The sequence below is a fragment of the Barbus barbus genome (genome assembly GCF_936440315.1).
Source record: "Barbus barbus genome assembly, chromosome: 48".
Lineage (NCBI taxonomy): Eukaryota > Metazoa > Chordata > Actinopteri > Cypriniformes > Cyprinidae > Barbus > Barbus barbus.
In genome coordinates this window covers 4,703,752-4,769,700 of record NC_136726.1, presented here as the reverse complement: position 1 = coordinate 4,769,700, position 65,949 = coordinate 4,703,752, and the positions used below count along the sequence as shown (strand labels likewise).

At 37.3% G+C, this 65,949-nt stretch overlaps 2 protein-coding genes and 1 pseudogene across 5 annotated transcripts; 2 read left to right on the top strand and 1 right to left on the bottom strand.

Annotated features, from left to right (window-relative positions):
- Nucleotides 1-7,492: 7,492 nt before the first annotated feature.
- Nucleotides 7,493-22,782, top strand: LOC306866546 (E3 ubiquitin-protein ligase rfwd3.S-like). 2 transcript variants are annotated; one of them, XM_079411806.1, is made up of 13 exons: nucleotides 7,493-7,668; nucleotides 8,743-8,934; nucleotides 9,088-9,296; nucleotides 10,149-10,207; nucleotides 13,715-13,927; nucleotides 14,985-15,076; nucleotides 15,168-15,282; nucleotides 17,305-17,524; nucleotides 17,605-17,755; nucleotides 19,530-19,706; nucleotides 20,321-20,535; nucleotides 21,839-22,056; nucleotides 22,237-22,782. In XM_079411806.1, exons 2-13 carry the CDS (start codon nucleotides 8,756-8,758, stop codon nucleotides 22,378-22,380), a joined length of 1,992 nt encoding a protein of 663 aa, XP_079267932.1. In that variant the 5' UTR covers nucleotides 7,493-7,668; nucleotides 8,743-8,755; the 3' UTR covers nucleotides 22,381-22,782. The 2 variants fall into 2 exon arrangements, with proteins under 2 accessions (XP_079267932.1, XP_079267933.1); XM_079411807.1 differs by having other exon boundaries at nucleotides 7,496-8,074; nucleotides 22,237-22,715.
- Nucleotides 22,783-23,679: 897 nt separating this feature from the next.
- On the top strand, nucleotides 23,680-52,598 carry LOC306866656 (Golgi apparatus protein 1-like). Of its 2 annotated transcripts, XM_079411933.1 has the most exons (27): nucleotides 23,703-24,009; nucleotides 29,719-29,748; nucleotides 30,183-30,269; nucleotides 30,356-30,571; nucleotides 31,942-32,145; nucleotides 32,222-32,293; nucleotides 35,561-35,747; nucleotides 35,833-36,044; nucleotides 36,924-37,045; nucleotides 37,335-37,436; nucleotides 39,050-39,203; nucleotides 39,331-39,375; nucleotides 40,178-40,315; nucleotides 42,544-42,630; nucleotides 42,770-42,832; nucleotides 42,935-43,048; nucleotides 43,132-43,220; nucleotides 44,428-44,545; nucleotides 44,660-44,752; nucleotides 44,832-44,969; nucleotides 45,086-45,209; nucleotides 45,797-45,939; nucleotides 46,018-46,119; nucleotides 46,197-46,304; nucleotides 46,377-46,497; nucleotides 46,573-46,679; nucleotides 49,256-52,598. In XM_079411933.1, exons 1-27 carry the CDS (start codon nucleotides 23,731-23,733, stop codon nucleotides 49,421-49,423), a joined length of 3,423 nt encoding a protein of 1,140 aa, XP_079268059.1. In that variant the 5' UTR covers nucleotides 23,703-23,730; the 3' UTR covers nucleotides 49,424-52,598. The 2 variants fall into 2 exon arrangements, with proteins under 2 accessions (XP_079268060.1, XP_079268059.1); XM_079411934.1 differs by lacking the exon at nucleotides 39,331-39,375 and having other exon boundaries at nucleotides 23,680-24,009.
- Nucleotides 52,599-53,930: 1,332 nt separating this feature from the next.
- LOC306866582 (fibulin-7-like) lies at nucleotides 53,931-60,877 on the bottom strand (annotated as a pseudogene). The gene is made up of 8 exons: nucleotides 60,865-60,877; nucleotides 60,679-60,695; nucleotides 60,449-60,589; nucleotides 59,315-59,480; nucleotides 58,622-58,810; nucleotides 57,622-57,792; nucleotides 55,841-55,976; nucleotides 53,931-54,287 (listed from the first exon to the last, which is right to left on the bottom strand). The product of its transcript is annotated as a fibulin-7-like (transcript).
- Between the last annotated feature and the right edge of the window lie 5,072 nt (nucleotides 60,878-65,949).

Below are 65,949 nucleotides of genomic sequence, written 5' to 3'. Positions count from 1 at the left end.
AAAATAAGAATAAAGAACTATGCAAATAGTATTTCAGACATCTCCAGAATACTAAGAAATAAAAAAACTACCTTGCAATCCATCTGTTTTCAAATCCACATTATTTAAATATCACAGCATCGATGTCTGTCAAAATATAACATGCACAATACACGGCAGTATTTACTAGAAGCAGAGGTCCAGGGAGTATACGTACTCCTGAAAACCCCACTTTACCAGAGGTTTGACTACGTCATTGCTTTCTGAGAGAAGGAGAAAATGGCAACATGAGCAGCTTCCACATGCTCTCTGTCAGAGACTGTAACATTCTGTACCTAATATATAATGCATGTGAGTATACATTTGTTCTTGTTCTTCATTACAGTTAATCATTAATCAAATATAATTCAAATTTAGTCCTTGATGTATATTGCTTTTCTGAAAATCATAATGATCTGTTACAGTTCTGTTCTTTTTTATTTCTGCTCTCAGGTCCACCTGAAGGTGTCTTCCATTTGAGGACTTCCTCTTGGCTACTGTTGCCATGGGCTCAGTCTTTCAGGGTTGGAGCTTTTCTTTATGGGTGCTTCAAACCAGCAACCATTGAAAGTGGTTCTCTGACTAAAATAGGATTGAACTGAACACTCGAGAGGTTGCAGAACTTTCCTTATTTGAGTCAGAAATAAAAGGCTCGCAGTGTTTTAGCACTAAGCATCAGATACTGACTTGCACTCCATAGGAACACATGGCTGCCTTGTCATTTTGATTGCAGATCAATAATAATCACAACGCAGACTGTGGACTTTTCTAAAGCCAGGAATGTGGTATAAGTGCATACGGTACAGCACATCATGTACTATTGCAACACATTCTTGTAACTATTTTACGTTTTGGCAAAATCATTTAAATGTGTACAATCTCATTTGTTTATTTTGTATTTTTTATTATTATTATTCTTTCTAACACCATGAATTTAAATGATGTGTCAGATGCATCCATTTCCTCTACAGTCTCTTTTCTCATTTGACATTCATCAGGGTAAGTGTGCTGACTCTGGCTCATACTGAAGATCAATATGGGACAAATGTCCTGCTTGACTTGCCTGGACTCACATTAGCACTTCACCTTTATTTTAATAAGCTGGAAAGGGTTGTACAATATGTACAAGCAGCACAAACTGAATGTCTGTAACATCCATTTACAAGCGGTTCCGGTCAAAACAACACTGAAGGAGGGGGTCAAGTCATATATATATACCCAACATTATCATTGTAGACTTGGAGGTGGGCTCTTTTGTCTTAGCCCAGTAAGAAATTAATCAAAAACCACTTAGAATTACTGTGGCCCAGTAGTGCACAACACAACCAAATCACCACAACACAACGCATAGCACTAATTTTACTGTGTTGTGGCTTGTTTCTGTTGTGTTCATTTCATTGTGTTGTGAATTTATGAATTCCTCAGTGTGTTTCAAATCAAACAGAAACAGCATAATATAAGAGGGTGTAAATGGGCACTAAGGAAATGGTGCTTTTAACCACCTTCAGCAAATGCTTGTCACTCTTCAGGCACCTGGCAACCGCAGAGCTCCAGCAGAACTGATTCATCTGAAGAGAATCCAGGTGTTAATTAACGGCGGCCGGCCAGAAGGAGCCGGATAGCAAGCAACAGGATGATGATGAGGCGGACAGCTGACATTTGCCATGTCTCTTAGCAACACCATATGACTTCTGTGATAGGTCTGCTGCGCATGTTACTCACACAGTGACAAGTGTTCATTCCATCATAAATAGTCTGGGTTTTGCTTTTTCCTTTTTTCGGTCAAAATGAGTAATGGTTGGCCAATATTTTTTCTACAATGAAAATTGACCCTATTTGCTTTCTCAGTTCATTTTTCTGGTCTTACAGTGCACAATTTATTAGTGCATGTTATTCCAAAAAAATAATAAAAATAAATGTTTGTTTACATAATCCTTTTTCAAAATGTAATAACTTGGTCAAATTACTTTCCTTTTTGGTTGATATCAGCGTGCGTATTATCAAACCCTTCCTATCCACCACCTGCTCCCAAGGAGGTCAAACAGGAGTTTCCACAATAAAGAAAATAAAACATAAAAAACAAGTTTAAAGTTCTTAGAAATGTAATCTTTGTACTAATGTTGGTTTCATAAAAGAAAAGATTCAATTAAATGACTAAAAATGTCATGTGGTGTAATCCTCAAGAAGTAAAACCATATTTTCCTCATACCTTGAATAGATGTCAGTTTGCATGTTAAATATTTTATTTTTGTTAGGTTTTAAGATAAAAAAAATATTATCAATTATTAATGCATTAAAGGAATAGTTCATACAAAAATGGCAATTTGCGAAAAATTTACTCACCCTCAACTCATCCAAGATGTAGATATGATTTGGAGAAATGTAGCATTCCATCACTTGTACAGCAGTGGATGCTCTGCAGTGAATGGGTGCCGTCAGAATGAGAGTCCAAACAGCTGATAAAAACATCACAATAATCCACAAGAAATCCACACCACTCCAGTCCATCAGTTAATGTCATGTGAAGTGAAAAGCTGCATGTTTGTAATAAATTCATCAAGACATTTTTTTCTTTCTTAAAACCATCGCTTCCAGATAAAATATGTGTCCTCTATCCATTAAATTGCTTCCTTCGGTGAAACATTTGCCTTGTCTGAATCAGAAGAGAAATATGCACAGCTCAAACAGCATTTAGAAGTGATTTTATCAAGTGTTTGAATTCTGACGGCACCCATTCACTGCAGAGGATCTTTAGTATTTTTGAGGAGAATTTCCAACCTGAACTATAAGCTTGCCAAGCCATAAAAATGTCATGAGGGGCACATGATGGGTATGCAAGACAAGATATATATCAGGACATGTTTAATATCCCTAACTCTAAGTATAATGAGCAACCACCTTAGCAAGCACCACTAATGATAACATCTTGCAGCATTGTTCTGCTTGCACAGCTGTTTTGGATAATGTTGACTAGTTGCCTAGAGATTTAGTTGTTTACAATCACCGTACATTGTCGACAATATCAGCGCTTGTTATCTGTACGAAGATGGGTTTGATACCTCATCCTGCTCTTTCCTGCAGAGCGTTTCATGTAACGTCGGCCTTTGCCTATTACTCATGACTGCAGGTCACATCTAATGGATGCAAATGAAGACAACATTGTGCAAAGTATTCATTAAAGAAATAGGACATGGTGTACTCATGTACTATAGGCCTTTTCACAAAATACACAGAAAAGAGCACATACTGCCCACAGCGTAACCATGTCAGTTATTAGTACTCCATTCTTAGACATGGGCTCCGTTTCAAAACCTCTTTTATGATGATGTCCATTGCCTACATATAAGTATCCAAATCAAAAAACAAAAAGTAGAATGATCAAAAATGAGCTAGGCTAAGCTAAGCAAAAATTAGCTAATTATTTTTTAGGTGCATTGTGGGATTGAATTAGTGCACTCGATAATGTCCTCTACCATTGTCTGTCCACTTAAAATAGTGCACTAGGGGTATTTCGGACACAGCCATGCTGTTTAGAAAAATTAGCTAATTACACCACAAGTTACATGACAAATGTAGCTTGCTACATTTAAACTAGTTATTTTTCATCCATCCCGGCCAGCTCATAAGTGAATGATTTCCAGTGTTAAGCTATTCAAGAAATGGAGCTGAATTGTTCCAAAATAGCTGTGCCAAGCTATGCTAACATCTACTATTTAGAAAAAGAAGCTAATTACATGTGCTACATTTAAGCTCAAATTTGATCAAATCAGAAATCGCAACGTTTCGCAACAGCTAGGGCAAAATTGAACAATAACGAATTTATCAAAGAAAATTATCTACAAGCTAGCAACACTAAAGCTCATTGCACACTGAGTCCGATATTTTTGCACATTACAAAATAAATACGACCTCACGTTGTGTCAATCACATTAACACATTGCCTCCGAAACTTAAAAAAATTCAGATCAGGTTCAATTTTCTGCGTTTTCGCATCCATAGCATGCATTTTGATAGGACAGGATGAGGAATACGAGAAAACGGAAAAACAGAAATAGTTTTGCTAATTGGTAATACACAAAACTACTCATTTTCAAACAATGGCGTTCCTAACATTAGCATTCCTAACATGCTTTGCATTTGAGGCTCGACTCAACTCACCGAACAGAGTTTGGTTTTAGCATGTTGCTAACAATGAAAATCTCTAATAAGCATAAGGATACTTACTTTATGGTATTATTGCATTGATCTCACTTTCTCCACCATCTTATTAATTTTTTGAGCTTGTTGCAATGCATTCTGGGAGATTCTGTGCCTATTCTGCTTCATCTAACTGACTGCATCCTAAATTGCATACTGTCTGTGTAGACAGTCTTTTGAATAAGTAATTACTTCAAAACCATGTTCTATACCGTGTGAATGGGTTCACATGGTATGAATTGAATCTGGACGTGCTATATTTCTCATGTTGTCTTGTGACCTACAGTGTCGTGTCGCTTCACTGCCATTCACAAATCCTCTCCTGTGGCCTCATGGGATAGAAAAGTGTCCACACTCATCATCTTGCCAAAAGTAGAAGGTTATCTGGGGACATTTTGCCTATGAACACAATGAATTCGGACTACTCTTTTCACATGCTGTTTTTTGCCTACAAAGATTTCAGATGCAACCATTGTGTGCATCACAGCTACTTTGTTCCATTTGCTATTGCCTGAGCACTTTTTATTGTAAGAAAGCAGGAAAAACAATACCGTCTATGCAATTACAATACAGCTCGGCTTACGATCTGTTTATGACTCACAATGTAACACAACACGCTCTGGATGTGGTGCGGAGGACAAGTTTATATCCGAGAGCTAAATCAACATGAGGATCCTTCCTAATGACATTTTAATAGGTTCAAATGCACTTTTGATGTCTCAGCAGGTCCTAGCCCAAACACCGATGCCTGGCGTAGAGGCCGTGTCTATCTCTGCTGAAACAGTCCCTCATGAATTTCACTAAGGAAACGCTGAAGACCAGCAAAGCTGTAAGAAAAGTGCTACAGGCACGGACACGTGGACCTGTGCGCACATGGAGGAGGTCACAACCTTTGTGAATCAAATTATAGATGGCTGACATGAGCTACTGTAGTCATAGATGTGCTCTATGGCTCATTTATAATACACTTATCTAAAAAACCTTGTGGTGTATTATGAGAATACAAGCGCTGTTGAAGCCATCTGCAAAGGTAAATTGAATCTGCAGACAAAAACGAGCTATAGATCATCTTCAGAGCAGAGCTACAGAAGGCCTTCTTCACAAAGCCCATGCAAATTCCTTAGACAGCCTCTAGGTCTGTAATGTTTTTGTTTGGATGCATTTTTTTTTTTTTTCAAAAACACACACAAAAAATGCATTCATACATGCAATGACTCGAAAACACCTCTTTTTAAATTATTATTCTGAATTAAAAATAGATTTTCCAATTTGGGGGGGTGGCATGCAATAAAAAGGATTTCAGGATTATATTTCCTTTTTGAAAAGAACCTTTTATTAAATATGCTGGTGTAGGATTTTAATTATGAGGGGGAAAATACATGCAGGGGAGAAAACATAATAATTAGGTAAATTGAAAAAAAAAATGGCATGTGGTGCAACTTTCCAAAAATGCAATAAAGGACATGAAATAATAATTAATTTGTATCATGTTCATGAAGATCAAACATTTACTTTCATATATATGATGTATGCATAATGCATAATTATGCATAATTTATTGTTATTATAATAGTAAACACATGTAACATGTAACAAGGACACCTTAAAATAAAGTGTTACCAAAAAATGAATTGGAGTCAGCCCTGGTGAAAGTCTTTGTGCAGTTTGTGTCGACTGATGAAGAATTGCCAGGTTTTCAGGAACCGCTTTTCCTTCTCTGGTTGATGCTGTAACGCCACCATTATTGGGGGAAGCTTCTTCTTTACGGACATTTCAAAGTAGCTGTGTGTTTTTAGAGTTCTTAAAAGCGTGAAGTGGATTTGTGATTTGTTGTTGTGGTGCCATCAGCAGGGGCTTTAGAGTGGGTCAATAATTAATGAGTTAAAGGGACCTTTCCATCCTTTCTGCATATAATAAAAAAAATAAAAACATCTTTTATAGCAGAAATAGAATCGCTACGCCATCTGTTGGCTAAAGCTGTGTTTGTGTCTGAGAATAAATCATGAAGCTCTTTATAGAAATTATATTGTCAAATTTCTGTACGAAAACTTTAATAGTGAACTCAGCAGCTGATTTCACCAGAGGAGGAACCAAGACATTCATTTCAAGTCACAAGCAAGTCTTCAAGTCAAATCCCAAGTCCTCAAAGAGTTCAAGTTAATGATCAGCTGCTGAGTTCATTCAAGTCTTCTTGTTCCTACAACAACTTATACTTGTAACGTATCTATAATTTAACTAAAGTATACACATTTTGTTTGCTTTCATTTAAAAATCTTACTTGTTGGCGACTCTTCTGTCACCTGTGGTGGTGTCTTCTTTCTGAAGATAATAGCTTGCTTGCAGAAGTCTTGCAGAGATGTTATTTCACACTTTCCTCAAGTCGCTTCATCTCTCGTTGTTGCAACCATAGACGCCCTATTCGACCGCTCCAGGGGCCGGTTGCACCAGCTGTACACTCAAAATAATTATTTTACGATACTGTTCACTTTATTTAAACAATTAGTTTTAATTGAACACCATTGTATTAGATTTCTTGTTCAAACACAGTTGCATTGTGGTAAACTGACTTGAAACAGTTATATGCTTTGGTTCAATTAAATGTTTTAAGTTTGAAAGAACGTGTCAATTAAGTAGGTCAAAATAGCATGTGGTGCTATTCAGTGATTACTGTGGTCAAGTTTACCGCTACAATATGGCGGACGGCTTAAGTATAGCTGCCCATAGATAGTCACTAATGAGGCATCTACGTATCTATGGTTGCGACCCCTGTGATGAATTCATGAAAACATGAGAAATTTGCTATAATCTTTTGACATAATAGCAGGTATGCAGGTACCTCCTGCAAAGCATTCATGCTAGCAAAACGGCTTGTTTTATATTTGACATCTGTGACTTCAGTAACACATACTGTACTTTACACTTTCTCAACATTTGTTGTTTTTTAAAACACCACACACAACATTTTTAGGCGTACAGCAAAATGGTAATTTGTTTCCTAGGGCTGGGTATTGATACAGATTTCTCGATTTGATTCGAGTCTGATTCGTTTTCAACATTAATATCCCTGTTTCATTTTTCATAAAGAAATTATCTGTCGTATAATTATACAATACATCTTCTAACGTCGTGCATTACGGAAATATTAATTTTAAATATTAACAGGGTTGCTAGATTAGTAAAGAGTCTAAACAATGAAATGAACGATTCAAAAGAACCGATTCCCGGAAACGAGTCGGAGACGTTCACGCGCTGAAAGCTGTTGTCCAATCAAAGAGACGAAACGAGCAAAGTGGGCGGGGCTTCACGTTGGCGGTTGTTTTTAGCAGCAGTCGATTCTGCTCAAATTTTCTCTCAAATTTAACGCGTTTTTTGTAATCACTTGAAATCGCACCAAAATCTAGTTTTTGAGGACATGAGGAGGAAATTCAGCAAGCAAACCGGTCGCTCTGCTTGGTAAATATCGTCAGTGTTATATATGTTGTAGGTGTTAGCAACATTAGCAACATGTTTATGGTCATTGTGCCTTAGTGAAATCTATAAAACTAGTTTATTAAATAACTAGTTAATGTTTACTTTAAGATCACCCTGGTCTGTATTGATGTAGTGTAATATAATGTTTAAGACTTTAACAACAAGCAATCTAGCAGGACGTTTCGCAAACTAGTGTAGTTCGCATACTATCCGTACTAAGATGATCAGTGCGCCCTAAACCTGAGGAATAGTATGGATGAGAGACCCGGATGTAATCTATTGTGTTTTATGAAAATAGAATTAAAATGTGGTTTAAATGTTACACACACAACAAATGGGCCATAAACCATCTTTTTTGCTACAAAGTGACAATATGAAGAGGTGAAAGGTAATTAATGCATCGTATTACAGTATGAATATATTTGTTATATGAAGGTGCCCACTTTAAAACTTTTTGGCTTTGTGAATTTACTATAAATTGCACTCTGGCACATTTCTGAATTTAGGTTGATGTGTGAACTCTTTTCAAAGCAAGGACAAAGGGTGAATTTTCAAAGTAGCCTATATTTTACAAAAGCAGGGCCCTGTGTGGGAAATTGCCCAAATCATTTCTATGGTGCATAATATACTCGACATGCTTGCCACAAAGAGAGGAAATATAAGTAATGTATTGCATTATTGTATTAATATACATTTTCTTTCGTTTCTGTTTACGTTTATTTTACTTCAAGTAACAAATTAGTTTATGGTTTTGTTTTAATAATGAAAATTCTGTCGTGATTTGTTCCAGACTTTGACTTGACTTTCTCCAATTTCTTAATTTCTTCTTTTAAAATTTTGAAGAATGTTGGAAACCAAACAGTTAATGGTAGCCACTGACTTCCATGGTATCTTTTTTCTATACTAAGTCAATGGCTGCCGTCAACTTTTGTAACAACTTGAGGGTGAGTAAATCATGACAGAATTTTTATTTTTGTGTGAACTATCCCTTTAGTTTTAGTTAATGATAACAATCCTGTTTCAGCCCTTAATTCTTTCTTGTTGTGTCTCCTGCAGAATATATTTGAAGATGGAGGATATGGAGATGGAAGTAGCTCCAGTATCCAGTGAGGCCAGTGTGATTGTAGTCTCTGAATCTGGAAGCAGCACAGAGGAAGAGGATGTTCCCATGCAGGTTCAAGGCCCATCTGAGCGACCCAGACTTTCAGCCCGTCGGGTGGTCAGGAGGAGACATATCAGCCTACTTGGGTAAGAGAACAGGTTAATGCTCATAACATTTGACCTGTGCATAATTTGTCCAAGTTAAAAGTGAGTACAAAGGGTGCACTTACTTTTTCCTGCAACAACAGTATGGAATCGCTGTATGACTCGATCTTTCTGATTTCCTTCCTGTCTTCCAAGGTCACATTCGCAGTTCTCCACACATGAAGGGAGGATGCGCAGACTCCGGGAGCTCATCGTAGAGAATCTGGCAGAGCGGCTGAGCGGCTCCCAGGATGCACAGCGTTCAGTTCCTCGTCTAAATCCACCACCCCTGGATCCTGAACCCAGCTCCAGCCGCACCGCTGCTGCTGCAAATGTGCTGACGTCTGATGAATCCAGCGCTACAGGTCTTCTGCCATTTTATGTCGTTTCATAACAATTTTAGGCCAGATGTATATTTTCCCAGCTATCTTTTTAAAATAATTTAATTATTAAGCTCTTTATAACAATGTACTACTAGAATTGCTTTAAATGGACATACTCTTAAATTTAGAGACTAAATATATAACATTTGGCGCGTAATATATCATTAACATATCAGTTGTAGCAGTATTATTTTCATTTACCATAATAATCGATATTGGATATGATTTGGCTGAAATTGAATATATATCTAACTCTCAATATTATCTGCTGCTTTAAGTGTAATCTTTAGCACATTTCAAGCTGAATATACTTTTCATGCATTCTAATATTATGATGTCTAAAATTGGGTTTGTTGATGTCTAAAATTAAAAGTTTTTAATTTGTCTAAATATTTAAATATGTAATATCGTCTAATATATAAATAAATCACAATGTCTAATATCATCTAACATAAAAAATATATTTTATATCAGCTAAAGAATTCAAATTATTTTTATTAGTGCTGGCTAGAAACTTTTGGAAACTTTTCCGTTTTTTTAAATTCCTTTATGGACAAATGAAAACTGTGGATGCACCAATAATTTACAGTTACAAAATGAACAATAAAATGGGAGATCAAACTACTAATCGATTATGAAATTCTTTTTTTGGTTTTATTAAAAAAAAAAAATTCCAGCCATATTTTCCACTTCTTTTTTTTTTTTTTTAATGCTTAGAATTAAACCCTTTTTTTACTACTGTATCTTTAAGACTCCTGTGTTTAAATGCCCTTTGTTATGATTGGCTAACTTCTTTGCATATGAAATGAAGCCAGATGTTTTTGTGTAATTCAGGGTCCAGTGTTTCTACAGAGGCTGAAGGGACGAGAGCAGCTGCTCAACAAGAGACTGAGGTGACTGATCGTTTCATATCGTTTCAATAAATTATGTGAAATCATCAAAACTATGATTCTCTATCATTCTGCGTCACATCACTATAGTGAAGTGGATTGTGAATGCCAGTTCTCGTTGACTTCACTGTCATTTGTCACAGGTTCAGCAAGATGGCGCCGCTGTGTTCGGACGCCGTTAGGGTCGCTCCACTGAGATTTTGCTTAAACTTACTTTTTTACCTATTTTTACTTTCTCTTTTTACACATTTCACGTCGGCACTGATCACCTACAACATAGAAACACTTTTGGACATTGGAAACCGCTACACCAACCTGCTTCAGGACACTTTATCCACGAATCCTGCGTGGCCTCTGGAGATTCTTCGGAACGCAGAGACGAACAATAACCCCCCGAGGCGACGGATCAAGAAACACCGCGGGAAGCGTGCTGGAATTCGAGTCAGACTCAGGAAAAGGGCTCACAGTCCTCCTCTTCCAAGCATTCTCCTTGCTAATGTCCAATCCTTGGAGAATAAGATGGACGAACTTCGAGCCAGGATTAGTTTCCAACGGGACATTAGGGACTGTAACATCCTTTGTTTGTCAGAAACGTGGCTTTCGTCCTCGGTCCCGGACACTGCTGTAATGCCGAGTGATAACTTCTCTGTCTTTCGGACGGACAGAACAGCAGAGGCCGGTAAATCCAGGGGTGGAGGAGTATGTTTCATGATCAACAAGAAATGGTGTGATCCCAGGAATATCTCCATTCTGTCGCGTTCCTGCTCGCCTCATCTGGAACATCTTTCCATTATTTGCCGCCCATTTTATCTGCCCCGGGAGTTTTCATCGATCATTGTTACTGCTGTTTATATTCCACCACAGGCGGACACCGGCTTGGCTTTGTCTAAGCTTCACGATGTGCTCAGCGGCTACATTAACAAACATCCTGACGCTGCCTTTATCATCGCGGGGGACTTTAACAAAGCCAACCTCAAGCAGGTCATGCCGAACTTCCATCAACATGTATCCTGTCCAACTAGAGGACCAAACACACTGGATCATTGCTACACTCAGTTCAAGGATGCCTATAAAGCCCGCTCACTACCGGCTTTTGGCAAATCGGTCCATGCCGCCATTTTTCTAACACCGGGATACAAACAAAGGCTCGTTCAGGAACCTCCGGTGCAGAGAGTAGTGACGCGCTGGTCCTCCCACTCAGAGACTATGCTGCAGGCGGCGCTTGATGACGTCGACTGGGACATGTTCCGGGCGAGTTCTTCTGACGTCAGCGAGTTCACGGATGTAGCATTAAGTTTTGTAAACACGCTAACCGAGCAAGCTACAGAAACAATAACGATAAGGACATTCTCCAATCAGAAACCGTGGGTGGACAGAACAATCCGTGCCGCGGTTAACACACGCACTGCCGCTTACAATGAGGCTCTTCTGTCTGGGAATACGAGCGAGTACAAAGCATCGTGCTATGCTCTCCGACGCGCAGTAAGAGCCGCTAAACACAGATACAGAGAGAGAATTGAGTCTCATTTCCAGCTCAATGACTCTCGACGGATGTGGCAGGGACTGAGGACCATCTGTGACTTCGGAAACAAATCCTCCGCGGAGGTGAGAGCAGATCCGTTGCTGGCCGACGAGTTAAACATCTTCTACAGCCGCTTCGATGGCAACGGCGGCGGCGCGTCAGGAAGCAGCAGGCAGAGCAGCGATGATCCTGTAATCACCGTGTCGGAGGATGAGGTTCGGAGGGCGTTAAAGAGAGTGAACGTCAGGAAAGCAGCCGGACCTGATGGGATAACCGGCCGTGTTCTGAGGTCCTGCGCCGATCAGCTCGCTGGTTTGTTCACTTCCATTTTTAATGAGTCCCTTGCTACCTCCGTGGTTCCCACTTCATTCAAAAAATCCATCATTATCCCTGTGCCAAAGAACAATAAACCCTCTTGCCTGAATGATTATCGCCCAGTTGCCCTCACATCTATAGTCATGAAGGTTTTTGAGAGACTTGTAAAGAGCCACATCTGCTCCTCCATCCCTGATACTTTGGACCCTCTTCAGTTTGCCTATCGCCCAAACAGATCTACGGACGATGCCATTTCTCACGTTCTCCACTCTTCCCTCACACACTTGGACAGCAACAATGGGAATTATGTAAGGCTGCTATTCATTGACTATAGCTCAGCTTTCAACACTATAGTCCCATCAAGCTGGCATCTAAACTCACAGACCTCGGCCTAAACTCCTCACTCTGTGACTGGATTCAAGACTTCCTCACCGGCAGACCTCAAGTGGTGAAAGTTGGCCAGTTCACCTCAAACTCCATCACTCTGAACATAGGAGCCCCACAGGGCTGTGTCCTGAGTCCCCTGCTCTACTCTCTCTACACGCATGACTGCGTGTCCTCTCACAGCTCCACATCCATTGTCAAATTCGCTGATGACACTGTGGTTCTGGGCCTCATCTCCAACAACGATGAGACCGCATACTTGGATGAGGTAGAGAGACTCACATCATGGTGCCAGGACAACTGTCTCTCTCTGAATGTGGGGAAAACTAAAGAGCTGATCATGGACTTTAGGAAGAGACAGCAGCAGCCCTACTCTCCTCTCAGGATCAGTGGGACCCCTGTGGAGAGGGTGAGTAGCTTCAAGTACCTCGGCGTAAACATCTCCGAGAACCTGACTTGGACTACACACATCCAAACACAGGTTAAGAAAGCCAGGCAAAGACTGTACCATCTGCGACAGCTGAGGAAATTCAGGGTCTCACCAGCATTCCTGAAAACTTTCTATTCAGGGACCATAGAAAGTGTATTGACTCAGTGCATCTCAGTGTGGTATGGAAACAGCTCAAATCAGGACTGCAAAGCTCTACAGAGAGTTGTGCGCTTAGCTGAGCGCATCTCAGGGTCTGCTCTCCCCTCTCTGCAGGACATCTACCTCAAACGCTGCAAAAATAGAGCTGTTAAAATCTTCAAGGACTCAAATCACCCTGGTAACCATGTATTCACTTTGCTTCCATCTGGTAAGCGCTTCCGTAGCCTGATGGCAAAAACTGAGAGACTTAGGAGGAGCTTCTTCCCCCAGGCCATCAGGCTCCTAAACTCTAACTCTGTGTCATAATATCACTTGACTCCATGTAATATCACCATATCAATAAGTTATTCATAATTTTTCTCCATGTAAATATCATATCAATAAGCTTCATAATATTTCTCTACCTCATATTGCTGCTATTCAAATACCCTGTACAACTTTTTGCACATTATTTTTTGCACATTCCTCTCATTACTATTTGTCAACAACATACTGACCTGCACATTTATATTTATATTTTTTTTATCTTATCTTATTTTATCTTATCTTTTATTTTATTTTATGTTTGTACTTCTTCTTAATATTTGTATTCTTTATAATTGCACTGTCCTTGGAGCGGACCTGACCTACATTTCACTGCTGGTTATACTCTGTATAATTGTGTATGTGACAAATACAACTCTTGAATCTTGAATCCTAGCCTGTCTCTGAGTCGGAGGATCCCGTCACAGCTGCTGCGAGTCCCGCCGGAGAGACCGAAGCAGATGAAGGTGAGGGAGAGACCTGCTCCATCTGTTTTGAGCCCTGGACCACGGCAGGTGACCACCGCTTGGCCGCTCTTCGCTGTGGTCACCTCTTCGGCTATATTTGTATTTCCCGCTGGTTGACGAGCGGAGGAAATAAATGTCCACAGGTGGGTTTCACAGTTTCAGTGAATGAACATTTTGCTAGAATTAAAGGCCTGATTATCTGCTTCATTGAGTTATTTAAAATTACATTTTACACTTTTTTTTTTTATTTTAGTTCTGTAAATAGCGGGTGGATCACAATTCATACATGAAGATATATTATCCTGTTTTAATTTTAAAACAAAACATTAATTTTAAGAAATATTTTTAATAGTGCTGTCAAACGATTAATCGCGATTAATCGCTTCCAAAATGAAAAGTTTGTTTACATAAAATATAAATGTGTGTGTGCTGTGTATATTTATGTATGTACAAATACACACACATACAATATATATTTTGAAAATATATACACGTATATATTTATACTCGTATAACTTATATATAAACATATTTAATATATAAACATAACATATTTAGTCTTAAATGTATACATGCATGTACGTGTATTTATATATACATAATTAATATACACAGTAAACACAGATATATTATGTAAACAAAAACTTTTATTTTGGATCCAATTAATCGTTTGACAGCACTAATTTTTTTGTATTTACTTAACTGGCTATAAAAATTCACCAATGGAAATGAATTATCCTGTTTGAATGAACAAAATATATATAAAAACCCAAAACATTAATTTTAAGAAATATTTAAAATAAATTTTTACGTCTGGCTGTACAAATTCACAGATGCAGTTACATTATCCTGTTTTAATACAAAAAAACCCCAAAAGAATGGAAATAAATTTAATTTCAATAAATATATTTTAAATATTTCCACGAGTGGCTGTATGTATATACACTTTTTTTTTTCTTTTAAATAATTGTATTTTTTTACTGTATTGTTTTAATGATGTTAACAGAAATGTTCATAATGTTTAACATAATTTCAAAGTATATTGCAAAACATTCTTCTGTGAAGTGCAATTTATCAAATATTGTAGACGTGTGATACTCCTTTTATAAAAAGCTGTTTGAAAAAATATGAAATGTATTTAAATTTTGTAAAATTATTTGTCACCTAATCTGTCAATAAAAAGATTTTGTGTCGTCTCAGTGCAATAAAGCAGCCAAACGTGGTCATATCATCTTTCTTTATGCACGAAAACTGAAAGCCCTGGACAACGCAGAGGAAGTGCGACTGAAGAGGTGCTTAAATGAGAGTTTGTTACTGGTTCTGCTGTTTTTTTGGGACATATTTCCAGAATATGCGTGTGCTGATGGTTTTGATTGTGTGCAGTCGTTTAGAGCTGGAGCAGGGGTCCCGGAGAATGGAGCAGCTGGAAGTCGCTCAGTGTCGTCAGCAGATGCAGCTCATGGTCGATGAAAACGTGCGACTGCGCAAAGAGGTCGAGGTGCGTGTCTTTTTCAGCAGGGCTTTTCAAGCATTTTGATGCCTAGGACCCCCAAATATTTTTGTAAGAGACTCCCTTTCTTAAATATAAAGGCAATTTTATATTTTAACTAGTGCTGTCAAAGTTAACGCATTAACGCAAATTCATTTTAACGGCACTAATTTGTTTAACGTGCGATTAACGCAGCGCGTATTTTCTGTTTGACCCGTGACCCAACCCATATTTGGAGAAATGGAAATGCACAGTGTTGCCAACGTAGCAACATTCCAGACCCCTTTAGCGACTTTTTTACCTTCAAAAAAGCGCCCAAACCTTCTGAGAATCATTGATACTGCCGCGCAAGTGCAAATTTTTCTAATCGATTGACAGCCCTAATTTTAACATATTAAAATAAGTTTATACTGTGTAACGAAGCATGGTGTTGTAATGACAACGTAATGTTTGCAAAATTTAATTGGCTTCTATATTGTCACTGTTCCAAAAAATAATTAATTTGTATTAAGTTATGCTAAAGTTAGTCTACTCTTTATTAGAGTAATGTAATATAAGTTTACAGTGTTTTCTGGAAAATAAGACGCACCAACTTAAAATGATGCTTTTCAGAGAAAAAAAAACAGGCAAACGTCACATCAGTAGCTATGTTTCCATCCAAATATGCAAATTTAATTTGTGCGCAAAACTGGAATATCGCATAAAACATTTGCTAATAAAGCACTGTTTCCATCCAACGAGTCAAAGAGAACAAAATCGTCACTTACTTGTAAACCGGCACTAAATATAGCTAAGAAAACTAGGAGAAGCCACTGAATATAATAGTTTTCATATCTGATACATTACGAAACACAGTAAATGCTGTGATTGCTTTCAGAGGTGGATGTTGTCGTGCAAGACAAACTATAGAAATAATTTGACAGACCTTGCTCAGGCATTTCAGAACGACTGAAACTCTTTCAGATGCTGTGCACCGAGATCGGTCCTCTGGTTAGTCAAATTATCCCATCAAGTGACGTTTTTGACGGGCATGGTGGAATTTATTTGGTAAATGTTTCCTTCAGTAAATGCGTTTATGCACATTTTTTTCTTGTTGGATAAAAAGTTTATCCTACTTAATTGTGCGCATAATTATTTTTTTTATGCACGTTTTTAGAATTAATGAGCATCTCTGTGTTTCCATCCAGCGCTTTTCTTGTCCATTTAGTTTTTTTCTATGCAATAATCCAAAATGTGCATAAAAATAGGTGGATGGAAACATAGCTAGTGTATATGTGAGTTTTACTATTACTTTCAGAAATAATGTAAATCAATGTTTATAAATGTAATAAATAATATAAACGTGTCCCTTGATCTACAACAAATTCTTTAAATTTAACCGTATTCAGAATCGGAATAAAACGAACATGAACTATAGTGACTTATAGTTGGCTCACAAACCTAATATATGTTTATACATGTTTTATGTGCTTGACATTAATTGCATTACGTAACTTTGACTTATAAGTCTCAGCACAATTCAGATAATCCAAAAAATTGGCTTACTGTATAAGCTGTATTCCAGGAAATAGTTTTTTTTTTTTTTTTTTGCAAATTTTTTTTTTTTTTTTACAAAAAATCTTGATATTTTGTATATCAATTTTGTATTTTTGTAGATTTTGTTCCCATAGCCTACTGTTTCAAATGTGAGCTTTCAGTAGAATAATTATTGTTTAATTAAGTCATAATGTTTTTTGACCAGTCTTTGGAGAGCAGAATGAAGAATGGTTATATTACAGTTTTGGTAAATGTTTAAAAAAATGAATTATTATGTAAGCATATTTGAAAGTTCACCCCAAAATGAAAATATTACTAGAGAGAGCGAAGGAAGAAAAAAACTTTCCATACAGTGAAAGGCAATAGGGTCCAAAAACCCAACGATTTTGTTCAATTTAATGACCACAAATGAGAGCCACATATTATGAGCTTCGTGATGATGTCTGTAGTGGAAGTAAAGCATCCTTGCTGCTGTTTTCTGTGTTTGTTCTGTAGGAGTTGAGGAGGTGGAAAGCTCAGGCGGCGTTCGGCGGCTCCTCTCAGGGAGCGTCTCTCTCGTCGTCCCAGAGGCAGGACTCGTCCAGCGGGGGACATTATGTCTTCTCTAAGGCTGTGCTGGTGTCTCAGACGGGTGGCAGTAGGGTTCTGTCCTACTGCGAGCCTCTCGGCTGCCTGCTGGCATCTCAGCCTTCTCCACAAGCAACTTTGGTGCCGGGTAGAAATCTTCCACATTGATTTTTTCCTTGCGTTTTTTTATAGAAGCATTGATTGATTGATTGATTGTTGCTCCCTCAGGCTTCGGTGTGAAGAAGATCAGCACTGCGACTCTCAAACCTAGTCAGTATGTTCCCATCCACTCCAAACAGATCAGAGGTCTGGCCTTCAGCCGACACCAGGACAGCCTTCTGCTGTCTGCGGCCCTCGACAACACTATCAAACTCACCAGGTGAGACACCCATGTTTTCCTCTTGTGTAATAATTGTTTGTGCACATTGCATTTTCTATTACAAAATATTTAAGAGCCAACAAAGCGCATCGTTACACCTGCTATAATAAAATAGCATATAAAACACAAGGCTGGAAATCACTGACTGACACTGACTGATAATATAATTTATGCTGATTAATCGGCACCGACTTTTAGATACATAAATAGTTTTTTGGTTCTGTTCTTACAAAATACACTTCATGTAGTTATGTGCAAAGGACCATAAGAGCAAGCTAAAACATGAATAAAATCTGTATATCTATAAGGCAATAAACATCTGAAAAATACGGTATAGCCGTCATATGAGTGCCATTTAACAACAAGAAAAAGACTTGATCAATTTTTCTTGTGCATATTTATATTTCATGTCAATAAAATAAAACATGTAATGCAATTTTTTTAAATAATGTAATGCTATATATATATATATATATATATATATATATATATATATATATATATATATATATATATATATATATATATATATATATATATATATATATATACATACAGTATGCATATATTATATATTTATTTATTTTTCTTTGTTTTCTTTTTTTTATAATACTTTCAAGACATTCTGATCATATTACTGTTTTTTTTTTTTTTTTTTTTTTTTGACCAATTAATAAATTATTGGCCAGGTATTGCAACATAGTTATTGTTATCAGCAGGGTCATTAAAGTAAAACTAAATCCATAACAAACAAAAAAATGTTGCTTGAAATAAAACTTAAATAAATGCATCATCTCATTTTCATTTACTACTAAAATAACTAAAACAAAAATTAATTTAAATAATTAATTAAAAATAACAAAAACCTATACAACAATTAAATTAAACATATAAATAAACTAATAAAAGCTACCATTACGCAACAAAATTAATAATTTTACTCAAAATTAAAAAGAAAATATACAGATAAAGTCTAATTCAAAATACTTGCAAAAACTATAATAGTATCTCGATGATCGTCAAAATCCAGTATTCACCTCTAGAATCGTTTTCCTGATTTGATTCTGATTCAGAAGCTCTAGGTTTGATTGTTTTAATTTGGATTGTGATCTATAATGAATCAGTTATGATGTCTGTTCTCTCTCTTTAATGCTGTAAATTATAAAGGGCAAACTGATTCAAACCAGTAACTTGTCTTTTTGAACAATTTATTAAAAACCAGAGTCAGACAAGACTAGTCAATAGTTATTTTATTCACTAAATAGCAGCAGTTCGTATGAATCATCTTGTTTTTGCGTGCAGCCTGCCTGGATTATTTTGTTGTATACTCATTTTTATTGTATTACTTTCAATACAGAATTGTGAGATATGATTATTGTTTCTGGGTGGCATGGAAGATTCTGATTTTACTACTAGAATCTCATAATAATGGAATTTTTCTTGTGAACGTAACAACAGGTTTTAATTGGAAAATACTAGAACGCAAATCCCAGATTATTTTTTTTTATTCCCCAAAAACCAATGCTAATTTTTCATCAGCCTCTGAATATAGCATGTTGAGATTCTTCTGAGTTGCTAAGAATTTTTTTTTATATGTTTATGTAAAAAAATCTTGTGTAATAATATAACTTGCTGGATTTTATTGTATTTGTTATCCTTGTATTTTTTTAATTGTTTTTGCCATGAAATTAGCCTAATATGCTGACATGGCATTAAATAAAAATATACTACTACTGCTACTCTGAGTTGCTCCATGTTGATGTTTTGTTCACAGTCTGATGACGAACACGGTGGTCCAGGCCTACAACACTGGCAGACCTGTGTGGAGCTGCTCCTGGTGCCATGATAACAACAACTACATCTACGCCGGTCTCGCCAACGGCTCTGTGCTGGTGTACGACACGCGGGACACTAGCACTCACGTTCAGGAGCTGGCGCCGCTGCGCTCCAGGTCGCTTTCAACTACCGTCTTTGGTCAAACTGTAGCATGCTGTAAATGAAGAATTCGTATTTATTTTCAGAAATCATGTTTTTTTTTTATTAAAAAATTAATTCCAAGTAACGTCAATCAAACTGCACTTGGGTTGTTTTGATTAAGTAATAATAACTTAAATACAGGTAACTTAAAGTACAATTGAAAGTATGTTTTTGCTGTATATTAAAAGTTTATTCCATGGTCTGTCTGAATACTGGATTCTGATTGGCTGGCAGGTATGCAGTATAACAGTTTAATGCACGTCAGTTTAACCACCGTTGTATATTAATGCTTTAATTGATGCACACTAACCATCACACATCACTCGCTCGCACACACACACACAGAGAGAGAGAGAGGTCGGAGATCGTAGATTGCGCTGCACACACACCAACTTATCAACGCTTCCCCGCAATTTTTATTAATAAAATAAAAGATAGATTGCTACATTTACTTTTTTTTTTTTAAAGTGGCTTTTTGCAAATGAACTCTTCAAATATTACTTGATTGTGTGCCGTACAAAATGTGGAGAAACATGCGCTCCAGTCTGCCTTGTTTGTTGGTAATACTGTCCCGCTTCTTCACTGTAGCTGTCCCGTGGTGTCTCTGTCCTACATCCCGCGCGCCGCCTCCAGCATGTTCCCGTGTGGAGGCCTGATCGCAGGCACGCTGGAGGGCGGCTGTTTTTGGGAGCACATGGAGGGAACCACATACACACCTCATATCCTGCCTCTAGAGTCCGGCAACTGCACAAATATACAGGTGGAGTCGGACAGCAGACACTGTCTCGTCACGTACAGACCAGGTACATATCCAGCTCTCATATTTAAGTATCGTAGTTGTATTATTTATTTATTTTTTTTTTCGTTGAAAAGTAATATGATGGCTGCCTGTATAGAGTTATATTGTTCTGTTGGTTTTATTCAGTTTTAAAAAGAAACCAAGATATTATCAGCTTCTTTTTATTTATTCCATTTAAAACCGTAATCAACTGAAAATCACCAATATTTAGGAGCCAGGCACCAAAAGTGCGAAGGCACCTGTTGTATCTGTTAGTTTTCTTCCTATTATTATTAATATTTGGGGCCAAGCACTGAAGGGTCTTCTGTTGATCTGTGGAAGCCCAAAGAACCGCTTGCGGCAAAGTTATGAAATTTGGCCTACAGATAGAGGATAGTCTCAATAATAAGCACTGCAAATTTGGAGTCTCTATCTCAAACTCCTAGACTATTGGTCAGATTTTTGCAAAAATGTAACCAATTTTCAGACTATGACAAAAAAAATATATTTATTATGGAGTTGATTAGTCAAACTGTTCTCGAATAATGCAAATTAATTTGGCAAAGAGCACGCAAAAATGGACATGAGGCTATTCAGACCAAATGTGGTTTGTGTTATGACAACCATGACCTGAGGTTTCCTATGTACTTTCAGCACAGCACCACCTAGTGGTCAGGAGATATGAAAAAATGAATATCGTTGCTAATAACTTCTGAACAGTTTGGCCAAAAATCACAAGAGCGGTCTCATAAGATTCGGTGAAGCATATGGAAACATGTTGAAGCATATATTTTTATTTGAAAAAAATATTGTTGAAAAGCATCAATACATATTTAAACTAACACTCATATAGCATTTTTGATATTATTAGCTTCAAGTGTGGATCTACTGTTTATTTCTATATATATATATATATTTTTAGAAAATTATGTACAATATAAGATTAGATAATTTCTTTAAAAATACGTAAAATGCAATTTATACATACAGTGATGTAAACTCGCTACACTTTTTAATTCATTCCTTTTGAACGTTTGCTATAATTTGGAATAAAAGATGTGTCGCTACTTACATTTCATTGTGACTTTAAACAGATATTTACAAATAAAATTATAATGGCCCAATGCAGTCATAAAATCACTAATTTCAGTTTTTTAATCAGTATTTTTACATTAAAAAATCACTCATTGTTTCAATATCAATATAATGATTTATATAATACACATTCCTATTTTAATTTAAGGTTACTGTATTTAATTGCATGTCTTGATTGTGTCTTGGTTCCTTTTTAAAAGCATTGACATTCATGTCTGTTTTGTGTCGTCCAGGTCGCGCAAACCCGTCAGTGCGTTGTGTTTTAATGGAGCTCAGCCGGACGCCTCAGACAGACAGCAGTCCGCCGCCCGTCTGCTCCTGCTCTCCGGTCCAGACCTTCATCGCTGGATCCTCCTGCAAGCTGCTCACCAAGAACGCCGTGTTCAAGAGTCCGGCCGGAGAGGGAGCCACGCTGGTGTGTGCTGGAGACGAGGCCACAAACTCCACCATGGTGAGAAACGCTCCTCATCCAATCACTTAAATCACATCCAGTGCTCGTGTTTCTCATTCAGTATCTTGTTTCATTTGGTTGCGCATTGCTTAAGAAAGTTAATGCTTGTGTAAGCAGTTCGATGCTGGTTCTGTTAGTTATGCACACATATTGACTATGATTTCTCCGTTCTGTCTGCAGGTCTGGGATGCCGGCACTGGTGCTCTGCTTCAGAAGATGCCTGCGGATCTCCCCGTGTTGGACATCTGTCCGTTTGGGGTCAACCAGAGCAGTTATCTGGCCTCTCTGACCGAGAAGATGCTGAAGGTCTATAAATGGGAGTGAGACTGAAAGAAACATTCAAACAAAAATCTGAATAAGCATTTTTCATAAAACAAATACCGGTGGACTGGGATGCTTTTTTCTGTGTTTTGTTTGTTTTAAATCGAAATCCTTTATTTTATTTTCATTATAAAGTGTTTTGTTTCTTACCTTAAAATCAGGGCTTTTTTAATGTCTTAATTAAGAGTGATCAGTGTTCACTGTTTTCATTGTATATATGTAAGTGTGTTTTTTATTATTTGTTTAATAAAACAATAAATGCCTACATTGACACAGTTTGTGAAAACCTTAAACACATCTGTATAGTAGTAGCATAATTAAATCAGTAGGAGAGATGCAAAGAACATTTGCAGTGATCTTTTTTTTTAAGTTAATAAAGTTATAAGGAGTATTGTCTTAACAGGGATTTGAGCCAAATCAAGTTATTTCTTGGGTGTCATAAATTTAAGAAATATTCCTCTGCAGTGGTCCAGCAGTAACGGTTGTGTGCATAATTTGGGCCATGGCTAAATATGTTATTATTGGTAATTAAAATAGTTATGTTTTTTTTACTACAAATAACAGGTCACCAGAAGTGAATAGTGATCTCACCATACTTTCCCCTTTCCATTATTAAGCATAGTATATTAAAATAATTTATTTGTATTGCAAGTTTTCTGAAATATGTTTAAATATGCAAGGTATATTCTACTTACTAATTTACATAAACTTTAGAAATCGACATTTCATTTTGTTGGCATATGATAAAGGTTTTTCCAATGGGATTTTGGATATAAAAGATAGAATAATTGAAATGTTAGAAATATAGTTTGACAATGTAATTCAAACACAGGAAGAATCTCGATTAAAATAAAAACACTGCTGTAATAATAAACGATGGTGATTGGTGCATCCTGGTCCTCGCTGAGAAAAGTCACAGGAACCAGGTGACAACACTAAATGCGTTACTGCAGCAGCGTTGTGGAGCATCATTTTTCCTGAATAAAGACACTAATCAACTTAAAATGGTTTGACTGAGAATACACAGTGAAAAGTTCAAACAAAATAACGATACTTATATTTACACACCCATCGTACAAAGTCTGGACCTCTAAGCCCCGCCCATTTCATGCTTATTTCTTTCCTTATCTTCCTTTCATCTAATAATCCGATTATTTTAAATCTCAGTGTACGTGGCCCATGTTTCGTTCGTGAACCCTGAATTCCGCACCACTTCAACCGAGAACTGACGAATCCTACGGTTCGGGATTCATATCATGAATATTAATAAGACCTACAGGAAGCGACGCGACGTCAGCGCCTGCTAATTAATATTCATGAGCGTCCTCCTGGCCGTAAATTGTCTCCGTGAAGATGGCGGCGTGTAGACGTGTGCAGCGACTGCTGCTGTTGATATTCATCTCCGGCTGGATGTCTTCCGCTCATGGAGGCAAACCGGACACCGAAAACGCCGCGGATAATCCCGAAAGAGGCAGAAACGCGGCGGTAGACGGGGCCTCGGCGGTGCGGCGCAGCGGCGGCTGGAAGCTCGCGGAGGAGGCGGCCTGTCGGGAGGACGTGAGCCGGATCTGCCCCAAACACTCCTGGAACAACAACCTGGCCGTGCTCGAGTGCCTGCAGGACCGAAAAGACGTAAGAAACACGGCCGAGTCTGTATTTAATGCATAGTCTGTGTTTCTTAAAGCCGCGTAACGTTACAGAGCAGAACTGACTGCTAGTGTATTATGCTAACACACGCTATACTAACACACGCTATACTAACACAAGCTATACTAACACAAGCTATACTCACTCACACGCTATACTCACTCACACGCTATACTCGCACACATGCTATACTAACACTGTTATACTCACACACTATACTAACACAAGCTATACTCACTCACGCTATACTAACACAAGCTATACTCACTCACACGCTATACTCACACGCTATACTCGCACACATGCTATACTAACACTGTTATACTCACACACTATACTAACACAAGCTATACTCACTCACACGCTATACTCGCACACATGCTATACTAACACTGTTATACTCACTCACACAATGTTATACTAACACACGCTATACTCACATGCTATACTCACACACACGCTATACTAGCATAAGCTATACTCACATACACGCTATACTAGCACAAGCTATACTCACACGCTATACTCACACACACACACTGTTATGCTAACACAAGCTATACTCGCACACACTGTTATACTCACACACACGCTATACTCACACACGCTATACTAGCATAAGCTATACTCACACACACGCTATACTAGCATAAGCTATACTCACACACACGCTATACTAGCACACGCTATACTCACACACACACTGTTATGCTAACACACGCTATACTCACACACGCTGTTATACTCACACGCGCTGTTATACTAAAAGACGCGGTGATACTAACACGCTGTTATACTAACACACTATACTAACACGCTGTTATGCTAACACACTATACTAACACGCTGTTATACTAAAAGACGCGGTGATACTAGCACGCGGTGATACTAGCACACTGTTATACTCACACGCGCTATACTCTCACACGCTATACTCACATACACTATACTCACACACACCTGGATCTGCAGCGTCTTTGTGTGACATTCATAAGTTAAACATCATATAGATTCATAAGGTACAAGCGCGAGAAGATATTTATTCATATTTAAAAACCAGACGCAGTTTGATAAGAAAGGTCTCTGAATGTCACACACAGGCAGTTTTGGGGGGGATTTAAGATCCGGTTATCACGATTAATAGAGTGCTTCCTGTTAATGGCTCTGTCTCAATCCCTAATGAGCTGCCTGCGGCGAATTATATGATATTATGATGAAAAATGGCGTCGCTGATATTATAGTAGCAAGGGTGGTAAATTATGTAATGCTAGCAAATAAGATGAGCACAATGGCTTCTGTTAAAGTCGGCATTATAAATAAAACTACACATGATTTTCTGTTTTGGAAATTAAAATCTATTTTTGCGCTTTATGCAAATATTTAATTAAATTTTGACCTTGTAATATTTAACTCTTTGTTAAATTGTCTGATTTCTCTCTGGTGACCCATGCTGGACTTCTCCTATCGTTTAGTGCTTAAACCCCGCCCACTATTGACTACATGGCTGCGTTCTAGTGCGGTCTTTTTAAGCCCTTGACTCGCAAACTGCCCTCCGCCTGGTTTACTCGGATGTATGTTATTGATTATGTTGCATGAGTGCCCACTTCTGGGCGAACCCTTGCAATGGGCTGAATTGGAATTGAATCCGCTATACAGTTGGTTTGTTTACATTTTTCCCCTTAATAATTGGTTTGGTGCAGCATTCTATATGTATAAAGGTATACTTGGGCTGTTATAAATGTAAAAAAAAAATGATGATAAATAAATAAATGATTCTCATGTCATTCCAAACCTGTAAGAGTTTCTTTCCTCTGATGAACACAAAAGAAGATATTTTGAAGGATGTTGGCAACTAAACAGTTGACGGTAGGCATTGACGTAGTGTTTTACCTTACTATGTAAGTCAGTGGCTGCCGTCAACTATTTGGATGTCAACATCCTTCAAAATATCATCTTTTGTGTACATCAGAGGAAAGACTGTTCCAAACATGCAAGAGTTTGAGTAAATGAACATTCAATCAACAATCAGCAGATTAAATGGCTGATATAATGTTGCATCGTGCGCTTCTGAGAAAGCTCATTTTCATATTCTTATAAGCAGAATTATAATTCTCATGAATGGGTATATCTGAAAAAAAATCCTTTTTTCTATTCTTCACAGTATTTGCAAATATTTGTGTTTCTGTTTTAGTTGCATTCACCTCAAAAATAACTAAAAATACTTATAAAAATTCTGAAAGTGATTCCGGGGATATCATCATTACTCAATGTTATTGTAGTTGTGGAATAATTAGAACAATTATTAAAACTTTATAGTTGTGGTTTCATTGTAGTTATCCTTGGTACGAACAAGGATGGCTTGTATACTGAATTTCTGCTTTTGTTCGACTTGACTGACTGGTTGTGCAGTGTTCATTTGTATAGGGTCCATGATATGGGAGTACTGCTACTAGTTTGTCAAGGGTTAGCCATTGTTTGGTGAAACAGCACCAATGTTTGAATCGTTGCATGATCACAAATACGGAAGCAATATGACCATTGAGGTCCTTGTGTAATATTTCTGAATTGTTCAGTTTATTGTCAGTGTCAAGTAATTAGCTCTTGGTACTGATTACACAAACAGTGCTTTTACTTTTGTTGAACATTTTGTTGAATGATTCTTAACTAGCACAGAACTAGGTTTCCTTTTACTTGTGCTGATTATGGATTTGGTGTTGGTTCTGTGATCTGGTGTATTGGATTGTTCAGGCCTGGCAGGCAGAGCCTGTTAATGGTTGGTCATTTTCTCTGGCTGTTCATCACATTGCAGGTTATTTCTCTGGCTGTTCATCACATTGCAGGTTATTTCTCTGGCTGTTCATCACATTGCAGGTTATTTCTCTGGCTGTTCATCACATTGCAGGTTATTTCTCTGGCTGTTCATCACATTGCAGGTTATTTCATCTGGCTGTTCATCACATTGCAGGTTATTTCTCAGCTGTTCATCAGATTGCAGGATACTTATCTGGCTGTTCACTACAATTAAATATTTCCCAGCTGTTCATCACTGTTACAGGTTATTTCTCTGGCTGTTCATCACATTGCAGGTTATTTCATCTGGCTGTTCATCACATTGCAGGTTATTTCTCAGCTGTTCATCACATTGCAGGTTATTTCTCAGCTGTTCATCACATTGCAGGTTATTTCTCAGCTGTTCATCAGATTGCAGGATATTTATCTGGCTGTTCACTACAACTAAATATTTCCCAGCTGTTCATCACTGTTACAGGTTATTTCTCTGGCTGTTCATCACTTGCAGGGTATTTCTCTGGCTGTTCATCACTGTTACAGGTTATTTATCTGGCTGTTCACTACAATTAAATGTTATTTCTCTGGCTGTTCATCACATTGCAGGTTATTTCTCAGCTGTTCATCACATTACATGTTATTTCTCAGCTGTTCATCACATTGCAGGTTATTTCTCTGGCTGTTCATCACATTGCAGGTTATTTCTCTGGCTGTTCATCACATTGCAGGTTATTTCTCAGCTGTTCATCACATTGCAGGTTATTTCTCAGCTGTTCATCACATTACAGGTTAACTCGCCGACTGTTCATTACCATTACAGCTTGTTTCTCAGCTGTTATAGGTCATTTTGTTATGGGTCATCACTTGATCTAGTTCAGGTTGTTTTTTAGTTTGTAACATTTTATTGCTTAATGATCATGTGAAGATATCCTTGAGTTTTCAGTGTTTTTATCAGACTATAAATTAACTTTAGGATTTCTCTTCCAATGGAGAATCACTGTCAGTGCGAGTCCTTACTGTAAGGTCAATTATTTAGCTGTACAATGTTCCTCATTGTTTCTCATAAAGACTGAATGGAGACAGTTTGTTTACCTCCATTTTTTATAATCTGCTGGAGGCAAAAGGCCCTGGTGGCTTTTTAAAAATACTGTTTTCTAAAATAAAATCCTGACAAAGCTGAAGAAAAGATCTTGTCGCCAGGCCATTTACATGATGCTGTGGCGACAACGGCCCAAATTAGTCGTGATTTTTCTCCTCTCTAAGCAGTATCCTAATATTGCTTCGCAATCATACAGGGTTATAAAAATGTTATAATTTTATCCTTTTCACTTGCATTATATATTATAGACAGATGCAGCATAATTGCCAGAGAAGCTGTAGCTTTAAATCCTTTGAGTTAATAAACCCCGTTACAACTCTCAAAGGCTAAGACGATGCTCTCAGCACAGGCCGAGGTCAATACAGGTTGCTGTGTCTTTGATTGGATTTGGATGCCGTTTTTAGTAACATTGTGACACTTATCAAGGCCTTCAGCTCCATGAGAATCAAGAATTACACGCTTGATATTTACAGCGGGCCGTTAACAGCTGTCCTGTGCTATGCTGGGGATGCTTTCTGTCTGGGCTTGTTCTCAGCTGTTCAAATAAAGATCAGTATCAAGTCAGCACGGTTAGGGAGAACCCTACTGTTATGTTGATTGCTCATGTTGAAGACATACTCTCTCAGTTTCTACAGATGCTGACCTTCTCTCTAATTCTTCGTTACTGTGTGCTCATATTTGTCAAATAACTTTTGCTTTGCAGTGAATGTCACACATTTGTCAAACTTAAATGCTCGATCATCCGTCACAAGATTGCAAAATACTTTGTGTTCTTATCATGCCAAACATTGCTGTATGTTTTAACCTTTCACTTCCTTCCGAAGAATCGCACCGGGGAGAGAGTATCATAGTGAATTATATGCAGGCTGTGTCTTTATTTGACATGCTGATTACCAGTGTGTTTATTTGACATGCTGATTACCAGTGTGTTTATTTGACATGCTGATTACCAGTGTGTTTTGGTATGTTAGCTTTAAACGGTGTGCTTTGTCATTTGAGACTTGCGGTATTTACTCGGCACACATTTGATTCTCCAGGAGAATGTGAACAAACATCCTCCCAGCATGAAATAATGCAAATCCACCAGATTATGTGAAATTCGGTGATACTAAAAGGCAAAAATAAAGAAAAGTTTTGATGTATTGATTGCTTTCAGCTCATTCTGTTTAATCTGCCTAAACTGAAGTTAAAAAGATCCTGAAGTTTAATTCGGTTGTTTTAATAATGCATTTTCATACTCAGTTGTTTAATTTGTCAATGTTAATTATCAGATAGAGACATCATCTAAAACTCTTGCTAAATATTAGCAGTCCACACACAAGATGTGCAACAGGAAGCTGATTTCTGTTTGCATCTAGTTTTAATTAAAAGTAAATGCACATCTACAAACATTAGCAACTGTTACTATTTTATGCATTGCTTACTATAGATGGGTCACAATATTTGACTATTGTTTGTGTGGTGTAACTCTTTTCTTGGCTCTTTTATGCTGTTTTAAAGCACCAGTGCTGCAGCTGTACATATTCAGACATTTTTGGTTGCTGAAGTGTGTCAGTGTTTTTGAGCATCCCACAACAAATGTTGTCAAGTCAAACACTCTAAATGCTCTTTGAGGCACTGTGTTCAGTTATATTGTTGCACTTATTCATTCTACTTATTTGTAAGCAAATGCCCTTTAAATATTGGGGTGAACCTAAAACCAGTGTAACTATACAAGGCTAGTCTTGAAAATCATGGCGTTTTGCACATGCATTACTTTTGTCTGTGGGAACACTTATTTATGTTTTCTCCTCTTAACCTCTCTTTAGGAGACGGAGATCGCTGCAGACTGCAATCATGTAAGTGTTCACACACTATTCCTGTTATTTCTGGTCCTGGATGTTTATCTGAATGACGGTTGATGGTTAAACCCAACCAAACTAGCTGGAGTTTTAGTTGATATTTCAAACTAAAGTGAGGTTAACTAATCTTTTTGTTTTGTTTGATTTTTGTGTGTTTTATTTGGGTTTTTTTACATATTTTTGTTTTAATGCAACAAATATAAATATTCTCACTTTCAAGTAATAGTGTTTTAATCTTGTTTAATTTTGGATTTATTTTATTTATTCAGTTAGTCTAATGTCTAAATTGTTTGTTTTTTTATGTTTTAAATTAATATAATTTAAAATAACTAAGATAAGATAATAAAGGGAAATCCAAACTGGTGTATTAAAATGCATTCAATACTGTAAGATTAAGTTGTGTAAATAAATGAATCTTGTTTTATTTTTAGCTGCTGTGGAACTACAAGTTCAATCTGACGACCGATCCGAAGTTTGAGTCTGTTGCTGTTGAGGTGTGCAAGACCACCATCAGTGGGGTAAGTATGCGTGGAGGTGGCGAAGGAAAACAAACTTTTATTTCAGACTGTACCACAAAGTCACTATAAACCTGGTTTGTCTCCAGATTAAAGAGTGTGCCGCTGAGGAACGTGGGAAGGGTTACCTGGTGTCGTGTTTAGTAGATCACCGCACCAACATCTCCGAGTACCAGTGTAACCAGTACATCACCAAGATGACCAGCATCATCTTCAGCGATTACCGGCTGATCTGCGGCTTCATGGACCAGTGCAAGGACGACATCAACAAACTGCACTGTGGAAGCGTCAACACTGGAGAGAAGGTAAGCCCCGGTGCATCGTGGGTAACTGAAAGCAGCAGTATGACCACAGTCTTTGAAAAAGGATGTAACACTTTTTTTTTTTTTTTTTTTTTAAAACCACTTAACTTTTTGATGCTTTCTGATAACAGCGCCAGTATTTTTAGCAGCTCTGCAAGTTTCTGCTACATTAATGTTAAATACAGGACTGTAGCCGAACACTAAAGCAACAAATACATGCTTTTTAGAGCTCTTTATTTTATTCATCTTTGCAGCTCTGTTTGAAGTTGTTCTTGAAACTGTTCTGACAAGTTGTTTTCGGGGGGTTTTTCATCGGTTGATATTGGATATTTAATTATGCATGCTTAACTTATTTTAACCATTTAACACTCACTTGAAGTTAGTTTAAATTTAATTTAAAAATATAACCCTCTTAAATGTAATATTAAGTGAATCAAAATAAATATCAATTTCTCATACTGTACATTAGTGTTGTGATGCCTAATTGAATTTGTAGAATTTAAAATGACTGATTTTTGTTGTTAGTGGGTTTTTTTGTTGTTGACAATGTATTTGTTATACTTGGATTTTTTTAATTGTCTTTGCTGTGAAAATAGCCTAAGATGCTGACATGGCATTAAATAAAAATATACTACTGTTGACAATAGTATAGAGATTTAATATCAGCTATTTATTGTTTATTGGACATAATGTAACAATTAATAAGCATGTTAATATCGGGCAGCGTTATAATACAAGGCTACTTCACCCACAAAAGAAAATTGGCAAGATTTATACAACTTATTCAAATATCCCAAACCCATAAGACTTTCATTAATCTTTAAAGCACAATTAAGATATTTTTAATGAAACCTGAGCGATTTGTCACGCAAGTCCTTTCCACCGAAACTTTTACACTTCAAAATGTTCTTAAAGACATCTTAAAAGTAATCAATAGGCTTTTATTCACATTTAAACGTTGATCAGCGCACAAACAGATCAAACATGCTTGTTTGAAGCACAAAAACCAATGAGGTTTATTCTCGCACATCAAGCATAAACGATGAACGAAAGACACTTTTTTTTTTTTTTTTTTGAGTGTGAATAAATGTCTATGAATTTTCCCATTAATTAAATTTGATGGAATGACGATCCAAGTTCTTGTAGCCCTGATTAGCATGACAGACAAAGGCTTTTTACGACCAATGCTTTATTGTAATGGGAGCTGTCAACTGATTCAGAGGCAGTTGGCTAGTACTTCACTTTAGTCAGTTCAGCTTGTCTGAGATTCAGATCTGCTGCTCTGGAGACCAGGACAGCTGGTTAAACTGCCGTTGAAATACTGTAGATGTGACCTGTTGTCTGTCCTAAGCACACATGCCCGTTCTCTACAGGACGCCCACTCTCAGGGCGAGGTGATCGCGTGTCTGGAGAAAGGCCTGGTGACTGAAGCCGAGGAGCAGCCGGGTCAGTACGTCATCAAAGAGGACTGTAAGAAAGCCATCATGCGTGTGGCCGAGCTCTCCTCCGACGACTTCCACCTCGACCGCCATCTCTACTTCGCCTGTCGGGAAGACCGCGAGCGCTTCTGCGAAAACGTACGGCGTGATCCTCTAATACACGCTCTCTGTGCACTTCTGTGTGCTGATAGTCTGCTCTGTTCGTTTGTTTCAGACTCCAGCCGGAGAAGGAAAGGTCTACAAGTGTCTGTTCAACCACAAGTTTGAGGAGAGCATGTCGGACAAGGTACGTTTGGTTTTTGTTTGGCTGAAGCAATTGCTCAGAACGGTTTATAGTGATGGTGGACAGAAAATGGGCTTACTAGATCACACTTGACAAATTATAACACAAGCACTTAACCACAGCATAGTCTTCCTCTTCTTTACAAATGCGTTTTATGCAAAGCTTTAGCTGTTTTACCCTTGACCCAGACCGGTGTTATTGTTAACGAAAACTGTTAAAAAGCACTTCTGGTATTTGATACATTTGATCAATTTTACATGATAAACCTAAATTGTAAAAAAAGTAAACACAAATTTGAAATGTTGCCATGGCAGCTAAATGAAATAAGTTGAAGTACTAGAATTGCTAAAACTGAAATACAAAATACTTTTATAGAGCTGTATAGGAATTAGGGCTGTCAGTTTAAAGCATTAACTTAATTGGCAAAAAATAACGCGATTTTTAGCGCAGTTAATGCACTGGCCCCGCCCCACAGACCTGTACGTCATCAGTTGACTTGACAAATATGATGCAGGATAACAACTCCATAAATGCAGTTATGCCCTAAAATTCAAGATATTGGGGCAAAAATGCCCCTGTATGAGTTTTTGTCTCATATTTATATCACATAAGCGCTATCACAGCCGCAGCGAGAGCAATATCACTCAAGTGCTGTTCATGTCCGAATCCCACGAGTGCAAATGTGATTTTATACAACAGTTCAGTAAACAAGAAGTTATTATTGTTATATTTTAAATGCAATATTGTGTTTTTGCTCAATTTTGCCAACAAAAATATACCACAGCAGAATTGTTGTGCGTCTCCGAGCAACACGGTGGTGTTTAGTTTCTGAATGAATCCGCATTTTGAACGAATCGTGTGAATCAATGATTCAAAGACCCGTTCATAAAGAGCCGTTTACGGAATGAATCGGCCGTTTGAACGAATCGAATGAATGACTCAGACACTAGTTTCTTCTTTAGAGTGTAATTTCATGCATTTAAAAATAAATAAATAAAGGGATAGTTTACAAAAAAGTCTGTTATTTACTCACCCTCATATCATTTCAACCCTGAATGACTGACTTTCTTTTGTACAACACAAAGGTGGTATTTTTGAAGACTGATGGTAATAAAGCTGTCTTGGTTACCAGTGACTTTCATTTCATGAACAAAAAATACTGATGTTTCTCAAATTATCATCTTTTATGTTCTATAGTTTGTTAGGTCATTGTAGCCTAAACGTTTGTGTAATGTTGAATCAAATAATATATTTCTTTCTAAAGCTACTATTTGTAATGTCTACATAATACTTTCTCATTTACCACAATAATTGTTTTAAATAATCCTTTGTGGGTATTTTCACAGCCAAGTTTTTGTGATTAGATTAATTGCCGCACCATGTAATTAATTAGATACAATTTTTTTTAATCGACTGACAGCCCTAATAGAAATATAAAAGAACAAAAACTAATAAAAAGAAAAGGACATGAAGTTACTAAAACTTAACTCAAAACAGACTAATCTAAATAAAAAATATATATAAAAATAAAAATGGGCAGAGAGAGAGAGAGAGAAATTGCAAGCTCGTAGACGTGAGTGTGTTCGACCAAAGTCTCTTTCTCGGTTGGACTTGACTGCGCAGAACAATCGCTGTATGACATCAGAGCACCGCGAGAGCTACAGAGAGCAGATGGCTCCACGCTTTCGAATCGCTCTCGCGGTGCTTTGATGCTAAATGCCGATCGGTCTGGGCGCTGCTGCTTCAAATCGAACACACCTCATCTCACAGCCGGTCTGTTTTGACCGCACACTTACTCTCACATCCGCATGTAAACATGTTGTCAGCGTGGAAGTTCTTAATTGTGAGTTAAGCTGACTCAAAGTTCGCAGTTCGTAATACAGTATTGACTGTTTTTGCTCAAGTTAGGTGACGAAGTTTCAATCAAAGCCACAGTAGAACTGTTTTGTGTCTCCGAGCAGCACAGCGGTGTTTCGTTGCTGAATGAATCCACGTTTTTGAACGAATCAAGCGAGTCGATGATTCAGTAACCCGTTCATAAAGACAGTAGTCACTTGCCTTGTTTTTGAATGAATCAGCCGTTTGAATGAATGACTAATGACTCGCTCATTAAAACATTTACCGCCATCTACTGGTGGTTTGGTTTCATAATTAAAAGTATTGCATTTTTCCCAACATTTGTAACTTGTACGTTCAAAATTATTTAAAACATTAATCTTGTAAAATTGTTAATGCATTTGAAATTTTGTGGTGTAAATGCATTTATGGTACCTCAGCTTCATTAAACAGTCGGTGTAATGCCACTTTAGATGCAGCTTCTGTTTCCTAGTTTGTTGATAGAATGCATACTCTGTGGACATTAAAATTGCAAAAATAAATGACTCCACTGCTCACAAAGAGAAGTATGAACACTGATAAGAGAGTTGCACTGTCCAAAAATGTTTGTTTTTACTGGAAGCATATGTTGTCTTTTTCCTTTATTTTGTTGTCACAGTGCACCAGAATGCTTCATTTACATGTTAAATTCATAATTTTATTATGGGGGAGGATGCCACCAGACCCCCTTACAAGGTTTATATTACGAACTGTCACCTTTTTGACCTTTTGTGAGCTTGCAGGTATGATATATAAATGCTACTACTATTTTAGTATTATTAATGTATAAATGATACTAAAATGCACTAACATTCAATATTTAGTAATTATTCAAATGTATTATTATATCGTATTATATTTAATTTTATATAAAATATTATATTAATAAAATATTTTAAAATATAGGTAGCAGTGGTGACACAATATTGACAAACTGTGATTTATTAATAAAAAATCTAATTATGTGAATCATCATTCTCGTAGATTGACTCGTTGTACAAAAAATAGAAAGAGCGGTGAAAGATGAATTTGACTGATAGCATTATTGTATTTTTTTTTTTTTATATATATATATATATATAGATAATTGCCACAATCATGTAGAGAAAATCTGATATTGTGACAGCTCTACTATATTTGTGTTTTCATTTTAAAATGGTTGCACACTTGCTGTTGTGCGTCGATCTGTGGTGCTCGTGTGAAAAATATGGGTTCAAATCGGACTCATGCCCTGGGTGGATTTCCCTTTTTTTTTTTTTTTTTTTTTTTTTTTTTAATCCTTAATTTCTTCTCATCTATTTATTTACCTAGCAGCTAAAATTAAAAATCGCTTAAAACATTTATTTATTATTATAAATTTTTCCACTTAAACTTGCGTATCTGTGTTTTCTGCAGTGCAAGGACGCTCTCTCCACTCGTCAGAAGCTGATCGCTCAGGACTACAAGGTCAGCTACTCGCTGGCTAAAGCCTGCAAACCGGACCTGCGTAAATACCGCTGCAACATGGACACGGCCATGCCCCGAGCCAGAGAGGCCAAGCTCTCGTACCTGCTGCTGTGTCTGGAGGCAGCCGTGCACCGAGGTGAGGCTTTGATGCCATGTGGACGGACCCAGGTTCTGCCCCCTACAGTTCTGGTTTCCACATGTTTGCGTTCGTTCTGTCGCAGGGCAAACCGTGAGCGGCGAGTGTCAGGGAGAGATGCTGGACTACAGGCGGATGCTGATGGAAGATTACTCGCTCAGTCCTGAGATTGTGCTGCATTGCAGAGGGGAGATTGATACGCACTGCTCCGGCCTGCACCACAAGGGTCGAACCCTGCACTGCCTCATGAGGGTGTCCCGGGACAAGGGCATCTTGGAAGGCCACTGCCAGAAAGCTGTGAGTGGAAATGCACTTTGATGCACTCAATTACTGGTTGGTCCGGTCGATATCTTGAATATCTCAGATACATTTACTATTAGCAATGGTTCGATGTGTTGTACAGGCCAAATAATGATATCTGGCATTATTTTGGAGAGAGATATTTTTGGGAATACAGTTGCCATTTGGTTGATCAACAGAAACTATTTTCCCCATTGTGTCAAAACAAAGGCTTGGTCAAATTACAGGACACTTGTTTGTTTATTTTTTTTCCTCTTCATGTTTTTTTTTTTGTTTTTTTAATAAACAGATAAACGGTTGTATTTATTGTTTTTCCTTTGCTTTTTTTGTTAGAAAGATAGATATTTGTATCTATTTATTTGTGTATGTTTGTATTTTAGTTTTGTTTTTTTTGTTTTCATTTAGATTTTGTTTTTGTTTTTATTAGTTTTTGTTTTTTCCTTTGTTTTTGTATTGATAGTTGGATATTGCTGTTTTTATATTTCAGTTTTTCCTTTGTTTTTGTGTTTTTATTTTTGTATTTTATTAGTTTTTTTTGTTTGTTTTTATTTTTAGTTTTGATGGAGAGAGACAGATAGCTAGGTAGATAGATAGAAAGGTAGGTAGATGGCTGTTTAGTCCAAATATTGATTATCCTGATAAAACAAAAAAGAAATGCATAAATATGAAGATGATTAATATCACCAAGAGGCTGAAAAATATTAAGATAACTGCATGCAGTCACTGTTTCAGTACTTCCTGTGATTAATGAACTGAGTTCGAATTGATTTAAAGCGTGAATAAAGTCATGAGATTTTATTAATTCGTGTTCAATAATGCAGTGGCTGTGATGAATGACTCTGATTATGGCTTCCATAACTGTCTGTGTCCCATCAGCTCCAGACACTGATACAGGAAACGGACCCCGGGGCCGACTATCGCATCGACCGCGCTCTGAATGAGGCCTGCGAGTCCGTCATCCAGACCGCCTGCAAGCACATCCGAAACGGAGACCCCATGTGAGTGCTCGTGTTTGAGAGATTTGGGCCAGAGCGCCAGCTAGAAAGCCTTTCTGTCCGTAAACAACAAATGGAACAAATAGTTGCCTTATTAATATTAGAGACGTATTGCATTTGCGTTTCGTAGCAAAGCCTTTGCTGTTGCTTAAGGCACTGCATATGACACTGCATTAATAGCTATGAACAAACCTGTTCTGCCATAAACTTTCCAGAATGTTGATTGATCGTTACAATCATATTATTTTGACCTTGTTTCTGTCAGTTGTGTTCATATTGTGTGTGTTTGTAGGATCCTGTCTTGTCTGATGGAGCATCTGTACACTGATAAGATGGTTGAAGACTGTGAACACAGATTGCTGGAGCTGCAGTACTTCATCTCCAGAGACTGGAAGTGAGTCACGAGTTTTTCTGCCATTAGGTTTCTTTTCACACTTTTAATTTTGAAAATCCCGTTTAAATACCTTTTGAATTCTACATTAAGATATTTCCTTGTAATTTTTCCCCCCACGCTTCAGAAAGAATGCAGTAGTGCTACTTGTGTATCACAGTTTTAAGGAATGTCAGTGTTTTGTAATGGGGAAATCACATGGTGACAGGATTGAGCACAAAACCAGAGACACAGCTAAGTATTACAGTGGTAATGTTTAAAAGTGCTAATTAATTTAACCCTACAAGCCATGAATGTTTCTCCAATTATTGTTACAAATTCGGGTCTTTAGCGACCCGAACTTGTATATCTAACACTGATGGATCTCTAACTGCTGCAATAGGATAAAACTCCCCTGATATTTTAACAACAGTTACAAAAGAATAAAATAAAGCATATTTCATTACCTTATGAAACTTGGAAGGGTTTGATTTGAGCAGATTTTACCAAGTGAATTTCCCCAGTACATTCAGCATCTGGCTCATGTTCGTGATCACAAGCATATTTCAAAACTGTCGTTTTCAGCGTCTTCAAAATCAATATTTTGATCACTGGTAGCTTATTCACCACATCCAGCATCAAATGACTTGCACTTATATTTCATTGCATACAGTAAGTGCTCTGCAGTAAAGCCATTCAAGACAGTTCAATATTTGCTGATGATATTCTTTTGTTTTATGCCTGCGGTAATTATGAGTAAAACATCACGTCATCTTTGTGTATTAAACAGTGCCACCTCGAGGAATAAAGGTGAATTGCACTTATTGAGTAATCAGATATATAATTATTGTTGCTCAAGTATTTTTAAACTATTACATACCTCAGGTTGCTAGCAACTTTATACATTTAAAAAAAATGATTTTATTTTCTTATGTCGTTTAAAATAAATAGATTGAATACTAAGAAGGTTGTTAACTTTCAAAAATGAATGAGGGAGAGGGTAGTGCATAACGTCCCGGGTCACTAAAGATTAAAGGTTTTTTATAAAGGAGTGTTATTTGTTTTTGTTGTTGTTTTGTTTATTTGCTTTTTTATCATTAGGTGTTTTGTTACCTTTTTTTCTTCGTTTTTGTTTTTTAAATTGTCAGTTTAATTTGTGGGGTTTTTTTTGTTTTGTTTTTTTTAAATATCATTAGGTGTTTTGTTACCTTATTTTGCTTAGTTTTTTATTATTATTATTATTTTAGTTATGTTTAATTGTGGTGTTTTTTTTTTGTTTTTGCTAAGTTGTTTGTTTTTTTTATTGTTTTTTTTGTTTATTTATCATTAGGTGTTTTGTTCATTTTTTTTTTTTTTGCTTAGTTTCGTTTTTGATTTGTTTTTTGCTAGTTTAGTTAGTTTCTTTTTTTTTTTTTTTTTTTTTTTTTTTTTTTTTTTTTTTTGTTGAGCAGGTCAAAAGTGCTGTCACAGCAAGGTTCTTTTTGTGTCAGATAATGATCTTAAAAACCTGAGATTTGTTTCTCCAATTCTCTTTAACCGAGACTGTCAACAAACAACTTAGAAAGTTCCTGTCCATGTATCTGTTGGGGCTAAATGTGAGTTCATGTTCAAACATTTCCCTGTGGTTCTGGTTGCAGACTGGACCCTATCCTGTACAAAAAGTGTCAGAATGATGCCGCCCGCATCTGTCACACTCACGGCTGGAACGAGACCAGCGAGTTCATGCCGCCCGGAGCCGTTTTCTCCTGTCTGTACCGGCACGCTTACCGCACCGAGATGCAGGGACGACGGGTACGACTAACACTCACCGAACACCCTGATGTTACACTCTACACTTTAACTACTGCATTGTGAGTTATCAGAAAATAGGATATTGACAAACTATAGCTTATCTGAGGCTTCCTAAATGCAACTATAGGGTTCATCAGAAACTTCTGAAGTAAGTTCGGAAGTGAGTTTGAATGTAAGTATCCTCTGCTTCCTTAAAGAGCGGAATCTCACAAACCTGTCAAAAACACGACTAAGCTGCACTTCACCTCAGAAACAAAAGGAAAAATCCGTGTTTATCCTGTTTTTTTTACTCTTAACATTTTATGCATTACGTTATTTTCATGTAAAATAAGCAACCGCCCTCAATTATCATTACCATAATTCAGGAATAAAATAATGTTTAATAAATAATTCACAAGTCAAATTATATAAATTATTTATTTTTAGTTTTATTTACAAGTATTTAGTACTATTTAACTAGTATTTATTTGTCTTGCATTTTTTTTATTATAAACAGCATAAATTGATGTCATAAATCTTAATTGTCTCAAAACAGTGTTCAAGCAAAGCATATATTTTTCCTAGTTGGTTTTTGTTGTGAAATGACTCCGTTATGTTCCTGACAGGTCTGGTGACGTTCACTCTGAGTAAATGCATGTTCTCAGCAAATTAGCAGGGACAAATGAAAATCACCTTCCTTCGCTGAGACCGAAATCACATTAATTTCTGCTGTGGGCATTAAATGAGTAGTGATTGGCAGGAGATTAACTCAAATGATGTGGGTCTTGGGAATGTTTTACAGACTAATCTAAAAAGACATTCTTTTGTAACGTTTATGGTAATGGTATTCAAACACGTGCACACAGATCTCTGTTTGTGGAAGGATCCAGAACTGTGTGTACGTGTCTGATTGATTGGTTGTGGGTCTGTTTGTTTGCTTTAGGTGTGTGTGTGTGCGTGTGCATGTGTGTTAATGCGTCTGAGTGCATCCGCAGTTATCTCGGGACTGTAAGACGGAGGTTCAGAGGATCCTCCACCAGAGGGCTCTGGATGTGAAACTGGATCCAGAGCTGCAGCAGCGATGCATGACGGACCTCGGGAAGTGGTGCAGTGAGAAGACTGAAGCTGGACAGGTCAGTAAATGAATCGCACTAATTATAGCTCTCACTTTCCATTGGTTACGTGCAATTAAAACATCTTTGGTAACACTTTAGAATAGGGAACACTTATTCACTAACTACGTTTTTTCCTCAAATTATTAATTTGCTGCTTATTAATAGCTAGTAAGGTAGGATTAGGGATGTAAAATGTGCTCAATTACTACTAATAAATGGCTAATATTCTAGTAATATGCATGCTAATAAGCAACTAGTTAAGAGACCCTAAAATAAAGTGTTACCACATTTTTTCTTAAATTATCTGTGGTTTAGTTTTTTGTTCATTTTATGAGGTTCACAAACTTTTGCAACCTTGTTATTAAAATGTAGGATTTGTTTAAATATGACTTGTGGTGTGTTTTTTTTTTTTTTCTATGGCCGCCATAAGGTTTACTATAGTAAACTGAAACCGTTAAAAACATGTAATAAAATAAACTTGAACTGAAAAAAATATTAAATGTGTAAAATGTCTATTTCAGGTAGTTACTCATTTTTATTTAGTCTTTGTGTACTAAACTAAAACTGAAATAAAATGTATAGACATTAAAAAATAAAAATGTTGAAAACTAAAATTAAATGTAAAATGTATATAAATTATATAAAAATTTGTGCTATAAAACTATTAATCATCCAAAATAAAAGTTTTTGTTTGTTTTTATATTGTGTATATTTAAGTATATATAAATGCACACACGGTGTATATTTTGAAAATATTTCCACGTATATATTTATATTCATATAATTCATATTATATAAAAATATTTTAAATGTATAAACTTAACATATTTTTCTTAAATATATACATGCGTGTGTGTGTGTATATATGTGTATATATATATATATATATATATGCATGCGCACACACATTATGTAAACAAAAAATTAAATTTTAGATGCTATTTAATCGTTTGACAGCACTAATAAAAATATATAAAATAAATTATATTTCCAAATAATAAAAACTAATATGATCTCACTGATGGTAAAATAGCATAATCAGTCACCTTCTATTGACTATATACAATCTTTTTTTTTTTTTTTTTTTTTTTCAAATGGTCAGTTTTGTTTTGTTCGTTTTGAGGTTTGCCATGTTTGCAACCCTGTTACTAAGTTTTAGGATGTCTAAATAAGCTTTAAAAGCACTTACTTTTCGTTTCTTTTATTTGTAATTTTCTAGTAAAGAATTTAAAAAGCATCAAACTTGAATATACATTTGGACACAAATGTAATCAAATTTTTATAAGAACAAACAAAAACTGCACTGGAATGGGTAACAGCTTAATTTAGGATATGAAGCAGTACTTGCAACCCTGTCACACAACAGAGACTGTAGTACTTATTGAACGGGCATTTCCATAAATTAAAGAAGAAAATATTAGTTTGACTTATTTTTTCTTAAAATGACTCCAGTAACAGGATTGAATGGTTGAGATTTGTGAATGATGTCAACACTATAATATTCATACAAGATTTGTCTTTTTGCCCTGGTTCAGGAAGAATCCAGTGACGTTACTTCCTGTTTGTCACAATTTTAAGAAATGCTAGGCATGTAATGGAGGAAATTATGTGGTAACAGGATTGAGCACAACATGGGTGACGTGGCTAATTATTGCCACAGTGATATTTAATAATGCAAATTAATGTAAATGTTTAGTTAAAAAAATGGTTTGTTTTAAAAGTAAGGTTTTAATATTAAAAGTTGTATTTTATTTAATTGTTAGACATAATTAAGAAGGTCCGCTTCTGAAATGGGACTACTGGCCCTGGTCAGTTTTATGTTTTGGTTCCTTGCCGCTGTCGCCTCTGGCTTGCTCAGTTGGGGACACTTAATTTCTAGTGATTATCATCAATTTGATTTCACAGATACTATTTAAACTAAACTGAGCTAGACAATAACATCTCTGAACTCCATAATGAAATGCCTTTAACTGAAAATTGAGTGTTTAATCTTATTTTTATACATTACTGACACTCTATCCTCCAGTTTGATACTGTTAAGTGCTTTGACACAATCTGTATTGTTAAAAGAGCTATATAAATAAAGGTGACTTGTCTTAGATAATGATTTCCAAAACATGAAATTTGTGCCTGTGATGCTCTACAAAAAGTCTTGGGACACCAACAAATGTTTCATATGAAATGTTTGAATCTGCAAAGAAATTCCCAGTGATGCATTGCTCAACGTTTGTGTGTTTGTCTGTCAGGAATTGGAGTGCTTACAGGATCATTTAGATGATCTGGTCTCTAGCTGCAGAGATGTGGTGGGAAACCTCACAGAATTGGAGTCTGAGGTAAAAAAAAAATATATGCTTTTGTGATTTTTACAGCAGTTTGACTCTGAAATTAAAAAGCCTCAGTGTCTATGTTTGGGTGCTATTGTTCTCTGCTGGTGGTGGGTTTGGACTGATTGTGGTGCGTCTGGTTTTCCAGGACATTCAGATTGAGGCCTTGTTGATTCGAGCCTGTGAGCCTGTGATCCAGTCCTACTGTCACGTAAGTTCCACATTTTTTCATCACTTAACCTTATAATAAACACAAGTAGCTTGTTTTCTTTTCTTCATTTGTCCTCTCTATTTGCCTGTGTTTGTTTCACAGGAGGTGGCCGATAATCAGATAGACACAGGGGAGCTGATGGAGTGCCTCGTTAACAATAAGCACCAGAAGGAAATGAATGAGAAATGCGCCGTTGGAGTCACACACTTCCAGCTGGTACGTCTGACGAATGCACACTCGCTATTTCTACTGTTACAACTGTCCTGTCTCAACTGTCCATTTCTCCTCCTCATCCTCAGATCCAGATGAAGGACTTTCGCTTCTCGTACAAGTTCAAGATGGCTTGCAAGGAAGACGTGCTCAAACTTTGCCCCAACATCAAAAAGAAGTGAGTGCATGGCTGTCACGCAAAGCAAATGTTTTATAACTGGTTTCATACATTATTGTTAGGGTTGAACGCTATTTATACTCAAGAATAATAATGTAAATGTTGTTTTAACGACATTTTCTGAGTGTATATGGGAAAAAACACAACCAAAAACATGTCTTGAAAGTCCAAAAGCATTCACTGCATGATGAAGCCTATTTGAATGCAGTTACAATGCCCATATAATTCCAGTTTTGGTTTTTGTATTTATAAGATATGATGTAGTTAAGCAATAGAGAGTGGTTTTCCCTATTATCAGCACATGAGCACGATTGCATATGTTGTATTCATTTTATACAGCAGTTCAACAAACAAGTTAATATTGAGCGAGTTTTTGTATTTCGCTGGCGAAAATGGTTCCAATCAAAGCAGGAGCAGAACATTTGTGCATCTTGGAGCAACACTGCGGTGTTTAATTCCTAAATTAAATAATTTAAGTCAACGATTCATCCATTCATTAACGGTGCTGTATGTAGGATTGAAGGTGTTTTTGCAGTCTTATTGCAGTCCAAATTCAAAATACTGGAGAGGGTTTTTTTCACCTGGCCCCTCCTCAGACTTGACGCACACGCAGGTTGCCAGATTAACGACACCAACAGGAATGAGCGCACATGACGATGAATGACATGAAATATGCTGTGTTTTCCGCCAACTGGCAACCCGGCGTGTCGAAATACAATTGGGTAAACTGGGAGTGGGCGGGTTTCACAAACCAACACAGAGACCGACATTCCGGCCCGGAACGCACATTTTCAAAGGAGAATAACTGACTGTAGCATTGTTTTTCAGATAAACAAGTATGTTAACTTAACATGTTTCTTAAATATCAGCAAACTTATTATGGTATTTTTATGCTTTAGAGTCAAAAACTTACATACAGCACCTTTAAGACAGTTGCTTACTTTGTTTTTAAATGAATCAGCCATTTTGAATGAGTCGATTGAATGAATGATTCAGTGAATCACTCATTAAGACATGGACTTGTCGCCACCTACTGGCCGTTTTAGTTTCATATTTATCTATGACAGGCCTAAACCAGCCAAGAAAAAAAATACTGAGTATCATAATCAAATAATGTGAGATTGGCTACATCTACTACATTTACGAAGCTTCTCTAGATGCAATGTAGAGTATGATGGGAAGGTTTTGATGGTCTGTTTACTCTTAGGGTGGATGTGGTGATCTGTCTGAGTACCACCGTAAGGAACGACACTTTACAGGAAGGCAGAGAGCAGCGAGTTTCCATGAAATGTCGTAAACAGCTCAGAGTGGAAGAGCTTGAGATGGTCAGTACATCAAATCAATCTAAAATATATTTAGTCTAATCATTTGTAGTGTTCCTCTACTATGTTATGTCTTATATCCTGTGAAGTTGAGATTTGTCGTTGTGTGTCGTGCAGTCTGAGGACATTCGTCTGGAGCCGGATCTGTACGAGAGCTGTCGGCAGGACATCAAGCTGCACTGTCAGAACGTGGTGTTTGGAAACGCTCAGGTAAATTCAGATCAGCTGACTCTCTAATCCTCCGTTTAACTGTGATGATCTGCTAATCTGTGTGTTTGTACATTTTCAGGTGATCGAGTGTCTGAAGGAAAACAAGAAGCGGCTGACCCAGCACTGCCATCAGAAAGTCTTTAAACTGCAGGAGAATGAAATGATAGACCCAGAACTCGACTTCCAGCTCATGAGAGTCTGCAAGCAGATGATCAGGGTGTGAAACCTCATCAATTACATCTGAAAAGACTCCAGAATTTAATGGTGGCTTGAAATTGTTTGATTAATCTATATGAAGTATTGAAGAATAATTTTTTTTTCTTCATTATACAGCGTTTCTGCACTGACACAGATGCAAAGAACCTCTTACAGTGTCTCAAACAAAACAAGAACAGCGAACTAATGGATCCGAAATGCAAACAAATGATTACCAAGAGACAGATCACCCAGAACACTGGTATGACCACCCCTACATCTTAATATCCATATTTATCTTTACAATTAGAGTCGGCACACCAACAAACAGGAAGCTTTAGTAATGCAGTAATTATGCGTTGTTCCTCTCAGTAAAAGGCAGATATGTCAAATGAAAGGTGTTACTCATCAGGACAAACTATGTAATTTTATTTAATGAGCTGTTTCACTTTTATTTAAATGTATTTTTCTTTCAACCCTGTTACAAAAATTTGGAACATGTCTTATTATTTAAAAACCCAGTAACAGCAGTGATAATGTAGTTATGAATCATTTTAACAATCAAACATTTTCTAATACCCTTTTTTTCATCTACTAATTTAATAAATTAAATATTAATTAAATTAGAATCCTTAAAAAAAATACAATTCTGAAAATGGTAACAGTTTTAAGTAACAGGGTTGTAGACAGAGGCAAAACTTACGGATTGCAGCTTTAACCAATTAAATTTTTGTGCCATTATTGCTATAAAATGTAATGAGATACGAGTGCCGTATTCGTGTAAAGTCCCTGATGAATCAAAAAACCTCGTTCCATCACTAAAGTTTGTCGCTCTTTCCTCCATTCTAGACTACCGTCTGAACCCTGTGCTGAGGAAGGCTTGCAAAGCAGACATCCCAAAGTTCTGCCAGAACATTCTGAACAATGCCAAAGACGACAACGAGCTGGAGGGGCAGGTCATCTCCTGCCTCAAACTCAAATACGCAGACCAGGTTTGCTACCCTGATCGCTGTGAATGCTTCTAAACCTGTACATTTACTCCATATAAGAGCGTGTGTTTGTGTGTCCAGCGTCTCTCTCCAGACTGCGAGGGCCAGATCAGTGTCATTCTGCAGGAGTCTGCGCTGGACTACAGGCTCGACCCGCAGCTGCAGCTCCAGTGCACTGATGAGGTAACATTCACTGTCTTGGTATGACGTATAATGAGATGTTTTGGTCTCAAATGACCAATAATGGCTGTTTGTCCCAGATCCCGCGGCTCTGTGCGGAGGAAGTAGCGGCGCAGGAGCAGACGGGTCAGGTTGAGGAGTGTTTGAAAATCAACCTGCTGAAGATCAGCCATGAAGGCTGTAAAAAGGTAAGATCGATTTGCCACAAGTTGCATGGTTCAATTTCTCACAACTCTTCTGACGGGCCGTTCCCGCTGTAGGAGGTTCTCAACATACTGAAGGAGAGCAAGGCGGACATCTTTGTGGATCCAGTTCTGCACACAGCATGCGCCCTGGACATTAAGCACCAGTGTGCTGCGATCCCACCGGGCCGAGGAAGACGTAAGTAATTCTGGAAATGATTTTATGCCATTTTGGTAGACTAGATATTAATTAATTTACTCTGTGTTTGTGCAGAGATGTCGTGTCTGATGGAGGCTCTCCAAGATAAGCGTGTGAGACTCCAGCCGGAGTGTAAGAAGAGATTACAGGACCGCATTGACATGTGGAGTTACGCCGCCAAGGTAAACGTTCACCCAATCTCATCGGCCTCCATTCAGAAGCTCAACAGTGTATTCTTCCTTGTTGTTGTTCCAAAACATAACAATAGAGCGATGATTCAAAACTTGGTATTGTAGGTGTGCTCACTACACACATGCTGTTCTAACAAGTAAACAGCGACATTCCAATCATTTGCATTTTAATTATGAATGAGGCCCATTGGTCTATAAACATTGGTCTGCAATAGCGCAATGATAGCATATCATGTCTGCACGAACAGGGTGAGTAGAGGTATGCAAATATGTTGATCTGCAAATAGGGCAGCCTATCGTAGCCTTATGGCTCGTTTCCACCGAGCGGTACAGTACGGTATGATTCGGGGCCGAACACCCTGATCCAGCTTGTTTCCACCGCCAACAGTACCCTACTTGATTGGCGTGGTATATCCCAGAAAGTAGCGATTGACAGAGTGACAATAAGCACAACTCTGCTTCTTTTTGTTAAATGTCAGTTTTAATGAACAATAATAGCCATTAGTATAAGAGGCTTATATAAGAGGAAATAAAGACAAAAGCAAACCATTCAGTCAAACGTATGCTACAAAGTCAGCGCTGTACTACGGTAAAGTTCAAAATAAATGTATAAAGTTAAACATAGCTTTGTGCTCAGCCAAAACGATATGACCAGGAACAAGTAATGGATTCATGAGACCACAAATGCGTGTTAAATATACCCAAAACGAATTGTATCTCATTTAATCACTACAGAGACCTCAGAGCCAGCTGCAAATGTCAGAAGGAGCTAAAGCTGCTCGAGGCGGATACATGAGCACTGAGCGCCCGCTGATCGCATGGAGCTCCAAAATCGGCATAGCAAATTTTCAAATAGGCTCTGTCTTTATAAGTAAACCGCAGATTTGAGTTTTAAACAACTACATTCTCGCCTGGAAAACTCTTAAAACTACATTTCGTGACACAATAACAGTAATATTTGGAAAATTACGCTGGTTTTTGGGCAATGACGTTTCGCAAGTCCATAAGAACAGACAAGAACACACATTGAGAAACGACTATTGTCTGTATAAAAATATAAAATTGTAAAATACACATTTTTTTTGTTTGTGCACTGTGAAGAAGCTTCATACCCTTGTATCACGCAAAAGGGACTATTCTAGTCAGCAAATCAACGTTCTGCAGTGAGTTAAGCTCCACCCTTTTGGTACCCTTTGCTGTGCTAGTTTACCAAAAAAGGTACGGTTCGCAATTTTGGTACCATTCACAACTTCTGACAATGGAAACGGACATAATTACGTACCGGACCATACCGCTCTGTGGAAACAAGCCATTAAGGTCCTTGCACACAGAGTCCGAAATTTTCATATGCATTTTTATTTTTTTGTATTCATCCTCCTTTCCTATCAAAATGCTTGCTACGGATGCAAAAAACGCAGCAAATCGAACCTGATCTGAATTTGACAGTGCGGCAGTGTGTAAACGTGATTGACACAACGTGAGGTCATATTTATTTTTTAACTTGCAAGAATTTCGGACTCTGACCTTTAGACCGAAGGATATGATTGGATGCTTTTGGAATGTGACGAGACTTTCAACCAGCACAACAAAAAAAGTGTTTTGAACCAAATCACCCACTTTAACTAGATTTAGGCAGTGTTGGGGGTAACGCATTACAAGTAACGTGAGTTACGTAATCAGATTACTTTTTTCAAGCAACTAGTAAAGTAACGCATTACTTTTTAATTTCCAAGAAAATGTTACTTTTTCAAAAAAGTAACGTCAGTTACTTTGAATTCCCATTTATTGACTGACAAGTCTCCTGTCCCCATGTTTGGGAGAAATCGGAAGTACAGAGGTGTTCTGCGCTGTCTAAACATATTACTGTAGTTTTAGACTAAATGTGAATGTGCATTAATCTCACTCGCAAAAAAACAAACACAAAAACTGATTTAGTATTCATCAAAATGATTTAAATCAGTGAAATTCAAACTCAGAATGACGTAAACCTGCAATAATTAAATACGTTAAATAACATGTAATCCCATTTTATTAATCAATGTCTTTGCTGCTGACCTTTGATCCAGTTCAACCATACTAAGCCAAAATGACTTCAGATAAACTAACAATTGTGCTTCATTGTTTTTTTTATTCCTGAAGAGTGTTGAACTTTCTTCTCCTGCGTTCTACTGTACAGACATGAATTTACTCTTCCTTCAGCCTGAGGTTTATTCATTACACTTTTTGGTGTGAAGGCTTTTATAGTTGCTTTAAATATAACTCCTTATATTAAAAACAAACAATCAAGCCCTGCTCATATATAAAGAATAATGTGAAAGTAACGCAAAAGTAACGTAGCGCATTACTTTCCATTTAAAAAGTAACTAAGTAACGTAATAGTTACTTTTTTAGGGAGTAACGCAATATTGTAATGCATTACTTTTAAAAGTAACTTTCCCCAACACTGTCAGCTTTACATGCGCACAAATTGCATTCCTAAATCCAAAGTATACGCAATGAACATTGAATGCAAGTTGCTGGTGATAAAATTTTCCTGAGTACAAGTTCATATTGTTTCTCTGTCACAGGTAGCGCCAGCGGAAGGTTTCTCGGATCTGGCCGGGCAGGTTTTCACGTCTCCTGCCAAGACCTACATCCTGAGCATGTTGGCGATGTGCGTGGCCCTGCTCTTCCTCATGGGTCTGCTGTGCGGCCGCATCACCAAGCGTGTGACGCAGGAGTTGAAGGACAGGTAGAGAGGAGGAGGAACAGAGCAGGGGAAGTGCCATTTAGCTCCCCCTGCAGGGCAAAAAGCCCATCACGCCGTTCTCCGTCCTGGGCCGGGGAAGGACACTGGGGTTGGAAACGCAAACTTGACGGAGGGGGGTGGGTGTGTAGACTCATGCTGTGTGTGCATTTTCGTGGTACCACAGATGGCCACATTGGGACCCAGTTTTAATTGCTACACACACTTTTTTTTTTTTTTTTTTCCTGACTGTGCTTGTCCGTGACTGTGCTTGACCCCGCGAGCGTCCTTTCTGCTGCGCGCTTTTGAACGCCAACATCCCGGCGCGCCAGACGACGCCAATCGGCTTTCTTCAACTAATATCACAGACTTGGTTTTGCTTTCCAGCTCAATGTTTTTATTTATTGTTGATGTTTGGATCGCAGGAGGTTTGGCTTTTGATTTATTTCCGTTTGCAGGGATGATGTCGCAATTTGACGTCCATGTTTTAGGAAACCGCCAGTTCCTGAAGATGTGCATATTGACGAGAACCGAGCGATTGAACGAATGTGTGTCTGTGCCTTTTTGCCCGTCCGAGTGAGAGAATTTGTTTTGTTTGTGTTGGTTTTATCATGGGTTTCTTGTTGATTTTTCTTTGTCACTGGGAACATTCTTTTCACCCATCATTCTTTGCAGTAGGGGTTATACATATGATTTTTCTGTCTTTTGGTTGGTTGATTTCAAGGGAAAGTGTTCTGCATTATGAAGATTTCACACGTCGTCGCCTGATGCGTTTGAACTGGTCTTAACTGAGCCACAAGATTTAGAAAATGGACGATGAAGATCTGAATATTACCAGTCTAAGGGCGACTTGATTCTGGACTACGAGTTCGTATAGATTCACTGGCCGCATTAAGACGTCAAGCTGTTTACATGCTGTTATCGATGGCTGTGGTTTGGTCGCGTCGCGTCTGAGCTTTGAACGAGTCGTTTGATTTGTGCTTTCATTGTGCCATATTAACAAACCATTCTGTTAGCATATTCAGAGATTATTTGCTTATATCATTGGGTTTCCAGACAACGTATGGATGGTTTTAGGGAAATTATCGGTTTTAAACACTCTGTGTTTCGTACATATTTATGAAATAAGCTTGCTTCACAAATGGTTAATCTCTTGTAAAGCATCATAAGCTCAGTGCCGTCCATAATTGCTACAGATTCCGATTGTTTGTTTTTTTCGCAGCCATTTTTTTTTTGGTTTCGTTTCCCTGAGCCGTGACGCACTAAAAATCATTACGTTTTTCTCATCAACTTGTTATTTTCGACTAAGTTGCTGTTTGACTGGATTTGTAGTTTCTTAATTCTTTACCCTGGAGGCTTTAATGCATAAACCCCCTATTTTGTCCCCGCTCACACTAAATTTTCACTCTCTCGAATGACCGTATACTATTAAAAGCGTAATAGAGTCCCTGTGCATCTCTGCCTTTTAAATTAATTTGGCTTTTGTATTATATTTGTATGCTTTTGTACAAATCGACATTAACGTGGACATTAACTTTGGTTCTAGTGTTTGTGCATTCAAGCTGTGCTTTAATAATCTGATTTCCTGTCATAATTCTGTTGGGAAGGGGAAAAACCATTCGTACTGTAAATAGCTGTGTCATTTTAATAGAGGATTGTGGGTAACAAACTCTGCCTTAACTTTTCTTTGCAGAAATCTTGGTCACCCATGGGTTGCACCCTTAAGCAAGGACAGGAAAGGATACATTCAAATTGACCAACAATAATAGACACTTTTATTCCGATCAAATCACATGGCTTGTGCTTTAATATGCTTTTGCACGCATTATTTTGAGGACATGATATTGAATGCATCCATGTTGGGAAATTCTTCAAAACACAAGCTCATGCACTAACGGCCTTTTAGTTTCATGTGCTTTCAGTGCTTTGCATATACCTGCTTAAGAAAGCTTCAGTTCATGACTGTGATCTGGGTTTCCTGCAAAGATGAAGAAACTGGTTTCAGCCAAATATTTTCCGTTTTCATTCAAAGCGATAAACCAGTACAGTTCTTCTCTCCACTTAACAATTCAGTTCAGTTATCACCTGAGAAATAAGGTCCTTCATTTACCTGTAAATCATTTCTTTCAGCAGTTTTTGATCTCTTTTTATGCATTGAAGGTGGTGTATAATTGGTATATATTGATACAAATTACTTCAAGTGTGGTGTTTGTATATATTAGTACCATATTTCATTCACAGGGTCTGACGAGTTTGAAACCATTGTCTGTTTGGACTCGACATTAGAATTGAATGGCTTGGTATCTGGTCATCTGGTTTTGGTTGCCACTTTTTTTTTTTTTTTTCTTTATATAAAAGTGGTCTGGTTCATATTTCCTAAAATACAAATAAATAGGCATAATTGTGTTAGCAAAATTGTACACTTACACAAGTATCTGACCTAGCCAATCAAAATTAAGTGAAATTATTATTTATATTCATTTCTTGTCTGTATGTATCTGAACAAGCCAATAATGGCCATTCAAATAAATGGTTAATATTTTAATTTCATTGCCTTGGGAAGATACTCAAATTATTTTGCATGATTTTGTTTGGCTTGGCAAGATAAGAAAAAAAAAAAAAACTTTAATTTTGATTAATTTTCATTTGGATTTGTCAGGTATTTGAATTTGTTAAAAAAAAAATCATTTTGATTGGCTTGGTCAGATACTCAAAACAAATCTAGCGTTAAGCAAACTTAGTATCTGAACAAGCCAATCAACATGGGTTTGAGTATCTGGCCAGGCGATTCTGAGGGTTTCATGTTCTCTTGAGAGCTCAAACTGCAAGTAGTTTGTATCAATTATAGAATCACATTGCGGTTTTAAGATGAAATGGTCTATGGCTGTCGACGGCTGTGTGCGGGTTAAACTAGCACTGGAAAACTCCCTACATCTGTATGCCATCTGCTCACAACCACTGCTTCCTGTCTGTCAAACTGATATATGACATAGAAATGATCTGATTAATTGTTTTTGTATTTACTTTCTGTGCATAAATTTATTATGAAAAGTATTTTTCCTCGAATCTGATTAAACCGTGTACTATACAGATATAACACAATAACTGCGCTTTTCTTTTGTCATTTCTCATGTCTGGTTCTGTAAGAGTTGAATTGGACCGTTGTTAATAAAATTGATCTGATGGTTTGTATCTGCTGTATTTTGTCCTTTAGCGATTCGGGTTTGGAAGTCTTTGCCGTCGGTGTGCGAGTGTCTTTGAGGCCTCCTCACACAAGTAAAGCTCAAGAGAGGAGAGGAGGTCTGGATCGTCTTATGTGGGCAAAATGACACGGGTGCAACATTCCCTTGGCCGAGTTTCTGCAGAGCTATTTTGTACGACAAACATTTGTCTTTTCTGTTTGTACTGCAGTGGAGCCACATCTGCCTCTGTTGCAGGGTTGCCAGGTTTTCACAACATAACCTGCCCAATTGCTACTCAAAACTAGCCCAATGGCGTTTCGAAGGGGGTCCCCTGGTAAAAATCGCATTCCAGGGGGGGAAAATACACATTTTGTGGCGAGGTTCCCTCATGCTATTGGGGTCGCTTCAACCCGTGGACATGAAAAACAACCCGCGGACAACTGCGTTAAATTATCCCAATTCTGCAGGAAAACCGTGGACTTGGCAACACTGTTCTGTTGTGAGATTATATAAAAAATGCTAATGCTTCTTGAGGTATTTCATTTCTTGTTTATTCAACTTCAAAACATCTATGCTTTATGAATTTAAAAAGTAAATGTGAATGGCTCAGTGTAGAAAGGTCAAGGTGGCAATCAAAGAAAAAGTCTCATTAAAAGACTGAAATATTTTAAATATCACAGCGGTACATTTGTTGCTTTTGTGATAATTTCGTACTCGCTGGCTGAACTTACATAGTCAGACATTTGGGAAAGAACTCAATAACCATTCAACTTTCAAGAAGTCAGTGTACCATCAAAAAGATTGGTAAAAAATAACTTGCATACAGTTGTATTAATAATTCCTTTTTTTTTTTTTTTTTTGATTTAATGTTTTAAGAACTTTTTGAAAATAATGTATTTAAAGTACTACCTTTTACTTGATAATTACGCCACGACATTTTTAAAGTCATTAAATGTAATCTTTTCTTGAAAATGGGCTTAATTTAAAAAAGCTGACGCATTTCAAACTAAATTTCAAAAGATATTTTTTTTTCTCTTTGACATCCTTATTTGTCCCAGAATGTCTTTAAATTCTTTTAAATGGTTTAAAAGAATTCATACTGTTAATAACTGCAGCACTGCATAAATACTTTAGTCCGAATGGAAGAAATGAATGGTTTTTTCCTCATTCTGAGGAACCAAATTACTCTGGCCATTCGTAAGTTTTCTATTGTCCTCATAAATTGGCACCTCAGAAATAGTATAATAGCGCTCCTATCTCGCCTCCACAGCCACCTTCCCCAATATCTCGCCTGTAAATGATTTCCCAATATCAGTCCATCGTCTGTCTGGCTTCTCAGAAGTTATACGGCGACACAAAGAGTGACTTTCGTGACACATCGCCCGAGCAGCACCCTTCTTTCCATCTCACTCATTTTTATATCGACCTGTAGCGTGGCGGGACCCTGAACAGAGTTCACCAGCACCAGCTGCCCCGTGAGTCTGCCTGAGCGCTGGACGATGAAGTGCTGGACTCCCCGGTTCCCCAGCAGGCCGAAGCGCAGCGTGTCGCCCAGGATGCGAGCCGTGGACAACCGGAAGAGGATGGTGGGCGTGGACATTGGACACCACAGACATGAAGTGGAAGTTAATGGAGATCGGGGCCTGGAAACAGGTGTTGTCTCCTTGGATGCAAGGGTTACGGTCGCAACGCCTGGGTGGAAGAGAAACCAGAGAGAGACGCTGGAATGCCAGACCAAACTTTAAACCTCAAATTATGTCTTGGAAATATAGCAAGTCCATCTGCGCAAAGCAGTAAATCAGAAATTTGGTTTTGGAACAAATGTGACAATTATAACTCTGAAGGGAAAAGCCCCTTGACGTAGACTAGAAACATGATCTACGCAAATGTTAACAGAATATTTTGTCGACGCATTTTAATTTAACATACTCAAGCCAAACATATGCTTGCATCATTAGTGCGTGACGTAAATTTCATCATCGGCATAGTACGCGCACAGACATATGTGCCTTGAATCTTTTTTGCGCTAATTAGTTTATCCACAAGGTGGCAACGCTGACTCAACCCCTTGTTTCGCAGTCGAAAGAGACTGAACTATGACAAACTATTTCAATGCGCTTTTTCTATGTAAAAATCTGCTAAATGGACATGTTTGACTGTTGCGCTTGTGTTATACGTCTTAAAAATGCAGAGCTCAAGATAAATTAAGTTAAATATTTAATAAAAGTGTCTCTAGACCTCATGTTTATTTTCCCCATTCCACTGTCTGCGTTGTGTAAATGACCCCCAAGAAATACACACAGCTCTAGTTTAAATGTGCACACAGACATTTTATGGGTGATAACTTCTGCAGGGGAATTGTGCAGACACTAAACGAGGGTAAAAACTTTCTAGCGTGCATGTATCAAGCGTTAGTGTTTACGCACACAACAAATAGCAAGGTCAAAAGGTTGAACTTTTAACTTGAGCACCTCGTTTTTAGAACCGCTTATGCTTGATACACTGAAAAAGATGCATGTGCAATGGTCAAAGATTTCCGTCTAATGCGTTTACATACAAAAACAATGAAGAAAAAAAAAGTGGAAAAATGTGTTCTGTCTGGCTGTGTATTTGGCTGTATTCATATACTAAGCTTTGGCGTCAACTTAAGTATTCTTTGGGCTTTAGCATGTTTTAGAGAAACTATTGCATGAACACATCAGTATTTTTATGCTACTGTTCACAATAGCGACTCTTGCAACAATGCTAAGGCGGCAACATACCCACGTTGTTTTAAACAAGTATAACCCTTTTAACTACAACTTAATTTCACGATTTGTTGTATTTCGAAATCTGCCAGAATGCAAATGAAATTGGGCTTGCTAAAATAAACAGATGTTTTATGCTTATGTTCACAATAGCGACCCCTACGATAGTGACCAATGCTAATAATGCAACATACCTGTGTTGCATTATAAACATGATTATAAATCCAAACCATTTTAGCTACACCAGCTTGAGTTGTTGTTGCTAAATCTGTCATTGAGCTAGCATAGCTAAAAGAGTTTTGTGTTTACGTGTAGATTGCTTCGGTCTTTGTGCAGCCTTCAAATTAATTGATAGAAAAAAAAAAAAAACCTCCAAAAATAGATTTTCTGATTATCCAGAAAGCAGGAGCTTACCTGCTGCACTTGAAGGTGGCATTTTCTGAGTTACACATTAATGCAAGTGATTAAGAGCAGATGTGGAGCAGTGGCGTGACTCACAGCGGTGAGGTTTTGATGTACGTGGCGTTACGGATGCGAGGGCAGTCCACATCCACACAGCGATGACCTCCGTATGTATTCATGCACACCTGCTCACTACTGCAGTTATGGGTCGCTCTCGCACACTCGTCAATGTCTACAGAAAGCACATGTTAAGGACATTAAGTCGGTGTGTTTTTGAAAATCAAATATTAATTAGGTTACTTCCTTTTAAGGCTGTGACACACCAAAACAACGTCAAAGAACTAGTGATGACGAAATCTGACTGTTGTAGCCCACGTCCATGCGTCTAGGCCAAAAGGTTGAGCTTGAACACACCATAAAGACTCCAATTAATGGCCAACTCGCATGTACGTTCTGTGCGAGAGAAAATAATTCTGGCAGTAGACTCTATTGATCTAAAAACCCTAAACAAAGCAGAGCTAGTTTACCATTCTGCATATGAATCAAATTGATTGCTTTCTTCATTCCAGATGGCCATGTCGTTATGAAAATATGTGTGTATTGGAATGATCAGGGCTGCATTTCCCAAAAGCATCGTAAGCCTAAGTTGATCGTAGCTCCATTAGCGACAATATTTCTACAATCAACTTACGATGCTATTGGGAAACGCAGCCCACGTAAGATGACTTGCATTCACTTTCGTTTTTATTATCGTGCACTTGTTTGCCAAGCCGAACAGCCAATCAGAATGATGTGTCTCACTGACTTCCCAACACCGATTCAACATGCTCAATCGTCCAGGAAGCCTCCAATGGGGTCTGACTAATGATGACAGTGCAGAACACAATGCAAAAAAACCTGAGCTGACAGATATTCAGTGACAACCCGTTGGCTTGGTGTGACAAGGCCTTGTACATATCGACTTTAATTTGCCCAGATTTTAAGCTATTTTGGTTCATATCTTGGAGATTCTAGCAAGCATTGTTCTGAAACCTAGTGAACCACTTACCAAAGCAGCATTTTAAAGCATCATCGGCACCCACTTCTGGGCAAAATCTAAGGCAGCACTGTATTCCCAGAATGTCTTACAAGGAGCTCAGTGGAAAAAAAAATTAAATGCAAGATAGCAAACTTTATAAATTTATATAAAGAAAAATATATAAAATTTTAATAAAAAAGTATCAATAATAGATGAATACTGTATAATTAAAAACTGACTTTTTAACCCAGTATTTGTTTATTTTACAACTTGAGTATTTTTATTCTTTTTTTTTTTTTTAAGATTATTTTGCAATTATTTTAGAAACATTCTAACAACGACTAGACTTTCTTTTTTTAAATCAATGACTTAATGCATCAAAAATGTAGTTACAAAACTGCAAACTTTCTATTTTAATCTTGTTTTTTTCAAACAATGCCAATATATACAAATATGCAAGTAGTTTGAAAGTGTAGGGAGACTCACTCATCTCTTATTTTTCCATGATTTTAACTGTAATGGTAACAGCGTCTTCTCTGATTGGTGGATCTCTCTCAAGGATTATGGCTAGTGCAGTTTTTCATAGGAAATCCGGCATTTACATTATTTTTATACATTACTGCTAAAAAAAATATCTGTATGGAGAATGCGGAAAATGGGGTTTGCGCCTACTGTGGTGCTGAACTGTTTTGTGTCTCCTGCATTAGAATTGCTGCTAATGAAGACCGTTCTACGTCATCCAATCAGTAAAGAGGAAGGTTGTAATTAGGATGCTGCCCTAGAAGGCAGGTGCCTATGGAAGCAGACAGGGAGGCAGCTCACTAGATTTAAACCAGATCTTCTGATGATTCAACAGAACTTTGACAAACCAGCAGGTCATAATGAAGGTTTGATAATGAACGGACCATGGCAGCTCCTGCTATCAAACCGGCAGGACACTCGCAGTGGAAACTTCCAGCCGTATTCACACAGGTGTGCAAACACAGACGGCCAGGACGAGTTAGATGGAAGAGCTCGCATTCGTCAATGTCTGAAACACACACACACACACACACACACACACACAATGCTCAATCACATTTGGGTCGTTCTACAACTACAGTGGCATTTGCATCTGAAATCTGTTCAAAAATGAAACTCATTAATCATACATCAAACCTACCATGCTATATTCATTAATTTCTGTTCTGTCTCATTTCATACATGATCACACTGAATAATTTAGCATTTTAAAAATAAATGTAATTGACCATTGGCTGACATTCTCTTTTGTCATTGGTGTTACACCTAATTAAAGGTAATGAAAGCCAGTAACACCACTGACGAGTTACTAGAGAGAATTAGCTGATTTTCCTGATTTAGTCAGGTATTATAAGAGCAAAAATAATAGCATGGAAATCTGAAATGCATATCAGATAATAACCATGCCTATTACATATATTAAAATGAAAAATTATAATTAGATTAACATAGCAGAATCACTGACGTATGTGTATATATTCAGTCTGTATTGTTGAATCGACTGTTTCTCATCTTTCTCTTGACAATATACCATAGATTCTATATGGGGTTCAGGTCAGGCATGTTGGCTGGCCAATCAAGCACAGTATTATCATGGTCAGCAAACCACTTGGAAGTGGCAGTGTGGGCAGCTGCTAAATCCTGCTGGAAAAGGAAATCAGCATCTCCATAAAGCTTGTCAGCAGATGGAAGCATAAAGTGCTCCAAAATCTCCTGGTAGACGGGTGCATTGACTTTGGACTTGTTAAAACACAGTGGACCAACACCAGCAGACGACATGGCACCCCAAATCATCACAGACTGTGGAAACTTCACAGAGGTGTGTGTGTGTGTCTCACCTGTGCACAGTGTGCTGTTATGGCTGGAGATGCTGTATCCCTGCTCACAGGTGCAGTGGGTGGAGTCCAGAAACTCAGTGCAGCGGGATGCTCTCACATGGGTGGAGACGGAGGCAGGAGGATGAGACGGTGAGGAAGAGGATGCTGATATAGAGGCAGATGCATCGTTGTTTACAGTGGTGTCCACAACTGAGAGGACAGGAAACAGTACAAGCTTATACAATGACCTTTGACCTATTAGACTTTAGTCAGAGCAGACACAATATTTAATATGACACAAACGACAGCGAGGTCCTGAGGAAAAGTACAGAGCATTCGGTGTGTCATACTACTATGCATGGTTTGCCAAAAACAGAAATTGACAGCAACACAACAGTACATAATACTGGGCCTCTTTCATGAAAAACAGCATAAATTGCCACATAGAATGTAGAACTTCACTTCAGGTTTTGCTAATTATTTACACAGAAATGCAATTAAATATTAAATGTACAAAAGAATGGTTTGTATGAAATATTAGTGACAATGGCCATATTTTGTACCATATTAAATATGTCTACTCTCACTAAAGTCTAGACATTTGTCAAACTTACATACTAAACAATGATTTCAGAGTCTAGTGCGAGTCAAATAAGTCAAAATTTCTGCTGTCACAGATGATAAAGGTTTAAAAAGATAATATCAGACTCATACACTTGCAGGAGGGTTGAGCTCCGCTCCAGTTCTGGGAGTCCAGACAGACTCTGGTTTCCGGCCCCATCAGCAGAAACCCAGAGCTGCACAGGAAGTGAACCTCGTGACCAAACTTAAACACATTCCCGCCCATTAGCCAGCGCTTCAGGTGGAGGACAGTCAGTCACTGGAAAAACTAAATAAAAAGGCTACACAAGCAGTTCCTATGTATCGCGTAGTGCAACCTGTGCTTCAACACTGACATATTTAATGATAAAGATTAAGTTATATCATCATTATAACATGGTTTACAGGTAATAGTTCACCCAAAAATGAAAATGTGCTCATCCTCAGGCCATCAAAGATGTAGATGAGTTTGAGTTGGAGAAATGTAGCATTACATCACTTGCTCACCAATGGACTGCACTGGTGAGTCAGAATGAGAGTGAATGGGTGCCGTCATAATAACAGCTGATAAAAACATCACAATAATCCACAAGTAATCAACACCACTCCAATCCATCAATCAATGACTTGTGTTTGTAATGAAAAAAAATCATTATTGACATTTTTAATTTCAAACTGTTGCTTGCGGTGAAAATATGAGTCCATAATTCATAATATTGCTTTCTAAAGTGGAAAAAGTCATCTGGACTGAATCAGGAGAGAAATATGCACAGTTTGCAAGCCAAAACGGCTCTGAACAAATATGTGGGTTTTGATGTGAGAAGATGGACTTTTTCCACTGGAGGAAGCATTATTATGAATTATGGACTCATATTTTGGCCAAAAACAAAAGTTTAAAGTTAAACATCATAATGATAGATTTGTTTCCTACAAACATGCAGCTTTTGGCGTCTCGAGTCATTACCTGATGGACTGGAGTGCTGTGGATTATTGGGATGTTTTTATCAGGAGTTTGGCTGACGGCACCCATTCACTGCAGGGCATCCATCGGTGAGCAAGTGATGAAATGTTACATTTCTCCAAATCTGATGAAGAAACAAACTCATCTACATCTTGGATGAGGGGGAGTACATTTTAAGCAAATTTTCATTTTGGGATGAACTGTTCCTTTAGGATGAGTGTGGATGACTGTGATGTACTTCATAGTCAAGCTCTTGTCTGTATAGTTTGCTCGTGGCTGTAACAGACCTGTGCTCTTGTCTGTGCTGGATTTGTTGTGTTTTACTGTGCTAGGCTCCGCAGACTCGGCAGGAAGGACGTCTCATGGGCAGAGAGAAGCTTTTGGACCTGCCTAAGAGCATTTAGCACTTCCTCTCCACTCTGACAGTCCTGTGCAATTAAAAAAACATATTAGACCACTCATAAGAACAAATGAGCGCTGGCTAAAACACTACATTTCAGTTCATTAACATTATTACCTGTAAAACTTTTTTTACTGTAAGACAAAATATAAGATAAATAAGGATTAAAATATGATAAGTAAAATTAAATGCATGATTTTTAATTTAAATGAAAATGTTATTTTTTAAGCTGAAATTTAAATTGTTTTCGTGTAGGTGCATTTTACAGAAGAATCCAGAGTGCATTCTATTGTCCAGTCTTACAAACAAAGTTCATATACCTATACCTTACACTGATAAAAAATGATTTTGTGGTGAAGTAAATAATACAGAAAAACAAATATAATTTCTACATTAATTTATTTCGGGCAAGAATAAAAAAAAGAGTAAATTCAATATTAGTACTCAATTTAAGCTTGTAGAATTGAAAGTCTGAACATAGGCTATAAGTATATTTTACTTGGAATTGTTTGTTATTTTTACAAATATTATTTAAGTAAATATGAAAGTCATGATCCCATTGTTCCCATCATGCGCTTGGGCATGAATAATTAATAAGGTTCAATTTTTTGCTGTTTTCGAGATGCATTTACACTGTTTTATGGTTGCTTTTGTTGTTATGTTAAGTAACTTGCTGTTTTGTGAGTTTACAAACCGTGGCTGAGTGAGATGTACTTGATTATTGGGGTAAACTTGAAATAATTAAGTAAAATTACTCATCAAACTCTAACTTAAATACTTAAATTTTACTTAAAAAATATGTGTGCAAAAACTTGCAAAATAAAAATTACGTTTTCAGTGTACGCAACTAAGTTGTCTTTTGAAGAAGTCGGATATTTGGACACTTTCTGGTTCTCAGATTGCTGTAGGCTATATTTTACATAAAATATATAAATATTTAGTAGCCTATTCATTCACGAGGAAATAACTGCTATACAGTTTCCCAAGCTGTATTTATCTGAGAACAAGTGTTTGTAAACACCACAAATGTGGACTGCACAAATATTCATTTATTGAATAGCTGCAGTTACAGGTTCAATTATTGCTATCAAAGCAGTCAAACTTTATATCTTTTCATAGAAACCAGGCTTTCATTAATCATCCACCTCAAACGTGTTCCCCAGACTAACAGGCGCATTTCTCAGAAATCACAGCTGTCACAGACGACGGCTTTTTAAGTCCCAACCCCACCACGGTTTTACCTCATCAGCATTTCACAAGCGTGATTTCTCATTTCGACGGTGTCTCGACTGGCTGGAGCGCAAAGCTAAAGTTAGTTTTTCATCTGTCATCCTCTCACATTAGCGAGGGGAAACTCGGGGGAATGAATTTAAAGCTCCCTGAATAACGAGAAAAGAACCAGTCAGCTGTATCATGTTAAAACGGAACCGGACAGTTTTATATTAAGTTATCGTTTCATTGAATTTCTTAATAGGGTTAGGGTTAGAGTTAGAGTTAGAGTTAGGGTTAGGGTTAGGGTTAAGGTTAGGGTTAGGGTTAGAGTTAGGGTTAAGGTTAGGGTTCTTAATAAGGGTGCCTGGAGGAACTGTGGCGAACGCTAATGTAACTAGGAATGACAGAAGCTTCAGTCTGGATCCAACCCTTACATGATCTGAGATGACCGAACACCTGAGAAAAGATGATGCCAACCCCTCAGAGGACCTCAGAGGATGCCAACGCTCAGACAACATACAGAATTACCAAATTTTACCATAAGTTAAATATATTAAGGTTCTGCAATATATAAATATATTGTGGAAACTTAATTTCCTGTAGAGCTGCTTTGCAACGATTTGTATCGTAAAAAGCGCTATACAAATAAACTTGAACTTGAAGGTGAACTTGAATGAAAGAGACAGTGATGTATGGGGTCTCAGATTAATTTTGCTTCACAACTTTCATTTTTCCCGTCTGGATTTCTCCCATTCTCTTCTACAGGAAATGGATCAGTCCAGAAGCTCATTTAAACCCCCTTTGAATCTGATGTGCTCGTAAATGGTACGACCCCCAGTGTAGAAAAGCCATTAACTCTATAGTAAGAGCTCTCTCTCTCTCTCTCTGTGAGGTTAGATAAAGAGTGCATTTCGAGGGAATCTACAGCAGATGAGCAGGATGTTATAAGACTGTAATGACCCTGTTGAGAAGTCAGCATCGCAGTCTTCAGTGTAAGTGTGAGTTTTTTCCTCATTCCCTCACTCCATTCTCATCTGCATTTTACAGGAAGTTGAACTGCTGTCAGATTGGTGTTGGCATTTTTTGAGGTCGTATATCACTAAAAAAATTAAACAAATAATAATTTATATTTTGCATGAAGAATATGAAGTCTTATTTGCATTGTGAAATTATGAGAATTAAATAAAAAAAAATTAGTGTGAAATTTATCTTGATTTGTTGTATACAGACATGATTTTTTACTGATTAAACAATAAGAGTTGGCTCCAGATGGGATGATTTTAACTACTGTTTATTCATTAGTTGTAATTACTGTATACTGTTTTTTTTTTTAAATAAGATCTGGATATTTTTGTATTATTTAAATACATATTTTTAAAGTTTTAATTATGTGCTTTTGCCTTTTTTAATCTATTTTTGTTTCGCTAAAAATAATTTTTATTTAAGTTTTGGTCCATATTTCTTTTTTCCTTCAAGTCTATAAAAATATGGCCCGATTTTAATATAAAGGAATTTTCCATATTGATTTTTCACAGGTGTTATACCTATATTACAAAGTACACATTGCATTGTGTTGTGTCGTAAGGTTAAAAGAAAAAAATTACCAACACATTTTCTCATTTTATTTCAAAATTACAGTTATTTTATAGTATTTTATTTTATTTTTAAGTTTAAAATTGTCATGTAATATTTGTATTTTAATTGAGCTTTACTTCAATAAACAAACACAGTTTTTAAAAGTTTTTAATAACATCAATGCTAAATCAACAGTGTTTTTCATTTGTTTTCCAAGATCAGCTAGAAATCGCACCTTCCAATATATCAGCTGCACATTTTCATAATTTACACTGTAATAACATATAGAGAGATTCATATTAGGCTATTATACGGTGACTTTCTGCAGTGTTTTGATGATTTAGTCACTCTTACACTACTTATGTGTGTGTTAAGACAAATAATAGTCTTCACAAACTCACAAATCTTTGTAGACAGACACTCACACTATGCACTCCAGGTGTTTTATTGTAGTCATTACTTGTTAAATGGCCTATATCACTAGAACAGTGATGCGTTCGTGGTGAAAGTGCACTGAATAGTGTTCACCATATTTGAGATATTAATCTCAAAACACAGATGATTAACCCTAACCAAGCAACATATGTTGGCTAATAATGGCATTTCTGTAAATCCTGACAATGAAATAATGAGCTTGTCTTCCTTTAAATATATTTTGACAACTCCCATTGTAGCTAAAGTTATTTTTAGTTTTATTTTCTCCATTCTGACACCCTGATACAACAACGTTTTCATTTATTCTGTCATTTTTTATTAAAGAGCGAGGCAGCGTGTGTCAGTGTGACAGAAGGAGTGTTGCTGTATTATTCAGTTCATTGTTGTTTTCCTTTCAGTGCGCACTTGTGCTGTCTTTCTTATTTAGACGAAAGCATGACGGGAGTTTTGCCACCCTCCAAACAGAGATCCGGTATGAAGCGACCTCGAAATGAGCCTTACAGGTACATCCACACACACTCATTTCTCACAGGCATATTTCACAGCTCATGTCATGAAGAAATATGAAACATCTGCTTCCTTCTAGTGCTCTTCCACTCATATTTTTGACATGTGTCACTGTGCTTTTCTCACTCTGATTTTCTCATCTTTGTCTTTATCTAGTCTATCCATCTTTTTTCAGCCCCTGCCAACATAAATGTTTCGGGTGTTTTCAATATTAGGCTCTGTTCTGTTCTGAGTTATGAGCTAGAGGGCATTTCCAGTGCAATTACATTTGTATGAGGTATATTTACGAAACTGTGACTGTGAACATTTGGCTATCGGCATGAAGTCTGGTCCACAGCGTTTTTTTCCCATAAAAGCCTAACGACTTTAATCCAGGAAAGAACTACATTGAAGCAGTGCTGTCAAACAATTAATCGTGATTAATCGCATACAAAATAAAAGTTTTTGTTTGCATAATATATATGTGTGTACTGTGTATATTTATTATGTATATATAAATACACACACACACAGTATATATTTTGAAAATATTTACATGTCTATATTTGTATTCACATAATGTATATTATAAATAAATTTAATTTATAAACAACATATTTTTCTGAAATGTATACATGCATGCGTGTATTTATATATAGATAATAAATATACACAGTACACGTACATAAATTATGTAAACAAAAACCTTTATTTTGGATACGATTAATCGCGATTAATCGTTTAAGTAGTTTGGGAGCATATAGGGAGATTGACTCTATAACATCATTCACATTGCTTCATGGGATAGGGAACTCTCTGTTTTAATAGGCGTGGTGGATTGTAGAGTGTGATTTAGGTTAAAAATGCATAATTATTTACATCAAATGATCTGTTTAATAGACAAAGCAATAGTGATCACGTAATGAAAACAGTTACTCACACTTGTGTTGTGACATTACTGTCGTATCCAATATAGTCAGCACAGCATTTTCTTTAAGTTTCACTCTTTCTGAAAATTTTGCGTCGAATTGTGCCTTGTCTGTAAACGAATCCACGATAAAATGAAGTGAACAAAGGTTTTTACTGACGCGGTCTGGATCTTCATTGAAAATAAAATTCATCCACTCTCTCCTAATATTGGGCTCAGATGGAAGGCAGTGCAAAGACTATTTTTCCACTGCTTGGCACTGAACAGCGTCTTGTTTTCTTCAGAGCATCTTTATCGTTTCGTTTCTGCATAGACCTGCGTTTGCCTCATGTTACATGCGTGAACCAGTGGGCGGGGCTAAACAGGCAGCGATGTCGAAGCAGGCGTTGATGTTTAGCCACACTATTACATTATAGAGTGTTACATTTCACAAGCTGTTGTTTTGGCAGACTGCCTTCAATATAAGCTGTTTTTAGACTAATGAGAAAGCGAGTTCTGAAACTTACAGGATGTTTTTTTAGGCCCCGTTTACACTAATGCGCTTTCGTTTTAAAACAGCATTTTAGAATTAAAACAATCGCCGTTTACACTGGTGTTTCCGCTGCGTTTCAGAAACGATCTCTGTTTACACTACAACCGAAAACGCATGTCACGTGACCATTCATGCAGGTACAACCATAGATATGTATAGGTAGATTCCCTATTATTTAGATGCCGGACGCGTCTGCATGCTTGGAGCAGTCGAATGGGGG

Bases quoted from the DNA above. Each gene is read 5' to 3' on its own strand.
- LOC306866546 (XM_079411806.1), top strand. From the start codon at position 8,756: ATGGAGGATATGGAGATGGAAGTAGCTCCAGTATCCAGTGAGGCCAGT. The intron at 19,707-20,320 runs GTCGCTTTCAAC...TCTTCACTGTAG, and splicing joins CTGGCGCCGCTGCGCTCCAG to CTGTCCCGTGGTGTCTCTGT. The intron at 20,536-21,838 runs GTACATATCCAG...TGTGTCGTCCAG, and splicing joins TCTCGTCACGTACAGACCAG to GTCGCGCAAACCCGTCAGTG.
- LOC306866656 (XM_079411933.1), top strand. From the start codon at position 23,731: ATGGCGGCGTGTAGACGTGTGCAGCGACTGCTGCTGTTGATATTCATC. The intron at 32,146-32,221 runs GTACGGCGTGAT...CGTTTGTTTCAG, and splicing joins GCGAGCGCTTCTGCGAAAAC to ACTCCAGCCGGAGAAGGAAA. The intron at 32,294-35,560 runs GTACGTTTGGTT...TGTTTTCTGCAG, and splicing joins AGGAGAGCATGTCGGACAAG to TGCAAGGACGCTCTCTCCAC.